Below are 72,089 nucleotides of genomic sequence, written 5' to 3'. Positions count from 1 at the left end.
ATTTCTTCATAGAGATCATAATTCCAACTGCAAGGTGTCCAAGATGATGAATTCAGACCTGACCAGTGTTTTTGACAATTTGTTAACTTTTGACTCTGCACTTTTCATCAGGACAACCATTCTTGAACTCATTCAAAAAGTACATTATGACATTCATAATTCAACATGCAGATTTTCATTTGAATCATCAAATATGAATTCTTCCAATTAATAACCCCCCCCCCCCAAAAAAAAAACCACTTAAAAAAACCTCCACAGGTATATTTCAAATGACATAGAACCATGGTATCAGGATGTCTCTGGAAGTGCCATGGATTAATAAGGTTTAAACTTCAGAGTCGACATGTTTCTTCCAAGAAATATAGTCTTGTTTGGATCCAGTTTTTCCAGTTCTGATATAACTGCATGATACTGTACAATGTAGGTGTCAATCTGGTCCCCCTATTGTGGGAATCTGTTTCCACATAACTGCTGTATAATCTGGTACCTTGCTATTAGCAGGCACAACAATGATGTCCAACACTTATCTGCATGTGTCACTGATGCCACTATCATTGATGAATCTGATGGCAGTGATGAAAGCATTATTGAGGAGTAGGAATATGGATTCTTGTCAATCTAATTCATGTCACCCTTGCCATCAATTTTTGCTGGACATATTATATCATCCTGAAATTCAAATTACTCCAGTATTATATCATTATCAAAACTATATCAGAGATGAAAGGTGAAGATAACAAACAGTGATCAATCTCATAACTCCTACAAGCAATACAAAATGGAGAGTTGGGCAAAAACGGACACCTGTATTGTAATATTCATATAAAAGTTGTACTTTCATGCCCTCATGTATTTTCATTGATATAGAATTCAGAAAAATTACATTTATGTACTCGGTGGGAGATTGACATGTCTCCAACTAAACAATAGAGGACAGTTTAGCTACATGTACATTTCTGCATAAATAATTATATACACAAACATTTTATTTGAATTCGATTCCCCATCTAATAATTTTTGTTGTAGCTAATGTTGATATATTATCTTACTTCACAATTATCAGCAAATTCACAAAATATTTTTATCTTTCATACTCTTTCTTGTGGTAGATGTATGGAAAAATTTAATATTCAATAATATAAAGGAGATAAGCTAACAAAAAATTATATGCTTAAATCATGGTAGTACCCATGAAATTCAACATTCTCTGAGTGATTCTATATCTAATCCCAATGCAGGCATGTAAGTTGTAAGTGTAATTGTTGAAATTAAGTTTGACATGTTTACAATTTATCTTGAAATAAGGCATATTTAAATTAGAAAACCAAACTGTTCTTATGATTTTCCTGGCTTAATGGTGCTTTTAAGTATTTAAAAATTATTGAATGTAAAAATCATTCTGACTTTTCTAATCCATGTTTCCGCGTAAGGCCAATATATATATATATATATATATATATATATATATATATATATATGTTAATTGGTTTCCACTTTCCCGACCTACCCTAATTAAACATTTCTGTTGACCCTAACACATTTTTTTTCTATATTCTCACAGATTTTGCAAATGTCATCACTACAACAAGAATATATTTATTGACTTATGAAGTTATTTATTATGCACTAATACCAGACAGATTCCAAAACACAGAAACAGTTTTTGTTTACAGTAAATTGAAGAAATGTATCGATTCATCATATAACTTTTATTTGATTACTAAATAATCACTAAGTTAAGTTTAAACATAGTAGAATACTAGAATACTAAATCATTCGAAAATTATTCAACCTATAACCCCCCACAGGCCTACATGTTACCCCAGTGACCTATACCATTATGGAAATATACATCTATATACAATTATATGTCTCTTTAACCTATACAAATACTTTTTAGACCATACAATGATACATGGAAAGTTCAAAGAGTGTAAAGTGAGTCAAACATCATGTAAGAAAATTCAAATAGACCCGAGAAGGCCATGCACTCGGAATTGAAAATGGCATGATCGTGAAACAGCTGATTTTTCTGATCAGCTGATATACATACAATTTTAAATCTTAACAATATATAATTATAATAGATAAACAATTAATCTATGTTGACAACAGTTAACAGATTTGTTGTGGGATTTCCAACAGCCCAATGCGTGAATATTATGAGTTTATGTCAACACACCACAGGCGCACCATACTATTCGTTCCATGCGACTTGTTTATTATTTTTAAGAGCAATTGGTACACCTATTTGGTTATACAGTTTAACGAGTAGAGGTGAAGTATATTCATATTTCTAAAACTTACGTTGAAATGCGATGAGTACATCCTCTGCAACTTCCACGAACAGCGCAAACAGGCTAACGGCACGGCGTGTGAAAATGGCCGAATGAAGGATTGAAAAATATGGTGTGCCATTCGGGCTATAAGTAAAATAACCTTATTGCGTATTGGGAAAGAACATTTCTTTTTCAAGATCTTATTATATATTAAACCACTCATTGCATAATTATGTTTTACAATACGTTACCACTTCTAATAATATATAGCGACGTTGTATGACGCAATCTTAAAAAGTAGAGCACATTATAGGATTTATACTAGTAATGTAAACCTAAAAAGAGTGTTCTTTCACCAACTCTACATATAAAAACCAGTACATTATAGGAAAAGAACATGTTAGAGAATATTTCTAACAAAAAATTATTCACTTTGGACGTTAGGCCGAATTTTGATAAACATGGTCTTAGTCCTTTGAACCGTTAAAAACTCAAATGTGTTGTCAGCAAAATGATTTTACTGATAATTCAATAAATTCACAACATAATCGTCATGCTAATATGTCGACTCTAGACAGTGTGTACAGTCATCTGAACATGGAAGTCGGCCATTACGACAAAATAGATCTGCCATTCGACAATAGTCAGGAAACTGATGAGGACTTATTCTCTCCACACAGATCAAACAGTTGTTGCAATAATACAGACTCGGGGTGTTCATCGAGAAGCTACGAGAAGAGATCTTTATTGTCGGTAAAGAAGTACAGCGAGGCTCTAAACAACAATTCACAAACAACTGATATATTTGGAACTCAGGACACTCGAGAAACCGAAATATCTAAAATTGGTATGACGAAGAAAAGCGGAATTTAACCAGTAAAGGTGAAGGTAGAAGCAATACTCTTGGACGAATTGTCAAGAAAACTGCATAACTTTAAAACGAAACCTGAAGATATCGAATAATAATAATACTAAAGTACAAACGAACCTCATACAAATACTGAGATACAGAAGAACCTCATACAATCAAATACTGAGACACAGACCTACCTCATAAATTTGGGGTTATGAAAATCTACATATAATTCAACGTGTACATTCAAAATTTCTGAAAACTATTTTTAATTTGAAAACCTCAACTCCTAATTGTATGATATATGAAAAATCTGGGAGTTTTCCGATCTATATCAAGGTTTTTACAAGAATGGTTACATACTGGGCAAAGTTGTTATACTCAGAAAATAAAATTGTTAATATTCTTTAGGGATACTTTCGTACCCAGTATGATAAAGTTGGATATAAAAGCCCTTGGATTGACTGTGTTCCAAATTTTTCAGTCATGTGTGGACTTTCAAATTTCTGGAATGAGCAAGGTTATTGTGTTAAATGATTATCTACAGCAGTTAATCTGATTATGAAAGATCAATTTATTCAGAAATGGTCTTCTGATGTTGATGACTCTTCTAAGGGTCAGGTTTATAAACTTTTCAAACATTGTTATGGTTTAGAGAAATATGTAGTTATTTTGACTGTAAAATTAAGAAAATCCTTTATGAAAGAAGGTGTTGCACCGAAGCGGGAATGTTTCCTAATCGGAGCTCCAAGCCAGCACTCGTGACGTAGAACTGACCTTTATCCATATTTATTCTCTTATTGCGTATTTGCCATTTAAATACCTGTAGGATTCCCCAGCACTAAGGACAAGCCTAATACATTTTATGTGTCAATACATTATACATGTAGTCTAAACATAATTTTTGAAATCGTGAAAATTAAATTGTCTTTCTTTCCTAAGTACCAGATTCAATGTATAAGATTACATGTTACGAGTGTATCAAATATTTAATTGTTTGTACTTCTACAGTTTAAAATCACTTATACTCGTATGTATTATTTTCTACAACCAACAGTTGGCAACTGTATATAACTCTGACTATAAAACAAAACATGGAAAGTTTAATAAGCATTAATAAAGTTCAACATAATTCAAAGTACATTGATTCACCATTTTAGAAATTCGCTACTGGAATACATATAATCTTTTCCACTCAAACTGTTTGACAGTTGTTTACTTTGTTTGGCCTTAAAGTTTTTCTTTCAAAGCTTTGCAAAGTTCACAACGGTTTTTCGTAAAGGGCACCATGCTTTTGTCAACAACTTTCAGTAAGAAAAACATACAAATTCTCGTTAGCCACCTTGCTTATTAAAAACAAGTATTGCATACTGTATTCAGCTTGTTTGTTGCGAGTCCTATTCACAAACTAAACAGTGTCCTTAAAAAAGAAAACATCGTTACCCATTAAAGTTGATGACCTTTTTTAATTTATGTTAAAGTCGATGACCTTAACCACTGAACCACGCAGTAGACCTTACATTACTATGGAAAATTAACATACAGGTGAAGTTGAAAATAATATGAGTGAAATTGTTTCGATTTTTTGAAATTTACAAAAAATGCCCTTGTAAAACAGAATATTAAAAACAGTGCGACATTTAACTCTGGACACGACAAAAGTCCGGAGTTTCGCCAACCCTTTTATTAAGGATACAAATAAACCCTTTACAAAAAAAGATGGGATTTTATGTTCACAAGACATGCACCAACATTTACACTTGTAACTATTGTAGTTTTTAAGATATTTCACCTGAAATCAAAAAATCCCATGGGATTTTGGAGGGATTTTTAATCCCACTTGGGGGATTTTCACTCCCACCAAAAATCCTGTGGGAGAAAAAATATAATTTCTCCCATAGGATTTTAACTCCCATATTTAAACTTATTATGGGATACAATGTCCCATAGGAGGAAATGTCCCATAATGAACATGAAATGGCAGTAAATATCCTATTTGAGCATGAATGGGAATAGATATCCCAAATAAAGCACAGGATGGGATTTTTATTCCATGAATATAACAATAAAACAGAAAATTGTATCTTAAAAAGTGTTGTTTGTCATGATTCTTAAAATATACTTAAAAGCCAAGGCATGACATTAATTTTTAAATATATATAGTAATTATAAACTCTTATGTGTCGGCCTATGTGTTTGTGAATAAATGTCTAAAAAACATGAGAGATAATAAAGGATATTAGAGCTCTGCATTACTAAACTTTTCCCCATGCAATTTTAATTGTATACATATAACCTTGCACAAAAATCTCCATATAAAATTGGACGGGACTATATTATTGCAACAAGCAGACAAGAACACTATGAAATACTCATTCACACACGGGCACTGTAAGTTAATGTAAATATATAGTATGTGCATGTATAAATATATATACATGCACATACTACATGTATCTATTTACATCAACTTCCATTGCCCGTGCATTCACATGCAGTTGCTCACATTCACTATTCACAACCCTTCATATGTCGTCAGGTGTTAAAATATGTTCACAGGAACCGGTAATTTGTCAGTGTATTAATAATAGTGTGGGTATACCATATACCGTACCATCCCCTAATCAGCTGCTATTGGGGGGGGGGGGGGGGGGGGGAGGGGGGGCTACAAGGGCTGATACTTCACTCAAAACTTCGTTTCAAAATAGTTCTTAAAATTATCGTCACCCACCATCCTTGTGGTTTTATAAAGGGTAGCAGTATTATTACTACATATTAAATTACCAGTTCCTGTGATATGTTGTTGAATTACGGAATAGGCCTAACTTACAACTTGTTTACATATTCTAAAATTAGTGTTAAGTGCTTACGGTGAAAGATGAACTCTGCTAGGTGATGCTAAGTTGTTTAGTGAACCGAATCAGACATCTCAAATAAGATTCTCGATTATTTAACAACACAAGAATCGTTTTACAAAGACTTTGACAGGCGTGTCAGAATAAAATGTTAACAGACGTCTCGACTCTAGGGAAGTTCGGCTCTAAGTGTTCTAAACATCTCGAGCGATTTTATAGTGATAAACTTCTATGATTTTCGACATTTGTGTATCAATGTTTTATGAATATTGTAGACTTTTTTACTTATAAAGCAAAGCAATGTTATCGCAAATTTTTAGGTCTACTTACAAATGTATTAACCCCGAGATCCGCCACTAATTAGTTACACAAGTTGTGTGGTTACAACAGTCTTCACTTATCATTTTAATTTCATTGGATGATAAAATAGATGACGTTAATATTTTGAATACCTTGTATACGCAAAAGAATTTAACTATACGATGTTTATTTTTCAAATTATAACTTCAGTGGCGAATGGGCGGATCCCCCGTCCCATTCCCATCCCTCACGCATAATACTAATTATTTCCCCAGCCACTTAATGACCAGATATACACGACTATTGAATGTAAAGCACTTTTCAGTCATTGTGTACTCCCAATTAATTAACAATCTACCCTCGTAAATCATAATCGTTACGCTTCGTTGGACATGAAACCTTAAATCAATCCATTGACACTACTTAGTCAACGATTTTGTATTGTGATACATTTCTATGATTTCGGACATTTATATATCAGGATTATCTGATTTATTTATCAGTGTTCAAAAAGCAAAGTACATGTACCGTTACAACGATTTTCTACCTACTTCTTATAATACCCCCCTGGATCCGCCACTAGCTAAATTAATTCTGGTGATGCCTATAACAGCGGTACGTACATGTACTCACCTATCATTCTAACTTATTGAAAGTTAAAATAAATGTAGATATAATGTAAACATTTTGAATACTATATATATATATATATCATATGATGAAGGCATGCCTTCATCATATGATGTTATGATGTTTATTAACTTTAGTGGTGGATAACCGAGAACGACACCCCACCCCTACTTCGCACAATTCAATTTCTAATATTGACAAGCGGCCCATTTTGACCAGATAGACATTACCCTTGAACGTAAAACACTGGTCAGTCATTGTGTATTTCTAATAAACAAACTTCATCATTGAATACAGACCGTTATGTTGCCACTGACACTGCTTAGTCGTGAGTTGATTTTGTAGGTGATAGATTCCTATGATCTTTACTCGTATGTTTCATTGCTTATTTGGAGTTTTTATTTGTTTGGTTTTTCCCCCTTCTTCTTCTTCTTCAAGAGCAAAGTATTGATATTGCAGTTTAACCCCCTGGAACCGCCAGTTATTAGGTAGACGTATTGTGTTGATCTACTAATTAGGTAAATGAAGTCAATGGATATCTGCGGTAATATTTAGCGTTATTCACTTAATATCAGCTTCCTAACTATATTGAAAGTTGAAATAAACAACGTTAACATTTCGAATACTTTAAATATCTAGGATACATAATCATACGAGGATTATTTTTTAATATTTTGAAATTAGAAAAACAACTTTAGAGGCGGAGGAGCGGAAGCCATCCCTCTTCCTGCAGGATTTATGGTCCAAAATTGACAAAAGGCTCGTTTTGACCAGATAGAAATGGCACTTTCAAACGGAAAATATTGGTCAGTCATTGTGTACTTCCAATTAAAAAAACTACTCCCATTGTAACTCTACTTAGTCCCTGGTATTCTACAATGTACAATTTGAATATTTCATATCTGTATGGTATAAACAGTCACACGATGTTTAGTTCGGAAATAAAAAAAAAAAAATGTAGTGGGGACACTGGTCAGTCATTGTGTATTCCCAATTAACAAACTACCCTTTTAAATCCTACTCGTTACGGTTCGTCAGACATGACAACATATCCGAACTAGTCTTGTATGTATGGATGTACTTGTTTATTGTAATTAAGGTCTGCTTCGCAATGAAAACCTGTTATCATTGACAATTAATTGTTATTCCACTTAGTCATCGATTTTTTATGTGATACATTTCTATGATCACGGACATTTATATATATATCAGGGTTGTCTTGTCAGGGTTTATTTATCATTATTCCAAAAGCAAAGTACTGTTATCACGATTTTATGCCTACTTCTTACCCCTCTGGATCCGCCACTAGCTAGATAATTTTGGTGATGCCTATAACAGCGGTACTCATCTATCATTGTAACATTATTGGAAGTTAAAATACAAGTAGATATAATGTTAACATTTTGAATACTTTACATATATACATGTTAAGGAATTCATCATATGATGTTTATTAACTTTAGTGGTGGATGACTGAGAGCGAACATCCCCCTCTCCCTCGCACAATTCAATTTCTAGAATTGACAAGTGGCCCATTTTTACCCTTGAACGTAAAGCACTGGTCAGTCATTGTGTAATTCCAATTAACGAACTTCACCATTGAGTCCTGACCGTTACGCTTCGTCAGACACTAACCCACTAATACTACCTAGATACTGATTTTGTACGTGATAAATTCCTGTGATCTTTACTAGTATGTTTCATTGTTTATTTGGAGTTTCTATTTGTTTGGGTTTTCTATTTTCTTCTTCTTCAAAAGTAAAGTATTCATATTGCAATTTAACCCCCTGGATCCGCCACTTTTTTAAGTAAATGTATAAATATAATTGTGTTGATCTATAATAATTAGGTAAATGAAGTCAATGGATATCTGCGGTAATATTCAGCGTTATTCACTTAGCTTCCTAACTATATTGGAAGTTGAAATAGACAACGTTAACATTTTGAATAATTTAAATATTTAGAATAGATAATCGTGTTTATTTTTGAATATTTTGAAATTTAAAAAAAAAAAAAACTTTAGCGGCGGAGGAGCAGAAGCCACCCCTCCTCCTGCAGGATTTATTGTCCAAAATTGACAAAAGGCTCGTTTTGACCAGATAGAAATGGCACTTGAACGGAAAATACTGATCAATCACTCTACTTAGTCCCTGATATTCTATACAATGTACAATTTCAATACTATATGTACAGGAAATAATCACACGGATATAAAAAAAAAAAATATAGTGGCCCAACTGGTCAGTCATTGTGTATTCTCAATTAACAAACTATCCTTTTAAATCCTAGTCGTTACGCTTCGTCAGACACGACAACATAACAGATTGACCCTAACCGAACAAGTCTTGTAATTAAGGTCTTCTGCTCCCAAATGGAAACCTGAATAAGATATCATTAAGGTCTTCCGTTTCCAACGAAAGATTCCGTTGTTCTTGACACTACTTAAATAATAATAATAAAATTTAAAAAAATAGTGGTCTCACTAGTCAGTCATTTTGTATTCCCAATTAACAAACTACCCTATTAAATTCTACACGTTACGCTTCGTCAGATACGAGATCATAAGTCATTGACCCTAACCTATCTAGTCTAGTATATATGGGTTTTTTGATTACTGTAATTCAGGTCCTCCGCTTCCAACTGAAGACCTCATTGTTATCTCTGTTATCATTATGGTCTTCCGCTTCCAAAGAAAGATTTCGTTGTTATTTTTGACACTACCTAGAGACATAATCTCGAACATTTATGTATTGATGATTTGTTGTTTGTTGTAATTTTTGGTGGAAGCTTTACTGGAGTTGAAATAGTTACGGTTGATATTGGAAATAGATTATACAATGAAGAACTAATACTGTCTTCATTACTAGGAAAACTTTAGTAGCGGACTGATCAAAGCACCCACCCTTTCCCCAACCCCTCGACCAGCCATCACGTATAGTTCATTTTCCAAAATATATAGATGCAACACTTGATCGTAAAATAGTGATCAATCAATGCATATTCCTAATCAACAAAATACCTTTAAAAGTGCGACATTTAACTCTGGACACGATAAAAGTGCGGAGTTTTTTGTCTATGACAACCACATATTTTCTTCAATAAAAACACTGAAATTTCACTCTGTCATTAAATGTACGTAAACGACGCGATCTAATCAAGCCGGCATAGAGGCGCCCCATGCGAAAATTACCCTTATCAAATGTTACATACTTCGGATTTTTATTGAGCTTAATCCTAAATATTGCACATCTAGATAATTTTCCAAAAATATATGAAACTTTTTACTTGTATCAAAATTCTTTCTGTTTTATATCTTCTAAATTTTACCATAGAGTTAACTAACAGTCTCACTTGCGGAATTAAGGGGTGTGGAGATCGCACCCCCCCCCCACCCCCCATCATTTCAAAGATAAGAATTTAATGTGCTTGAAATTGCTCTGCTTCAATATTTTCTCCCGTAAGGGAGGGGGACAACCCCTCCCGAACCACCCTAACCGTGATTTGGTTAGTCCTCAATTGCAAAGCCCCTGTAGTCCAATATCCAGTATCCAGTTAATGTAGGGCTTTTACATGTAATATGTATATCAGATATGTTTTATCCCGTGGGGATCCGGTGTTGTATCATAGACCCCCCCCCCCCCGGAAAAACGGGCCCGGAATTGCGCCCCAGCATATAATTTCCCCCTATGTACAAAGTCAGTAAAGAGTCTCCCCTTTGGCGGAAAAATCACCCTGGTATATATAGAACCCCCCCCCCCCCCTGTTTCCGGATTTCATTTGTTATAATAGTTTAAGGAAATAGATATGCGCTCATTAATATTACGATATTCATAAAACAAACGAATATTTTTTGTTGTTGACATGATGAAGTTGGATTTACACGCTGAAAACTTTGAAATGCATATTGTAAATACAATATGCTTACCAAAAGACTTTAACGATGGTCAATATAAGTAGGATTTTTCGTAAAAAATCGACTATAAGATGTATAATTAAAATATTTGAAAAGTAAAATAGATGAACTGTATAAATAAAAGTTATTAAATTTTCTCGTTTATTTAAATTAAAAAAATCATTTAAGTTCTTCCCAACTTTACTAATTCAAATGTTAGATACTAGTAAATAACGATAAAGACTTTTAAGATGTCTGAATGAATTTTGATATACCATTACACGATTTGAGCAATTTCCTTTTTATAAAAAATCATAAGATGATGATTGTTCACGATACACACACACAAAAATAATCAGAAGAATTACTGGGTCTAAATAAGCAAGAGAATTCTAGTAATAGAAATGGAAACAGATACATAGCTAAAATGTAAGAATGGGGGTGTACTGTCATTTAGGGGGAATTTCTATATTGGGACGGTTTTTCCAAGGGGGGTTGGGTTGGACCCGGGTTAATTCTTCGTAAGGGGAAATTCTATTCCAGGCCCATCTTTCCGGGGGGAATGTCTATCCCGGGCCCGTTTTTCCGGAGGGAAAGTCTATGCGGGGGGAGAATCTTATGCTTTACAACACCGGGTAGAATAGGTCCTCAGTACTCCTTGCCTGTCGTAAGAGACGACCCAATGGGACAGTCCTTCGGATGAGAACGCAAAAACCGAGGCCCACTGTCTCAACTTCTGTGGCACGATAAATTCCCTCCATGCTCAAAGGCCGTAAGCACCGAGCATAGGCCTATGTTTTCAGCCCTTCACCGGTAATGGTGACGTCTTCATATGAGTGAAAAATTCTCGAGAGGAAACTTAAACAATATCCTATCAATCAAATCTGAGTCTGTTTTCATATCCATGTAACGTGTGTCTCTAGTACTTAATACATTCTAAGGAACTAAAGATCATGCACCCAATGTTGGGAATGAACTAAGTAAACTTAATTTCTACACTTTTAATGCGATATAGTTTTATACTTTTTTTTTCATTAATGTATATTAAATATGCGCATGCCAAATATACAGCTTTTAAGAATAAAGATATGCAATCAAAATACTTTAGAGAGTACTGGTGCTAGTTTTTGCAATAAAAAGAAGAGAGAAAAAAGCGGGAGCATTCATAGGCATTGTCCCCTGGAACCACCCAGGACTTTGTCCTGGACTTACTGAGGTCTAAAAGCGGTCTTTAGACCCACCCACCCAGCAATTTCTCCGGGCCCCAAACTGAAATATTGCACCCGCCTCTGAATACAATACATAATTCATGGTTATCTTGCTTTAAAATCAACAAATGTAAATTCATGTAATACTACACAATTGTCTATTACTTGAATGTGGCCATTTGCATGGATCTTGAGAGATAATTCAATTATCCCCTAGATTATAACGCGAGAGTCTGAAGGATAGAGCCAGTCAGACAGCAGAAAGGCATGCGCATGTGCACGCGTGTAGATTCTTCTTTTCCAATATAATTTCATACTAGAGCATTACACACCCGTTTTTATTTGTCAAACTGCGTTTTGGAAATCTTCAATTCAAAATACCCAGTCTAAGCTTCGATGATTCGGGCTGTATGAACTTCGTAATATTAGGGGTGGGTCCAGGAAATGCGGTTACAGGGAGGGGGCGCCACTTTATGAGGCAGGGGGTCTGGGGGCCGCCTTGAGGCCCACAGTGGATCCAGAGCAAAGCGCTGGTGGAGTTCAGGGGGGCGAAGCCCCTGGAAGCTCCGGGATTTTACAGGGCTTGAAATATGTCTTCTATTTAGTCATTTGTGAAATTAATAAATTGACTCAAATTTTATGGGTTTTAGAACAAAATTAAGTTCTCCCAATAAAGTAATGCAAGAAATCAAAAGATTTTGTCATTTATTTCTCCGGGAGTGGAAGAAATTATTGCTTCTTTTATCGTTTAGTACATTTTTCTAAACAAGATACCGCGATTTACCTTAAATTTGAAAATTTTAGGGGGGGGGGGGTTGCACTGAATATAGGTGTATGGAAATGTATAGATCTATGTACGTGCATTTTAATAACCAATTGGGACTTCACTTCAGAGTAACACAAACTGGGACTAAAGCATGCAATTCCTAACACTAAAAGCTGGTCTGAATCCCCCCCCCCACTCGCTTATATACCCTACAAAATTTACCTGCAATATTACATAGTATTTACTAATGTCAATTATTATAAGTTCTTTTCATTAAAAACATGGAATTTACAAATGGATGAAAAATACAAATTTCACTACATAGACTTAGGTGTACAAGTGGTTTTCGTCAAGTTTCCGCACTCATTTTTCATCTTGATAGCTTTCTCCCTGCAAAAACTTGGTGTGTCCTGCTGAAACTTGATATATCTACGTTGTTTTCAAGTAGTTTCCGCAACGACAATTTGCTGAAAGCTGATCAAGTTTGCGCAAATTTCGGTTTGCAGAAACTGTTCTGTTTTAGTATGCACATTGCTATACTGATAGTCTACCGCAAAGTTTTGATAAGTTTCCGCAATATTTTAGTTCTGTATCAGTTTGTACAATATGGTGTATACCAATTTTCAGCTTTGTGGAAACTTACTGAGACTTTATCATCGCCATGTAATTATAATAGGATGTTTGTGTTGCAATCAATATATAGAATTTTTAAAAAGATAACTGAAAACACTCGGACTAAATGCAAAGACAGCCTGTTACATGTATATTATAATTTGCGGAATGTGTTTTTCCCCTTTCGTTGTTAGTCTCACCCCCTCCCTTTGGAGGGATGGTGGTGGTGGTGGTGTCCATTTATACTAATGAAGTATCACCTATAAGGTGTCAGTATATTCTGGTAGATTATTGCAATATACATCAGTGGCGGATTTAGAGGGGGCGTAGGCGGAGAAATAAATGACAAAATCTTTTAATTTTTTTAATTACTTTATTGGGAGAACTTAATATTTCCCCCCCAAAAAACCTTAAAATTTGGGTCATTTTATTAATTTCACCTTATTAAATTGATAGAAAATACATGTAGTACAAATGACTAAATAGGAGGAATATTTCAAGCCCCATAAAATTTGTAAAACCCAGGAGTTTCCGGGGGCTTCGCCCCCTGGGCCCCAACCAGGGCTTCGGCATGGACCCACTGCCTCATAAAGTGGCGCCCCGTAACCACAATTCCTGGATCCGCCCCTGTACATGTAGATATGAGGAGATACTGTCTGTATAAGTTGATAGCTCATCAAACGCACCTCCTGCGATGTGAAAGTGAAAATAGCTGCAATCCTCGCCGGCGGAATTATGGTAAGGTTCAATTTCAGCAACTATTTGCGATAATGTGCTCCACGAAGATTTCCTTAAAGATTACAATTATTCTAAATGAACCCTGTGCTTCCTAATCCCCGTAATGTAGTTCTTGTTCATCAGTGGCGGATCGAGAGGGTTGTAGTCACTCCACTTTACTTCCATAGTTTTAAACAAAACTGGTCATTTTACCAGTTTGCGATATTCACCCCTCTTTGGGGCCGGGGCGGAATAGGCACAAACTTGGGTCGCAATCCGCTCATCCTTTAAACAATTCCTGGATGCGCCCTTGCCCACAGGCACCTTAAATATGGATATTACTACCCCCCCCTCAACTTTTTTTCATATTTTTTTTTATGGGAATAATTTCTCTGAAGTGTATGAATTCGTAGTCTATTTCATCCCTCTTCGATTCATGTAATCGTTTCACTTTTTTTTTTTTTGTAAGCTTTAGAGATTGTCCTTCTACCGGTATAGAGATTGGCCTTCTACCGGTATAATAAAATTCATTTTATTATATACCAGTAGAAGGCCAATCTCTAAATACATGTATCCATACTTCCGGTGCCTGTGCCCTTGCCCGTGGAGAACAATACGTAAAGTGCACTTGTAAATATATTACCATTTTGTCTGTAATGATATTTCAGGGCCGTAAATTAACCTTCAATTTGGAGGAGGCAGGAAATTAGGCGGGGGTCTGGGGGCCGCCGAGGCCCCCAGACGTTGAGCACATTTTGTGCACACTGAACACGTTTCGTGCAAAATCCTTGATTCTAGGGCCTTCTAAGATGTTACTTGACTAACTCATTCTAAAAGAAAGATTTGGAATGCTTTTTAAGGGAGGTATCATGTTCTTAGTTATTGGAAACAACATAAATTCTAATGAACTTTAAATTTTAATTTTTTTTGGCTCAAAAGTTGGAGGAGGCAGCTGCCTCCTCCGCCTCCATGTAATTTACGGCCCTGTATTTACGGGTGTATTCAATACCACCTCCTAATAAAAACACGGGGGTGGGGGGTGGGGTGGTATCGTATAGACTCTCATTATTATCATTACAAACAAAATTACCGGTTCCTGTGATTAGACAAATATTGATTTATATTCACAAAATAAAAATTAAATCAAAATTGGAACCAGGAAAGCTTAATTGATTCCCAACTACATGGAAATGGACATAAGATTTTAATAGTGATATTGTTTAGCTACAGTTCATAATGCATAAGATATAATTGCAAAAGTCTATCTGTTAGTTGGATAATATCTTGTATACAATATAAGAATTTCATAAGTTAACATCAGGGACCTATATACTAACTAGTATATGGGTCCCTGTTAACATCAACACTGTTCCAAGTATCTGATTTAAATCATTACTTCTTTTTACTGGCTAACAATTTATATTTCTATTAATTTGTCTTGAAAATGAAAAATCCATCGTACCACTGGACTTGTTTATAAAATGAAATTGATCCAACTTCGCCCCAAAATCACAGATTAAACAGTGGCGGATCTAGACCTCACTGTGTGTGTGTGGAGGGGGGGCTTTTTTGGTCAAGCAAAGGAGATATGGTTTTGGTATTAAATGTTAATGAAAATTGAAACATCCATACTTCTTCATTATACTAGCCCGAATATTTAGAAATAATTGTCAAAGTGCACAAATGATCTTACAAAGATTTGGCCTAAAAGCAAAATATGCTTGACCTGGACCATTTAAATTGGCTTTAAAAGTGTTTCAGGTGTTTTCCCCCAAAAAGTCACTAAAATGATTTTAAAAGATTTGAGATGACCTTATAGAAATTAACAAATTTTGCACTAATCAAAATTTATAATCCATAGTTTTGAAATGTTTGAGTGGAGTATAATGAATGGTTGGTATGAGTGATTATATATCAATTGTACATCTTACCTTTAAAAGTATATATTATGACGCACTTAATTTCTATTTGTACAAATAAATTAAAAAAAAATTAAGCCTAAAAAAAATAATTTAAAAAAATTATTATAATCCGAGGATTAATGTGCATTAAATTATACTTTGTTGTACAATATGAAAAAGGTACAAATTAAACAAATATTAGAAAGAGATTTTATATCTTAATGGTAGTATAAGTTAACCACATTCACTAACTGCAAAATTGTAGCTCGCTGAGAAAATATTGGGACAGATCTGTACCAATTAATATTTTCTCAGAGAGCTACAGTTCTGCAGCTATTGCATTCACATGATTATGAATTTCACAATATTTCATATGAATTTAAACGTAAAAATTAAAATGTATCCTTTGTCTTTGTATTGGGTGATGTATATTGCAACATAATTTTCAATGTTCATGCTGAGAATTGCTTTGCCATTATTTTCCAAATATCACCATATAAGCCTACAATATTACATATTATGTATCAAATGAATTATTTATAATATTGACTGAAATAGCATGATATGTTGATCATGATATGAAATGCTTATAAAAGTATTAGATGGCAAATTACAACCTCACAAAGTCATTCACCCAGTAATTGTAGATAAGGAACAATGAGAAACAAAGTCAGGGGCTTGCTGAGCTGTAAAGAACATCCCATGTGTATTATACACAAAGGGATTAGTTGGGGTAAAATTCACCAGACAAAACCTGGGTACAGATATAAAAAAAAAATGGACAAAATGACCATGCAAGGACAAAGTCAATATTAGAAGTTTATTAAAGCATAATAACAAAATGTCACAGGACATAATACTGATTTTTATATAAATTCAGGGGGGAAATCTGTTCCTTTTGTAAAGTTTACAAAAATGCATGTGTAAAATATATGTTATATTTTTATGAGATTGTTTTTCAATTTTATACTATAGATTTTGATAATCATTATTAAATGCTTATTCCTTTTATCATATCTATTGCAAAATATGAATTAAAATAGGATTTTCTTTTACTGATATAGAATACTAATAGGCTTTGTAATCATTGGGTTTACAAATTGCTACACAAGATCTGACATTTTTCACATAGCTTCTGCGTGCATGCATGTCATTTGATTCCATATCAATATATCAATTAATAAGCAAGATTCAAAATGTGAAATTACTTTGAAAAAAAAAAAAAAAAAAAAAAAAACTTGATGACTGATAATCTATAATATGCATGATAGTTCAAATTTTCTTATGAATATATATGTATATCAAATGATATGTCAGAACAATCAATTTGCTAATATTGTACGTACATGTATATGCTTTCATAATTTTGCTGTTGTGTGATAATGAAATATTGTCAAATTAAAAAAAAATGTGAAATTACAATTTATTGTCCTTAGGTTTGTAATCAAGAATGAAGGAGTAAATGATAACCTAGTGGTGGATCCAGAGGGGGTGCTGGTTCAGGAAATTTTGCTAAAATAAAGTAAAAATAACACATTTTGAGGGTGGACCCCCCTCCCTTGATAACCAAAATTAATGGTAAAATTCCCCTCTCTCAAAAATTCCTGGATCCATCCCTGTAAGCATTAGACAATCATTAATTTGTCATTCCATTATTCATAATTTCTTCATTGGACACATGGAGGCCAACTCTCACATGTGTGTATATAGACATAATTCCAATTATTTTGAAAATAAAGAGGTCAAAGTACCAATTGAATTCAATATAAAATATATAAAGAATATCTTATCATGGATATAAAGATTAAAACATTTCAATCATGTTAATTAATAGATTTTTAGGTCAATTGATTCTCTCATGTGACCTATTGCTAGTGGTCAGCTTCTGTTGTGACAGTAAACAAAACATCAAGCTTGAAAATATCATGATTCCTAGGGTAGAAATTCTGACTCCAGGAGGAACCAAACTTGATATATAGTGTTTATGTGTAAAATATTTAAATTTAGATAACATCTTCCTTAATGCTATTGATACTTTTAGGTAAAGAAGGAACAGGTAATTGTAAATTTCATGACCTCTATCAGTGATAATAATAATAAAATTTATATACATGCAGCCTTATATAAAACAGTTTATTACTCTAAGGCGCTTTACACAATCTGATTAAAATAAGATCTTTGATCCGCTCCGTTATTGTTATGTCGTTTCAATAAGATCTTTGATCCGCTCCGTTATTGTTATGGAGAGGATCAAAGATCTTATTTATAACAATAACGGAGCGGATCAAAGATCTTATTTTAATGAGATTGTGCTTTACAAGGGCAAGAAGAGGAATGCAACAATAAAATAGAATTAAATGACATTGTGACAACTTATACATGTATCTGTAAATTAAATTATCAAAATAAAACACTAATGGCTAAAAGTTGGTTGGTTTTTTGGGTGGTTTTTTTTTTGGTATTTGATAATTAAAAACACAGTTTATATATACATGTTAGAATCTAAAGGTTTTGATACTAGCTTTAAAATAGATGGAACCAAAAATGGTCATAGTAATTACATGTCTTTATGATTTAAAAGAATCCTTCTTTAATTTTGTTGACACTAGAATATTATAAATGATGGATGCATTGTCAAGAAAAACAGAAAGATGTACAAAAATTGTGACACTTGCAACTCCAGGGTTCTGATTCAAGGTCAGATCCAAATAGTGTTAAAAGTGTATATCAAGTTTATAATTGTAAAATGTTTCATCAGTATAGATGCTTTTGGGGGAATGAATTACACATTATATTATACTTCTACTGAATATTAGAATTTAGCATATAAATGCATGCCTAGAGCAAGAAAAGTTACTGTATTATATAGATTTCATTCATATTGAGGTTAGTAATACTTTTAACTAAATAACTCAGGTGACTGGTAAGGTCAGTGTCTTGTTGATATTTTTGATGTGTGTATGCATGTACGTGTATGTGTGCGTGTGTGTGTGAAATACAAAAAAATCCATAAAGATTTGTTTCAGAGTTTTGAGTAGTGATCAGTTTTAGCAATCATCAACAGCTAGGGTATGAATCTGTACACTCATCTTTGTTAATTTCTAAAAAGACTTAAATTGCATTTCAAAAGTAGTCAAGTGTTATGTGAAGGAGATTTGAGGAACATATGTTCCTGCTAAATGTGTGTGATCATACATTTGGGGTGTCAATGGATGGAAAATCATCTGAAGATCGAAGTTTTGAAGAAATTGAAATACTTCATTGAATATTAATCTTATTTTCATTCTAAAATCATGTACTCAAAGGAATTTTCTTTCAATTACATATGTAAGTGCATTAAATTGAATTATTTTTCTATTTCTTACTTACATTTAAAACAGTTATGTTTGTCATTTTGTTTCTCAAAGTAGAAAATATTTTCATGTAGATTTTTCTTCCAAGATTATTATTCCTTAGATTTCAATTTAGAACATTCAAGTAAAAGAAAATAAGACTCTAAAAAAGGAGGTCTCCATGTGAATTGAGAGAAAGAAACGGAAATTATAAATTCTGTGGTGACATTAAATTTCATTTCATAATTTTGCCAGCTATAATAAGGTATGATATGAGATTCAGGGTGGTACATTTATGTGCATACATGTACCTTGTATCTCCAATTGAAAATTGATTGCTTTAAATCAATTTCAACATTATGAATATCCTACAAAAGTAAAACATAATGATTTTAAAGTTTAAAAAACACATTGTTTCACTCCTGAAACCTTGACCTCACATGGATATATATTGGTATTTAGTGTTGGTAGGTTTTGGTTCTTTTTGGGTGGATTTTGGATAATGTAGTGAATTTCAGTTAGTTGTAGCACAGTAACATGGAGTGAGCTTGCTTGCTTCCTGATATCTAGTCAATCACTTTTTAAGACATACATATTTTTCAAACTTGCATTGCACATATTTGTTTACATTTTTGGTAGGAGTGTTTTATATGCTCACTATATATGTCATCTTCATATATAGATGTGTAATTGTTTGCAAAAAGAGGAGACATCTAAATTCCTAATAAAAATGATAATTACATTTAAATCATAATTGTGCACTTCATGTACTTTTTACATGCAAAATCATTTCATATAATTATATGGTTTTTGTATTTTCTGTCCATATCTGTAAGTCTGTCTGTCACAAAGTCTTAAATTGTGCATTAAAATGCTTCTCCTCCTGTATGGATTATCTGATAAACTTGAAACTTTGTACAATGCTTCATTGCCATTTGCAGATGTGCACATTGTTGGGAGAGGATTTATTGTTATCCTAAAAGTTATAGTGGTTCGATCCAAGAGGGATGCGGGTGTAAAATAGCTTGTGACCATTTCTCCTAGTTGCAAACATTGCAGAGTCTTGAATTTTTTTTTTTTTTATTTTTTTTTTATTTTTTTTTTATACAATACTTCATTATCATTTAATGATGTCTAGATTTCTCTGACCCAGGAATCTAATATTTTCCTAAAATCTACAGTGGATCAAAAACAAGTATTTTAAGTGTTGTTTTTTTTTTTACCCTTTATTGAATAATCTTTGTAAAATTGCATGTGCAAAAGTAAAGATGCTTTGAAAATTCAATTACAAAATTAAACATTTCACTGGTTTGTTAAGGTACTCACTACATTAAAGCTTTATGACACTATGTTACAAGATGGCGATTTAAATGTTTTGGGAAAGTATTTGTATTGATCGATTTATTCGTCTATAACACCATAGGTAAGTGGTTAATTAATAAAGCATTGGGCAAGAGAGAGAGAGAGAGAGAGAGAGAGAGAGAGAGAGAGAGAGAGAGAGAGCGTTGGGCTGGTGAACTACAGATCTTGAGCTCAAATCCACCAGTCTTTTGTTCATGTGTTGAAATAATATTTTTGAAAATCATGTTTTTATCCAAATTTGCATTTTTTGCTGTTTTTGGCATACACACTTATTGTATATCATCAGATCTTTTTTAAAATATTAAATCTATTTGTACTGATTTGAGAAACTATTTCCCGGTGTAGTGAGCCACCTTAAATGTAAACATAAAAAGACTCCAGTCTTTGTTTACATAACACAGAATGAAGGCTAAAATATTGCTTTTATTCCTGCATCCAGAAGGTTAAAATTTTGGCTGTGAACACAGATTCAGTTATACTTTTCATGTTTAACATTTAAAAAAATGAAAACAAAATTAAAAAAAAAAAAAAACAAAAAAAACGTAAACGTCCTGTTTGAGAATTTTTCACTTGTATGGAGACGTCACCATTGCCAGTGAAGGGCTGCAACATTTAGGTCTATGCTCGGTGCTTATGCCCCTTTGAACAGGGGTGGATTAATATTGTGTCACACATTTAGGTAATGTCATATAACTGTAAACAATGTCTCTAGAGGATTTGGGTGTTGCTCAACCGGAAATGTAATAAATGAATGTATAAGATTGGATCGTACTTCTTTTTGGACTAGAACATCCAGGACTGAACTTTCTTAGGGTCGAGATGTCTGTTAACCGTTTATTCGTATTTCCCTGTCAAAGTCTTTTTGACGCTTCAGGTATAGGAGAAAGTACTTTGACTTCAGAATGAATGTGATTGTCAGAGGGAGAATGATGGACCGAAGCATGCATTTTGTAAAATGATTCTTGTGTTGTTAAATCTTCGAGAATCTTGTTGGAGATGTCTGATTCGGTTCACGAAACAACTTAGCATCATCTAGCAGTAGCAGATTTCACCGTAAGCACTTAATTAACACTAATTTTAATATATTGTAAACAAATTGTAACTGTAAGCTAGGCTATTCCAAAATTCCACAACATATCAGAGGAACCGGTAATTTAGCCTGTACATAATGATAAGAGTAGGGGTATATACCACACACCCCTAATAAAAGCACTGGGATTACTGAATCAGAATGACAATTGGGGTGGGGACGATAAAAGCAGAATTTTCGAATTATTTTGAAGCGAAGTTTTGAGTAAGAAATGGTGCCATTCCTTTTGGGTTATTTTTTTCATTGGGGATGGTACCATAGGGCCTACTATTATTATTACAGACAAAAATACCGGTTCCTGTGAATATTCACACCTGACGACCTGTAAAGGGTTGTAAATAGAGAATGTGAACAGCTGCATGTAAATAAGTTAGTGTTCTAACTGCATAATTTAATACCGTTCAATTTTATTCTAATATTTTTGTGATAGGGTTATATGTATACAATTGAAATTGCATGGGAAAGAGTTTAGTAATGCAGAGCTCTAATATAATTTAATTTCTCATGTTGTTTAAACATTTATCCATTAACACATGTATAGGTCTACATAATTTAGGAATGTAATTACTAGATATAAAGTTAATGTCATTCCTTAGCTTGCAAGTACATTCTTAAGAATCATGACAAACAACACTCTTTAAGATACAATTTTCTGCTTTATTACTATATTCATGGGATAAAAGTCCCCATCCTGTGTTTTATTTGGGATATTTATTCCCATTCATGCTCAAATAGGATATTCACTGCCATTTCATGTTCATTATGGGACATTTCCTCCTATGGGACATTGTATCCCATTTTGAATTTAAATATGGGAGTTAAAATCCTATGGGAGAAATTATATTTTTTCTCCCATGGGATTTTTGGTAGGAGTGAAAATCCCCCAAGTGGGATTAAAAATCCCTCCAAAATCCCATGGGATTTTTTGATTTCAGGTGAAATATCTTAAAAACTACAATAGTTACAAGTGTAAATGTTGGTGCATGTCTTGTGGACATAAAATCCCATCTTTTTTTGTAAAGGGTTTATTTGTATCCTTAATAAAAGGGTTGGCGAAACTCCGGACTTTTGTCGTGTCCAGAGTTAAATGTCGCACTGTTTAAAGCTAAAGTTTTCAGTGGAAAACTTGAAGATCATGTTCTTACTAAGTTTATTTTGTTTCACGGAGGCAGTTTTTCTTAAATTCGGGAATATCCCTTCATTTTAACGCTAAACATCATATATATCGCTTATTGCTTGATTTAAACTCGAATTATTTTGACTAATGTTTGTCAATACACGTCTTTAAAACTTATTTTCAAAAATGATTGAATCAAGACATAAATTCCGATTGGTTTTATCATATATTTGAATAACTAAATTTTATCGATCTTTCATGCAAAATTAACATGAGACGTGCAACACCTTCTTTCGCACTTCAAATCACCGTTTACCCAGAGATAGGAAGATGGTATAGTATTCCCCAGAATGAAAGACTATGTACATTTTGTAATAAAGGAGAAACAGGAGATGATTTCCATTTTATTTTACAGTTTCCAACTTTTTCAGAATTAAGGAAAATCACATAGACAAATTCGTTGATGAAAAACGAAATATTCTGAAGTTTTCCAATCTATTGTCAACTCAAGATATGAAACTATTAAGAAATCTGTGTGTTTTTATTTGTCATATTTTTGAGATTGTCTGTTGTTCTTAGTAATTGTTCTTCTGCTACCTCTTAAACGTATTACTATTACGTTTATTTATACATATAGTGTGTATTATGTTCCCCTCTGGTATCTAAGAAAGTTGCATTGTTTCATGTATGAACCTCTGACGATTTTCTTGGCTTGTATTATATTTCTTGTACCACATGAACCGTTTAACATGGTTTGAGCAAATGAATTGAATTGGAATTTTATATAAACAAGTACCTGCTTCATTTAATTACTAAAGACCATGTGTTATGTATTGGTGTAGAAGTAGGAAATTATCGTATTACTCTTTAATAAATTTTGAATATTTAGAAAGAATAACAAGCTTTTATTTTCATTCGAGAGTGACACAGTACTTTCTTTTACCAGAATAAAGTTTAAAAAATGCGAAACTTTTAAATCCGGAAACTGATTAACACTTTCTTAAAATGGAGCTTGGTAGGAATAGAGTAGAATATTCGACAAATGCTCTATTAATTAAAATGAACTATTGGATGAGGAACAAAACGTTTAAATGAATCGCAGTTAGGTGCATTGCATTTGTGTTGTCTGGTAGGTATTCCCTGTAGAACAGCCACACCCGCCGTAAGCCCTATATTTTGATTGAGGTAACGAAAGAAATCCGTACTGAAGGTTAGTATATATAGAACAACTCAACAATTGGTATGAATTACGTCAGAGAGAATTCGAGCTGATGACAGGTAATTTATAACTTATTTCATTATAACAATTTGATATGGATAGATATGTGTTTGAATGCAAGGTTTCAATATTTCCAAATTCAATAAAAAATTATATTGTACTGTAAAGATTTCCATTCTATGTTAAAAAGTGAGTGTTTTATGGTAACAGCATAGTTTTCTAATTGAGAGATGATTGTTGAATGTTGGTGCGTTTGTTGTTTATGTCCCATTGAAAACACGGACATTTAAACCTTTCATACGAAACAGGTGGAGGAAACAAATAATAATCATTCCTATAATTCAATTCAAGAGAGTACAACATTGAGGGCAGGGCAAACACTAAACCCTGGACTCACCGGTGGTGGGATTAGGCGCCTAGGAGGAGTCAGTATCCCCTATTGACCGGTCATACCTGCCGAAAGCTCTAAATCTTGATCAGTATCAATGGTGTCAATTGTAGCACACTTTCGTACGATACTTATGTTGTATATTCTGTAGTATCTGATGATGGGTCACTTCAATTGAGAGGGAAGTTCAACCAGCAATTTCATCTAAGCACTTTTCCAAATCCAATTCCTTGTTTGTGAAGGTAAATGAGTACTGGTATAACGTTCGGAAACATTTTGTTGTGCATAAAACCTATGATACTGCCTTAGTAATGTGATCTTTTATATTGTGCATAATAATGCGTTCTACGTTTAATTTGGTGTTGCTGTTGAATGGTTTATTTGTGATATCACATGCCCAGACAGAGATTCCTGGAGTCTGCTCAAAGTATGTAAACATTTTATTGTATAATACTCCCTTTATGATATTTTATATATTTAAACATTCTGTTTTGGAATTTTCCATTCATTGCTTTATGAAAACTTTTCCTCCGAACAGAAATGGTAAACCTCTACAATGTTGTCGTAATTACAAAAGACGTGATGATTCATGTGAAGGTAATTATCAAAATATTTGATATATCACTGAACTCGTTTTATTATGGTAATGGATGTATTATATAAGTAATGTCTTCTAACAGAATGTTGGCCAGGCACATTTGGCATAGCTTGTAAGGAGAACTGTCCTGACGGGTTCTATGGACGTTTGTGTGCAGAAGTCTGTGATTGTCCTTCGTGTGACAAGGTCTCTGGGTGTAATTTTTCAAATCAGACTGGTAAGAAAAATATTTGTGTGCAATTTTAAGTCTTATTTCTCTGAAATCGCAAACTTTCTAGTCTCTCATTGATAATTTCATATTCCTAACCAATAGCTCTTACAAATCCACTTTTATCTTAAACCACGAAATTGTTTGTTTGGTGCTGATTTATTTCATTTTGATACATCCAGGATCTCCCTTTGTTGATAGTGTGATGTGATTTATATTCAACGAGTTGTGCGTTTTCTATCGCTGAGCCTTGATGAGGGGATAGAAAACACAACGAGTTGGATATAGATCATATTAGACCACAAACCATGGAGGATAATTTTTATCACATGTTAACTCTCCTTCCCCGAATATTCATTTACGTTGCTGTTTTGTCGGGAATTTTGTTTCAAGACATTTTGTAAACAAACTACGTAAAATTGACGTTTGTTTGTGACGTGACAAATGGCGTAGGAAAACATAGTGTAATAATTAAAAATTATGTAATAGGTGATATCCACTGGATAAAGGAGTAAACACGTGATAAATTTTCATGTTGAATCCATCTATTGAAAGATAAAAAGTGAGCGTATGCAACATTATTTCTTCTCCCATCCTTTTATATTGACTACAGAAAAGAAAAATCTAAACATTAATGTTATAGTAGAATGTCATATACGTGTGAAGTGATATCGGGGGAAAATGCAAAGATAACAAACAGTGATCAATCCTATAGGGAATACGATGTTGAAATTTGGGGAAACGCGAACACTAAATCACCAGATATGGGAGAATGTACCTAGGAAGAGTAAGCATCCCCTGACGATTGGTCACACCCACCGTAAGCCCTCTCCATCTTTAACCAGAATTAAAATTGGTCACATAAAGTTTATAAATTAAATATGTGATAGGATCAGTTACATGGCCTTCCCTTTACCTCTGACTAGTGCGTTGACCCTTTAGCTCGATCTTGTGCATTCATCCAGGGTTTGATTCCCAGCAGAGGCATATACCAGTTTCGCTTAAAAATAGAGTTACCGATGTCAGATAATTTTCATCAGAAATTCATTTATCTCTTATTCTTATATTTCCAGATAAGGATAACAATTTTATTTCAGAGAATTCCAATAATGAGAGCGTTATCATTGGTTCATCATTGGCAGGAAGTCTTACTTTCATAATAGTTATCATCATCTACTGCAAAAAGAGGTAAAATGGGAAAATTTCACTTGGCATTGGATGAGAGCTTGGGAAGTCTTCAGAATCATTTGATGATTTGATAACTTTATGGTTTCTATAAAAGAAATTTCTCCCGTGTTTGTGGAAATATAAATGTTTCTAGAATTTTTGAATACATGATATGGCGATTCAAATGTCATGTGAAATGGTTTGTATCGTTTTGACTGTATATCTACGTAGCTCAGTAGATAAGTATCGGGGTACTGGCATGCAGATCCCGAGTTCAAATCCGCCCCAGTAGATAAGTATCGAGGTACTGGCACGCAGATCCCGAGTTCACATCCGCCAAACCGCCGCGGTGGCCGAGAGGTTAGAGCGTTCGTCCCGCATACTGAAGGCCGGGATTCGAATCCCGGCCGCGACAGACCTAAGTCGTTAAAATAGGTGGTGACAGTTCCATCGGCAAACGCTCGGCATCAGGTGTGAATGTCACGGGTCCTCGGAGATGACCTTAAAAACGGATGTACTGTGTCACAGTAGGTGTTGCACGCTAAAGAACTCTAACTCCTCAATGGCTATAAGCGTCAGGAATAGTCCTAAATTTGAAGCCCTTCACCGGTCTTGGTGACGTCTCCATATGAGTGAAAAATTCTCGAGCGAAACGTTCAGCAAGATACAATCAATCAATCAATCAATTAATCAAATCCACCAGCCTCTTTGTTTTTGTTAAAATAATTTTTTGAAACTCGTGGCTTTTTTCTCCAAATTGCTTTTTTTTTTTTACCATTTTGATATATGTACTTATTGCCTATCATCAAATTTTTCAAGACTACGGCATTTCTTGCTGATTTGATAAACGTTTTCAGAGTGTAATGAGGTAACTTGATGTTTCTTCTTCCGTTCCACTTGTCGGTTTATTTCCAATGATTTTAGTAAGAATATACCTTTCTTGTATTACAGCAGAAACAGAACCTTAATGACTCCAGATTCATTGATTCAAAAAGGTTATTCTAACACATATTTCATATCAAAGATGTTTAAAGTAAATGAATATAATTGAAAAAGTTTAAATTTTTCTAGAAATTTGCTAAACTATACACACAGGCGGATTACAAGTCAGTACGATACCATTGAATAGATTTCCTCAACTCAGTCCATCTTCCAGTAACGCAGCTGATAATGGTGATCCAGAATCAACATTTCACGGCGGGAAGTTTGAACCGTTAGAACCTCAAATGTGTTGTCAGCAAAATGATGTTACCGATAATTCCTTAAATTCAAAAGAGACTAGTCATGTTAAGCTGTCGTCTTCAGAAAGTGTGTACAGTCATATGAACATGGAAGTCGATCATTACCACAAAATAGATATGGCATTCGAGAATAGTCGGGAAATTGATGAAGACCTCTACTCTCCACACAGTTCAAACAGTTGTTGCAATAATACAGACTCGGGGTGTTCGTCGAAAAACAACGAGAATGGATCTTTATCATCCGTAAAGCAGTGCAGCGAAACTCTAAACAAAAATTCACAAACAGCAGATATATTTGAAACCCATGACATCCGAGAAACAGGAAATTTTAAAACTGGTATGACGAAGAAAAATGGAATTTCATCAGTAAAGATGAAGATAGAAGGAATGCACTTAAAAGAATTGTCAAGAAAACTGCGTAACTTTAAACAGTACCCTGAAGATATCGAATTCAATGATTTGGTGTAGTTTAAAGTTGCATTCATATGCAAAGAACCCCATACAAACAGAAAAATACTAAAAAACAGATGAACCTCCTCCGGACTAATACTGAGGTGCTGATGAACATCATACAGAAAATACTGAGATATCGAGATATTGACGAACATTCTAGAAAGAAATACTGAGATACCGTCTTTTTTCCTTCCACGGAGATTGCAGACATAAAAAAAATAAGATATTGAAAGATTCCTAGTTAGAATTTTGAATTAGCAATGACAAAATTTCACATTTTAAAATAGTTTGATTTATATTGGATCATTGCATTAAGCGCTGCTTTCGTATGTATGCAGCTAAGGACACCTGGCGGACTGGATTTATGGGTTATGAGTTTGTGAATATACTACAAAGTTTTACATTTCTCTGTATATTTCCTATTTATCTACATCGCAAACATATTGTTTTTCTTTTATTTCACAATAACACTAATAATATTTTATTCCCCGACACGTCACTGCGAATCAAAGATGAAGCAAAGCACAAACTTGCAAAGCAAAATTCCTATTTAATTGCCAGTCCTAAGGTGCCGGGGTGCAATGATGATGTCAAGATAGCGGCTTCCACAGTTCAAAAGGACGGTGTTGTATCAGTTCAGTTTTACTTTTACCGATCGTTTTGGATCAGTGGTCAAATCGTTCGCATCGTGAAGAAAGTCAGTGATTAATCTCTTGTATTCACCAAAGGTGACTTTAGAAGTGAGAGTCATGGGTCTTTTAAATCATACTTTACAAACCGGGGTATCATGTTTCGCTTGGCGTTGACAAAATAAAATCAACCAATGCTAGCTTTCTGGGCACCATGCCTAGGTCTAAATTTGTGATACTTCATTTGCAGCTGATGGCATCCCAATTCTAGGGAAAAAATACAAAGAAACAAACATTTAAAAAGCATATTTCTTTCATTTGTAAACTAACAGGAAACAGATGTGCAGATATATTTTCACATCACGCTTGTGCTATTAGTGTATATTTTTAAATTGCACTGCTTGACATTCTTACGTTTCCTGAAAATTGTTTATCCTTTCCAGTTTTTATTCATAGCACAACAATACAAAAATAAGTCTGGAAATAAAGTTCACAGTTACAGAAATGATGAACTTTGTCATATTATGCTTGTAGGTTAACGTACATAAATTACATAAAGCAGATGATATGATTCTTCAAATCATTCAAACACTCGACATGACATCATGAATTTTGATAAACGCTTCAAATATCCACTCCACTAATTAATTGGAATCTCATAACTTGTGGTTGAACCTCCACCTGTCACGATCTAGCTCATGGTAACTATATACTCTCATAGTATCCAATGAATAACCATCTAACATATTTGGGATGACAAAGAACTGTTGCGTTGGATTACCGAGGTTGCAAGTGAACAGTTATCATTAAAACTTCTTTCCCCACTAGTAAACGGCTGTCGATTAACGTTATTCTAGATGACATTGGTTGTGTAGTAAATAGGGCTATACGGACCGTGGATTTCGGACTGGGTAGCTCAGTGGTTAGAGCACCTAACTAGTAATGCAGGGGTCCCGGGTTGGATTCCCGATCAAGCCAAAAAATTTCTACTCTTTCCTTTATATACTACAGTTGTCTCGCTTATTGGTTTTATGAAATGCGAAGATAACGAACAGTGATCAATCTCATTACTCCTATAAGCAATATAATATAGAGAGTTAGGCTAACACGGACCCCTGGATATATCTAAAGTTCTCGTTTCATTTATGAGTGAACATCTCTATCTTAATGTTATTGTCATTCTTGCCTGTCGATAGCTCTAGACTAAACGTTTCCCTCTTGCTAACGAACAGCTCAGATTAAACTTCTTATCCTGATTACTAGTGAACAGGTCAAGATTAACTTGTAATATCGCTTGCTTGTGAACAACTCTAGATACATGTATATGTAATATGTGTTAGATGCTTTTAAATGAATACTGACTTTTAAATGAGACCTTATCTTTATTTGTAATTATGGGCCAGATGTTTGTTCAAAAAATCAACAAGCAATTGTCACCAGACCTGTGCCATACATTTGTTACTTTTAACGCAAAATTATCATATATTGTTATAGATTTTGATTACAATCGTATTATGGTTGAAACACATGTACTGCATGTACGGAGTCCAGCCAAAATAACTCAAGGAATCGAACAGTTTTAAATAATTTAGTCATAAATTCATAATGGTGTACTCTTCCGTCCCTTTTTCTTGGAGTAAATGTGAGCTTGTATTGCTAGTAAAGAATACCTAACTCAGTAGTGAATAGTGATTATGGACAATATATCTACAATTTAAAGTGAAAGTGAAAACGGTTAAGATCTTGTTTTAATTCTTAATTCCGGTCAACCTGTAACACACTGAACGAACAGAAATAGTCATTATTTTTTAACAGTGCATCAAAAATGACATGCGTTAAAGACTTGTCTTGTCTAAAATTTCAGCCCTACCACAACATTCCTGTACTTTTAGCAGTGGCGTAACCTGAGTTAATTAATGGGTACACCTATTGTAAGGTGAAGTGTCTAATAGAGAAAACATGCCGTAACGACAACGGCTTAGACCCGGAAAGGTGTAACACTAACAAGATATCACTACCAATAGGGAGACTAATGTACCGCAGATACTGCAGACACTTATTTTTCACCTATGTTTGTAGCATTTAATAGGGTTTTTTATGTGTACGCCCGGGCGTTTTGACGTAATCGTAGCTACGCGCCTGCTTTTAGTGACGGTAACGAACACTGATCAATCTTATCAATCCCATTAAGAATACGACATTACAATAAAGGCAAACAGGGAAATCAGACAAGGCTGTCCGATTTCAGCTATTCTATACCCCATTCTTGTCGAAATTCTGTCAAATAAAATTAAAACGAACAACTCAATCCGCGGCTTTACATCTAAAAACCTAGAGAATGAAATTTTAAAAAATCCAACATGCGGACGACATGACAATAGCATTAAGTGATACCGAGTCCCTGAAACAAGCGATTAAAACTCTTAACAGTTTCTGTGAATAAGCAGGTTTAAAAATAAACTTCACCAAATCAGAATACATTTTACTTGGAAACCTTAAAAACCAGTTTGAAACAGTAGAAGGAATTAAAGTAACTTAGAAAGCCGTAAAGTCTTTAGGCATTTATATAGGACAAGACGAAATGAATGTTACAGTAAAAACTGGATGAAAATATATCGCGAAATTGAAATGTTATTTGAATCATGGAAAAGAAGAGCTTTATCTTTATTATAAAACTTGTTTATGTTGCAAGCATCTTAGAATTACCAAATACTAAGTTTATAAAAGACATGAATGCCTGTCATTTAACTTTTTTGGAATAAAACATAGAATTAAAAGGAACACATTGAAAGGAGATATAAAGATGGTGTTATAGGTAAGTTGATCTAGAGTCTAAACTGAAAGCATTTTAAAAAAGCAATGTGGATTCCACGCGTTCTTACAAGTAAACATATCATTAAAAATATATAGAGAGTTTCTGCAAAGTATTGACATTATTTAGTTAGTTAACACTTCTGTGTGAGTATAGGCCAATCCGAAAACATGAGTTATCTTTCCTTGATCCGGGACGTAGTGCGCTTGCGTAACAGTAGTTTAAGACTTTCGGGTAGTATATTCGAGAAGAGTCATTATCAACAGTGCAGAAGGCCGCAAAGATATTGCTGTATAATTTTACAGTAATCACGCCAACAAATATTTTAACATTGATAAAAAAAAATCCCAATGCATAGGTTTACTTCATGCACGTGAAAATAACCAACTTTGCATGTAAAGATAATAGAAAATCAATGTTGTAAGTAGATGAGGACTCCCCCCCCCCCTGATAGAATGTTCTATCGTTAAAGTGAAGGGCCTGTCCCGAGACGCTGTTAGATTATTCTAACTACCCCCCCCCCCTATTTTCCAAGATTGTACGTGTTTTATGACTGAAATTATAATACATGTATATAATATATTGCATACATTTCCTCAAAATCTTTACCTGTGTTTTAATACAGTCAGATTTATAATAGAATATCAGAAGTTACTTGTTCAATATCAATGTAGTACATTCATCAATAAATATGTCGGACTGACACCTCTGGATTTTGAAAATGTCCATCTCTTCGATTGGCGAGTAAAATTTATCCCAACCTGTACTTGTAAGTGAGAGGCCACTGAGAGATTTCTAGCTGTCTGTCCACAAACTTTATACAGTTTCAAATACAAGTATAACCATAAAGAAATTCGTCGTCACAAACCATCTTTAAAATGACTTTTTCACATGCAATGTTTTGAAAATAAAATAACTTATAATTGAAAGCCCTGAATTTATAGTCGGCTAGAGTGTGTACCTGTAAATTCAGCCATTTTGGGTAAATTATTTGGAGTTTTACTCAAATTATTATGTAAATTTGTGGCGAAAAGGGGGATCTAAATCTGTCATTGCAATTTCTGTTATGACACGATACGTGCCTATACATAATCAAGTACATTTCAAGGGGGCTAAAACGAGTAAAAGAGGGAAGATACAGAGACGTCAAAAGCATTCTATTGGGGGTTAAACTTACCTTTCCCCAGAGAGTACATCTCAGAATGTGGCAGCCCCCCCCCCCCTCCGGATCACACAGATCTATGAAAAATAATCTATATCAATCGAGCAATATTGATCAAAATTAATTTTAAAAAAATAATTTAATTAACTATTTTTCTGCATTTACAACATATCATTTGATATTAACAATTCCAGGTTATGCAGCAGTGTACAAATGATTTGCACACAGAATGAACACGTCCAGGTACTTTGGAGAAAATTACCCAAACATTGTAGTCTGGTTTATTTTTGGAAGAGTCGATTGGTAGTTGAGGAATAATTTTAGCCCTGATAAAACAATGAGAGCGTTGATTTCCTAATTTAATTGATTTTTTACTATTTTAAAAGTGGGGGGGGGGGTTATGCAAGATCTTTGCACGTGTCGATCCTTGTGAGATACCATCATCTCTTGAGAATCAGAAGTTCTGTTCTGATTTCATACAAAATAATTATGCCAGTCGTAAGTAAGCAAATGAATGTCTGCGTGATTTCCAATTTAATTTTTAACCCAACCCAACCCCCCAACCCCCAATCACACCCGATTCGATCAAGAAATTCGTTTTTGTTTCCATTAACATTTTCTTACTATCTCGTACAAATGATTTCAACTGTTTTCAATTTTGAACAGCACCCATACTAATATAACTCTTATAATGTATGCGAAGTATGAGTGTGTTACTACCCAGAAGTTGTCATATTCACACTAAATGTAAGAATATAAAGAGAGATAACTCACGTTTCGGAAAGGCCTATAAGATGATACAACATATCTTTAAAAAGTTTGAATTCATGTATGAATTTTCTAATATTCCCTATATCAAAGCACAAAATAAAACCAAAACTTTGTTTTTAAAGCAAAAAGCGAAAACGTTTTACTCAACTTTGATAAAACATAAATTTCAAAAGCCCACATTTTTGGATAGACATGGTCCAGTAGTATATAAGAGCCTGCAGTAGGGAAATCAATCAGTGTGATGGGAACAGCTCCAGAAGGGAAATCAATCAGTCTGATGGGAACAGCTCCATAAGGGAAATCAATCAATCTGATGGGAACAGCTCCAGAAGGTAAATCAATCAGTCTGATGGGAACAGCTCCAGAAGGGAACTCAATCAGTCTGATGGGAACAGCTCCAGAAGCGCGTAGAGGAGAGAGTAGGTAGGCAAAAAATAAAAATAAGTAATAGGCTAGGGTAAAAAAAAAGAGCATTAGTGGAAATAGCTTAAGGAATTGCAGTGGGGTACTGGGTGCAATTATCCTGAATAAGGGTTAGGCACCCTGTACTATCACTAAGAAATAGGAATTTAGCTCAGAAACGCGGTGCAAGTAGCCCAGCCAGCGAACTGCCCTCTGTATATGATTAGAAACCCGAGATAAGTAACTCGGTACCAATCAACGCTCGGAGAGAGAAATAGAAACATTTATGTTAATGATCAATCAATCGCTCAAGTAGAGTAAAAGGAAAATTATAAATATATGACCCCATCTCTTGTCAAGAACCCGGTAACGCGTTACACTATTTATATAAAGAATTGTTACTCACTATACCATCACAATATTCTTCCGGTTGGCTGCACATGTATGTACGACTGCCTTATTTTCCTTAATAATTCATGCAGCATTACATAAACTATTAGGTCCTCCGTGGCCGAGTGGTTAGAGCATTGTGCTCAAAATCACACAACCTCTCACCTCTGTCGGCGCGGTTTCGAATGAGAAAGTGAGAAAGTTTCCCAGGTTACTTTTGGAAGGTCGGTGGTCTCTTCCCAGGTAAATTGTAACTGGGTTCTCTCTTCCATCAATAAAAACAGGGCGCCACCATATAACTGAAAAATTATTGAGTGTGGCAGAAAACATAAAAAACAAACACAAACATAAATTATAAAATATTTTATATAGTTTTGGATAATACATGTGCCTAATCCAGGAGGACCCTATCACCCCTGGTGAGAACTATAAAACGATGGGTTCTGAGGAGACCCTGATTATAGCATGATAAATGTAATTTGAAAAAAATATTTTTACTTTCAAAAAATAGAAAAAAAGGCAAACATGGACTCCTGGACATACCAGAGGTGGGATCTGGTGTCTGGGAGGAGTAATCATCCCCTGTTCACTGGTCATACCCACCGTGGAAGTATATGTGATGAAAAGGTATAAAGGTTATGGATTATACCAAACTTTTGTGTGATAATTCCTAGCTATACATCGAGGTATTTGATGAGGAAATTTATACAAAATGAATATTCATCAAACATTGTACATGTCACTTCAAATGATACACAATAAATATTAATGAACATTTTACGTGTCACTTTAAATTAAAAAAAGAGGCTGAACCAGTCTGAATCACATTTCCTGTTTGTGAAAGTAAATAAATAATAAATCAACATTCGGAAATATTTCATTTTTCAGGAGAGCTTATGATACTTGCTTTGGTAATGTAATTTTTATGTTGTGTATAATAATGCGTTGTACGTACAATTTGGTGTGGCTGTTGAATGGTTTACTTGTGATATCAGATGCTCAGACACAGATTCCTGGAGACTGCTCACAGTATGTTAACATTCTATTATATGTTACTACCTTTATGGTTGTATACATTCTGTTTTTGAAGATATTCATTGCTTTATAAAAATGTTCCTCCAAACAGTAAAGGCGACCCTCTACAATGTTGTCGAAATTACAAAAGACGTGTTGACGCATGTGAAGGTAATTATCAAAATATTATCTGAGAATTCTGAACTGTTTGGACTGTTTCCAATCATGGTAGTATATACATAATGTAAGTAATATCTTCTGACAGAATGTTGGCCAGGCACCTTTGGCATAGATTGTAAGGAGGACTGTCCTGATGGGTTCTATGGACGTTTATATGCAGAAGTCTGTGATTGTTCTTCGTGTGACAAGGTCTCTGGGTGTCAGCCGAATTCAACTCAGATTGGTAAGAAAAACAGTTCTGAGTATTTTTCAGTACCATTACTCTCGATTCGCACACGTTTGAAATTCACATTGAAAATTTCATAATTCTAACCAATAAGCTTTACAAATCCACTTTTATCTTAAACCAAGGTTAGATAATGCCCCTAGAAAGAATCTTCATCCCATGTTGATTGGGCAAACCCGCTTTGAGCCCTCTACATCTTTGACAGATTTTAATTGATCACATAAAACTACCAAGATTTAATATAGATACGTGTACCTATGTCAATCAGATTTAAAACTCATGGATTTCAGATGCTAAGGATATCAATCGGATTACAGAAACAACAAAACAAGAAAATTCCTATAATAGGGCTGTGATTATTGCTTCATTACTGACAGGAAGTCTGACTTTCATAATAATAGTTATCGTCATCTACCGCAAACAGAGGTAAAATATAAATACTTCATGAGGCATTGGATGAGAACTTCTGAATCATTTGATAAAATACGTTAATTTTGTGGTTTCTGAAAAGAAGTTTATTTTTTGTTTGCGGAAATATCAATGATTTCTATACTTTTTGATAGCATATAAAATATCATGAAGACTATCTTGTGATGCTAATCATGTTTTCCGAAGAATCCACAAGTATTTCTATATTGTTTAAAACGCCATTCATTAAATTCTTTTAAAGATGCTTCCTTTTTCTTTTGACTTGTCGGTTTTTCCTATCATTAAGATTAACAATAGTCTTTTCTTATATTACAGCAGAAACAGAATCTTAATAAGTCCAGACTCATCAATTAATGAAGGTGATACTAACTTTTATTCCGTATCAAAGATTTTTAAAGAAGATATATACGATAGAATGAAGTTTCTGTTTTTCTAGAAAATTCATTAAACTATACATTCAGGCGGTGTACCAGACAGAACGACACCATTTGATGAATTTCCTCAACTCAGTCCATCCTCCAGTAATGCAACTGACGGTGGTGGTCCAGCATCAACATTTCACGGCGGGAATTTTGAACTGTCAGACCCTCAGATGTGTTGGCAGGAAAACGATTTTGCTGATAATTTAATGAATTCAAAAGATAATAGCCATGCTAAATTGTCGACTCTAGACAGTGACTACAGTCATCTCAACATGGATATGGGCGATTACAACAGATTAAGTCTGACAATCAAAAACAGTCAGGAAACTGATGAGGACTATTACTCTGCACAGACTTCTAACAGTTGTTGGAATAATACAGAATGGGGGTGTTCATCGAGAAACAATGAGAATGGATGTTTATTAACAGAAAAGGAGTGCAGCAGCGCTCTAAACAAATATTCACAAAGAGAAGATATGTTCGAAACCCCAAGTATTCCAGAACAGGGAAATTTTAAAATCAGTATGACGAAGAAAGATGGAATTTCATCAGTAAAGGGGAAGATAAATCCAATGTACTTGGAAGAATTGTCAAGAAAACTAAATGGCTTTAAACCGAAAGCTCAAGATATTGAATTCAATTATTCAGTTTAGTGTAAAGTTGCATTCACGCGTGAAGAACCTTATACAAAAAGAAAAATACTGAGATTCAAATTAGATGGTCGTTATAACGATATAATTGATCAATACAACCTATCGTTGAGTCAAGTGCTGACTGACATGCTTCATACCGATTGTAAGGCCGTTCTTGGCACACTGATTTTGACTACGGATAAATCCGTTTACGGGTTCAGGATATGGGGTGTGACCGATCGAAAGGGGATGCTTACTCCTCCTAGGCAACTGATCCCACCTATGGTGTGTCCAGGAGTCCGTGTTTGCCCAATCTCTATTTTGTATTGCTTATATGACTTATGATATTAATCACTGTCCGTTATCTTCACATTTCATTCAGGAGAACCTCAAACATAGAAATACCGGATTACAGAAAAACCTCATACAGAGAAACACTGACATAAGTCTTGTTTCCTTTCGAAGAGGTTGATGGCATCAATAGATAAATATTAAAGATTCACTTTGTTTTACAAACTTTATAACATAGAATTTTGAATTAGCACTAACAGGATTGTGCTTTTTAAAATCATATAATCTATATAGGGTTTTCCCATAAAACATTGTTTTAGTATGTATACAGCATACCACATCTAAATCAGTGGATTTCTGGGTTATGACTTCGAGGATATATTAAATATTTAGATATTCCTCTGTATATTTCCCAATAATCTACACCACGAACCTTTTATTCCACAACAAAACCAAGTGTCTTTAGAAGTGGGAGTCGTGGTTCTTTCTGATGAGACCTTGCAAACTGAGGTCCCGTGTTCTGGTAGGCGTTGACACAATGAAACCACCTAATCGTAGCGCCCCGAGCACCACGCATAGGTCTCAAATTAAAGCACTTCATTTGCAGCTGGTGCCACATCCATACGAGTGGAAAACTTCAAAGGGAGGTAAGAACCAATTCAAAACATGCGAGCTTTTTTAATAATTGTACAAATAACATGAAAGAAGTTTGCAGATATATTTTCACAACACGTTTGTCTTAATCAATATATGTTTTTAATTTTCATACTTCATATTCTGACGTTCCATTAATAAAATAGTTTATCATTTACATTGCTTATCTAGAGCATAACAGGAAACAAATGTGTTCGTTAATAATTTGTACAGTCACGAAAATTGGACTTTGTGATATTACACATTTTAGATCAAATTACATAAAATACATATGATAAATGACACTCATTATGACATCTCATAAACACTACAAATATCTACTCAGTCATTGACATTTCCGAAAGTGTATTTGAACCGCCATCTGTTGTACGTTTTAGCTGGTAGTAACTAGAGATTCACATTGTACCCAATGATGATCCCCTGGGAATGCCGGTTAGAATAGGTCCTCGATACCTCTTGCGTGTCGTAAGAGGCGACAAAATGGGACGGTCCTTCGGATGAGACGGCAGTAACCGAAACGCCATGTCACAGGAGGTATGGCTCGATACCGATCCCTTCCTGCTCAAAGTCTTTAAGCGCCGAGCATAGGGCTAAATTTTGCAGTCCTTCACCCGCAATGGTCTGTATATTAATAAAAGAATCTCGAGTGGGACATTAAACAATATACAACCAACCAATCAATGAATATCCATCCAACATATTTAGGATGACAAAGAATCGTTCCGTTAGAATACCGAGCTTGCAAGTAAACAGTTATCATTCAAATTTGTTTCCCTTATTAGTAAACAGCTCTAGATTAAACTTTTTGTCTCGCTCACTAGTGAATGATTCTACTGTTTAAAGTAGTCGTCTTATTTACCACTGGAAACTTCAGTATTAAAGTTGTTGTTTCGCTTGCTCTAGATTAAACTTGTGGTTTTGCTTGCTAGTGAACAGTTTTAAAGTTAACTTTAGATTGTTTTACTACGGATTACTCCGTTCACTTGATCAAGATATGAAAGGTAAATATGATCAAACACAGACCACTGGATATACCAGATGTATACTACTCATGGTGAGTGTCACCAGTTGACCGGGAATCTGTACTCCTCCTACGCACCTTTGGTGTGTTCAGGTGGCCATATTTCCTCTTAATTATTGCACTCCTTATAGGAGTTATGAGATTGATTACTGTTCGCTCTCTCCGCCTTTTCATCAAACTTTCATTATGGTATATTTTCCTACGTTTTGGAACATCGTTAATAATGATCAAAGATTCTCTCTCTCTCTCTCTCTCTCTCTCTCTCTCTCTCTCTCTCTCTCTCTCTCTCTCTCTCTCTCTCTCTCTGTTCGTGTGTGTTGTAAACATTTGAAGATTTTCAATTTCGAAATTTTGTCTTTTATACATGTAACACTTGTTGCGTATTGGGGCACTTTCGAATTTTTCCACACATTTGAGATTCTGCTCCAAGCGTTTGGTGGAGGAGCAATCACTATCTATGTTTTTGTCTCATGTTTGATGCGGTCATAACATGAGCGGGGACCAAATTCATGACCCCCACGTTAAGAAGCGAGTGTCCTAACACTGAGTGACATCCACCGCTAAGGATGGAATTTAACTCATTTCAATATCGACATGTTATAATATACTTGAATTTTTATTACATGGATAGTTATCGTGTTTTTTTTACACTTGCACGTCAACTCAGAAAAAAATCAAGGACCTGCATTCATACCTTTGTCATTCATGTGCGTGCGTACGTCTGATTTCTTGTGAACATTACGAGAAGTTAGTAATTATTACCAAAATCAAACAGATTCCTTACAACATCACATCCATATATATTTTCAAAAATATTAACCCAGGCCTGTCCATCATTGAGAAATATCTTAGTCCTAGATGTAAGGAGAAGATAACGAACAATGATCACTCTCGTAATTCCTATAAGCAAATAAGCATCCCCTTTCGACCGATCGCTATATCTTGATCAGGTAAACGGAATTATCCGTTGTCAAAATCAGTGTGCCAAGAATGCCCTAACAATCGGTATGAAACACATCAGACAGCATTGACTCAATGGTAGATTGTATTGACGAACTACATCGTTATTACGACCATAGAATTTGCGAAATACTGACTTTAAACAAGGTTGTGAAACTCCAGCACCATCAACTTGTTTGTCAGTAGCGTGCCTCAATTTAAAAACCGATCATACTCAGAACAAGCTATTGCGTTTGGAATCAGTTGAGAGATATAAACACCATTAGCAGCTGATAATGGAATATTGCTACATAAATATGGGAAGTTGACGATGGAGAAGCTGAAATCATCCCGTATGTCATAAAGTTGAGTTGTTAGTTTGACGTTAATATCTACTTTCAATAAAATATTAAGTATGAAGAGTAAATGGACGACTCTTTGGTGTCTTTTATTTCGAGTTCACAGGGATATGTCGAATCGACATATATGAATGAAAAGTATTATTGTTAACTCATGTAATTCATATGATAAGGATATCAATCGGATAACAGAAACAGCAAAACAAGAAAATTCCTATATTAGAGGCGTGATTATTGCTTCAACGCTGACAGGAAGTCTGACTTTCATAATAATAGTTATCGTAATCTACCGCAAACAGAGGTAAATATATATACTACATGTTACATAGGATGAGCACTTCTGAATTATTTGATAAAATACGTTAATTTTGTGGTTTCTGAAAAGAAGAATACATTTTGTTTGCGGAAATATCAATGATTTCTATACTTTTGATAGCATGTAAAATATCATGAAGACTATCTTGAGATGTTAATCATGCTTTATGAATAATTCACAAGTATTTCAATATTGTTTAAAACGTCCATCATTAAATTCTTTTAAAGATGCTTCCCTTTTCTTTCGAATTGTCGGTTATCATTAATATTAACAATAGTCTTTTCTTATATTACAACAGAAACAGAATCTTAATAAGGTAAGACTCATCGATTCATATAGATGATACTAACTTATATTCCGTATCAAAGATTTTTAAAGAAGATATATACAATAGAATGAAGTTTCTGTTTTTCTAGAAAATTCATTAAACTATACATTTAGGGGGTGTACTAGTCAGAACAACACCATTGGGTGGATTTCCTCAACTCAGTCTATCTTCCAGTAATGCAGCTGGCGGTGGTGGTCCATCATTAACATTTCACGGCGAGTATTTTGAACTGTTAGACTCTCAGATGTGTTGGCAGGAAAACGATTTTGCTGAAAATTCTATGAATTTAAACGATAATAGCCATGTTAAGCTGTCGACTCTAGACAATGTGTACAATCATCTCAACATGGATGTGGGCGATTACAACATATTAGGTCTGACAATCTGATGCACCGCATCCTACCAAATTAACAGATCCAAAACTGGAAAACTCTTATTAGATTTCGTGAAATAAAGAATTATTCAAACCCTAACAAGATTGATTGTATCTTGCTTAACGTCTCTCTGGAGAATTTTTCACTCATATGTAGACGTCACCAAGACCGGTGAAGGGCTTCAAATTTAGGCCTTTGCTCGGCACTTACGGCCTTTGAGCAGTGTGGGTTTTTTTTTTACCGTGCCACATCTACTGTGACACGGGACATCCGCTTTTAAAGTCATCTTCGAGGACCCGTGACATTCACACCTGATGCCGAGCATTTGGGGATGGAACTGTCACTACCTGTTTGAACGACTTCGGTCTGTCGCAGCCGGGATACGAACCCCGGCCTTCCGCATGCAGGGCGAACGCTCTAACCAGTACGCCACCGCGTGTGTTTCCTTTCATTTTTCTTATGACATGCATTTTTTATATGTACTGAGCTGTGTATGGCCAAGACCACACTGAAAAACCTTCCCGATTAAAACATATCGAAGTGCTAACGCATGCGCAGTAGTTCCCAACATCATCAGGCGTACTTATTCTGTTACTTCAATATATTTCTGTTATAAATAAACGTTCAATCTATTTTTAATGCAAATGTTTTCAAGCATATAAGCTAATTTTCTAAACCAATTCAGCTTCATTGATAATAATTCTTTATGCTTTGGAAGATAAACAATGAGTCGTAATGCTTTGAAAGTTTATTTCATAATTGATTAAACAAGTGCTAGCAGGATGTCCTCATTTAAACTCTTCCCATTCTCCGTATCCAAGCTGAAATAAAAAGGAACGATGTGATGTAAATTATTACGATCTCGACATGTTATAGAGTACTTGTAATTTCTATAAGACGGTTAGCTGTGGTGTTTATTTGTTTGTTACGTTTCAGTTTCTCCTCCACATCAACACAAAAAACATCTGAAAGGTGAAGATAACGAACAGTGATCAATCTCATAACTCCCACAATAAATACAAAATAGACGTCAATACGTGCAGGCACTATTCTTCCCAAAGGCCTTCCACTTGATACATACAATTATATATAAAAAGTATCAAAAACACGAGCTCAAGGTTATGTAACAAGCTTCAGTCTATATCACTTAAAATAATTGAATATCAGTAATAAACAATCAAAAACTTTATTATTCCAGATTGCGATTAAAAGACAAATGAATAGAATTTTTATAAGTAAAACATGCTTAAATAGTGGTACGGCAGCTGATAATGTATTTCTCAACATTATTGTTAACACAATGTTGAGACTGGGAGAGCCTTATGTATTGGGGTAGTTTGTTCCACAGGTTTACACCTGAGTATTGTAAAGAGGTCTTGAATAATTGGACTTAATAGGACTTATCACGACATACCTACACAATGAATCTGTTCTAACACAGTCATAAGACTTATCCAGATATACCTACACAATAAATCTGTTCTAACACGGCCATAGGACTTATCACAACAATCCTACACAATAGTTATGTTCCAATACTTTTAAAATATTTATACTCGTTCTTCATTTGCTATGTAAGAGTTGTAATTTTGACAGATTGTCCTAGAGATATTCCTTCTACACATTCAGGCTCCATTAAGACAATGACATGGAAGTAAAAGACCATACCTTTCCTGTAAGACTTCATGAAAGATGAAGATAACGAACAGTGATTAATCTCATCTTTTGCAGTAAAGTTTTCTTACATAGTGATTTGGGGAAGTCTTGTTACGTTTCGACACAATACTAATGAGTATCCCCTTGTATAAAAAGAAAATATTCACTTTGTAAATGTAAAAACGAAAAAAAAATACGAAAAAAATACGATCAAAGATGTACTTGTCATTTGTTTTCTCCTTTCTCCTTCGTATTGTGATGATTAATATTTATAGTAAATTAAGTCCATGTCTTCCAAACGGAAGCGATTTATGATAGAATAGTCCAAAGATCTGCTCGCCAATTTTGGATAGACATGGTCCAGTGGTATATAGGAGCCTGCAGTAGGCAAATCAATCAGTCTTTGTTCCAGCTCCAGAAGCGAGTAGAGAAAGGAGTAGGTAGGCAAAAAATAGAAATCAGCAATAGGTTAGGGTGAAAACAAATAAACATTTGTGGAAATAGCTTTAGGAATTGCAGTGGGATACTGGGTGCAATTATCCTAAATAAGGATTAGGCACCCTGTACTATCACTAAGAAATAGAAACTTAGCTCAGAAACGCGGTGCAAAGAGCCCAGCCAGCGAACTGCCCTCTGTATATGATTAGAAACCCGAGATAAGTAACTCTGTACCAGTCAACGCTCAGACAGAGAAATAGAAACATTTATATTAATGATCAATCAATAGCTTAAGTAGAGTAAGAGGAAAATTATAAAATTTAATATATGACCCGATTTCTTGTCAAGAACCCGGTAACGCGTTAGAGTATTTATATAAAGATTTGTTACTCGCTTTACCATCAGCATATTCTTCCGGTTGAGTACACATATATGTACGACTGCCTAAATTTCCTAAATAATATATGCAGCATTACATTAACCATAAAATGTTTTATATATTCTTGGATAATACATGTGCCTAATCCAGGAGGACCCTATCACCCCTGTTGAGGACTAACAACAGGGGTTTCTGAGGAAACTTTACCCTGATTATAGTATGATAAATGGAATTTGGAAAATAATATTTATACTATCAAAAAATAGAAAGAAAGTCAAACATGGACTCCTGGACGCTGTTTCATCAACAAGTGTAAATTTTCAACTAACTAAGTCTTACACCGACTACGTAAATCTAGTTACGTATAATCTTAGTTTAGCGCAAACCGCGTTTCACGAAACGACGTAAATACATGCGTACATTACTACTCGACTAAATTTTCAACTAAGCTTACGTGCTTAGTTACCACGTCATGAGCATGCGTACATCATACTTTCTTTTTTTCACTTGTCGTCTCGACCAAAATAATGAATAAAAAGAACGCAAAGAAAATGCACAAGCGGAATTGCTTGGAGACAGAGGTGGCCATGTTGGCAGAGGCAGTTAAATTTTCCTATACCATACTATTTGGGCATTGCATACTAAATCAAACATATCACTCCATAAACAAAATTTGTTTTTATCTAGGCCTATATAGGCCTATGTACATGTATATATATTCTGCATCTCTTCTTCTACAAAAAGTAGTTGTTTTATGATTTCAAAGGTTATTATATTTTAAGTGCATGTAGGTCTACACGATACATCTACATTGTATATAGATATTAACTATACATTTATACTTTAATTGGATAATTAATGTAGACTCATAGGCCCAAATGTGTTTGAACAAATTGAATATGTATGCATATTTTACAGTTTGCAATTATATACAGGCACGTACCATCGTTTTGCAAAGTGACTGGGGGGGTGCAGCTGGGACATAAATTAGATGTTGGCTTTTCAAATAATCTTTTGTCCTATCTGCAAAATCCTTATTCGGAGGTGGGGTGTAGTGGGTGGTGTTGGAATCTTTTGCAGTGATTTCCACATTCTTTCTCTCTCTCAGGTTTCATTTTCTTCAATCGTGGGGGTGCTAGAGTCTTCTACCATGAGTGCCTCAAAACATTTTCCTACAAACATCATGTGTGTGGGGGGTGGGGGTGGGTGTTAGACTTCTGCTATTAATGCTCAGTGATCATACCTCACTAAATAGTTTTTATTCATAAATACCTCTCATTCACTTACTGTACAAAATTTTAAAAAATCGTATTGTTAAAAAAAAGTGGAGTAGCAACGCAGGGTGCCCCCCTCCCATTCACTCCGATTCGTACCTGATGTACATGTACATGTAGATATTTTTCTTTATTTGATAACATAAAATCTATATCTGCACGGATTATCCTGCACATCACTTATCACCGAAATTTGTCAAGTATCAAACTGTTACGAAGACCTTTTTTTTTTTTAATTTGGAAGAATTTTATTATCATAATATAGTTATATGATGTATCTGTTAAGACGGGATATTCTTTTCAAGATTTAAGATATACAATGAAAAATAGTCGATCTTAAAGTCACTGTTCATGAAATATACACTACACTCCCGTAAATCCACCCACCATACGACAGAGATCGAATTGAATCGGGTTCGCTAGTCATTTGTTCCAAGTTAGTCAGAGCGGAAGTTTTGAAGAGATTTATAAATAGCCTACATATAATACAACAAAGTGAATGTTCCCTTTACGGTGGACTACTTTGCAAAGGGATTTAGGAATGACATTGTACATTCCTCATTCATGTACAGATAGATACGTGTGAGAAATAATCATACAGCAAAGACAAGCCATAAATTTACTAGTTTTCAAAGGGAAGAAACCCTTATAGCCTTACATATTTATCGTTGTAAACGTCTAAAAGCATCCTGTCTAGAAAAAAATGATCACGACGCAAAGCTCGTCGGTAAAAATTCCATATATATTTACAAACAGCTAACAGTCGGCCATGAGTTTTGCTTCCGTAGGTACTTACGTAAGGGTTCGACCTGACGTAGTGTTTCTACTAGTTAGTAGAAAACTTGCGTAAATTCTAATCTTACGCCATTTGATGAAACGGACTTACGTAAAGTATTTAGTCTAGTCAGAAAGTTACGCCAAACCAAGCTTATGCAACAAGTTACGATGTTTGATGAAACGGCGTCCTGGACATACTAGTGGTGGTATCTGGTGTCTGGGAGGAGTATACATCCCCTGTTGACTGGTCATACCAACTGTGGAACTCTATGTGTTGAAAAGGTATAAAGTTTATGAATTATAGCACACTTTCGTGTGATAATTCTTAGGTATATTTCAAGGTATTTGATGATGAAATATACGCAATGAATATTCATCAAACATTTTACGTGTCACTTCAAATGATACAAAAGGAATAGTCATGAAACATTTTACGTGTAACTTCAAATGATACACAATGAATAGTCATCAAACATTTTACGTGTCACTTCAAGTAATACACAATGAATATTCATCAACATTTTACGTGTCACTTCAAATGAGAAGGAAGCTGAACCAGTCTGAATCACATGTCCTTTTGTGAAAATAAATAAATAATAAATTAACGTTCGGAAATATTTCACTTTTCAGGAGAACTTATGATACTAGTATTGGTAATGTAATTTTTATATAGTGCATAATAATGCGTTGTACGTACAATTTGGTGTGGCTGTTGAATGGTTTATTTGTGATATCAGATGCTCAGACACAGATTACTGGAGTCTGCTCAAAGTATGTTAACATTTTATAGTATGTTTCTACATGTACCTTTAGGATTTTTATATACATAGTCTGACGTGTTTCATACCGATTGTTAAGCCGTTCTTGGCACACTGATTTTGACTGCGGATAACTCCGTTTACCTGATCAGAATATGGGGCTCACGGCGGGTGTGACCGGTCAACAGGGGATGCTTACTCCTCCTAGGCACCGGATCCCACCTCTGGTGTGTCCAGGGATCCGTGTTTGCCCAGCTATCTATTTTGTATTGCTTGTAGGAGTTATGAGATTGATCACTGTTCGTTATCTTCACCTTGCATGTATTCTGTTTTTAAATTCTCCATTCATTGCTTTATGAAAACTTTTCCTCCAAACAGTAAAGACGAACCTCTACAATGTTGTCGAAATTACAAAAGACGTGGAGATTCATGTGAAGGTAAATATCAAAATATCATCTGAGAATTCTGAACTTACTGAATTCGTTTTATTATGGTAATAGATGTATTACATAAGTAATGTCTTCTAACAGAATGTTGGCCAGGCACGTTTGGCATAGATTGTAAGGATGGCTGTCCTGACGGTTTCTATGGACGTTTTTGTATAAAAGTCTGTGATTGTTCCTCATGTGACAAGGTCTCTGGGTGTCAGCCGAATTCAACTCAGACTGGTCAGAAAAATATGTCATAGTAGTTTTCAGTGTCATTTCTCTCGATTTCCACACGTTTGAGTTTCACATTGAGAATTTCATAATTCTAACCAATAAGCTTTACAAATCCACTTTTATCTTAAACCAAGATTAGATAATGTCCCTAGAAAAAATATTCATCCCATGTTAATTAGACACACACGCTGTCAGCCCTCTTCATATTTGACAGATTCTATTTCATCATATAAACTACCTAGATTTAATATAAGTACCTATGTCAGAGAATTTTTATCAGATTTAAAACTCATGTATTTCATATGCTAAGGATATCAATCGGATTACAGAAACAACAAAACAAGAAAATTCCTATAATAGAGTTGTGATTAATGCTTCATCACTGGCAGGAAGTTTAACTTTCATAATAATAATAATCGTCATCTACCGCAAACAGAGGTAAAATATAAATACTTCATGTGGTATTGGATGAGGGCTGGGCGAATCTTCTGAATTATTTGATAAAATACGTTGATTTTGCGGTTTCTGAAAAGAAGTTTATTTTTTGTTTGCGGAAATATCAATGATTTCTATACTTTCTGAGAGCATGTAAAATATCATGAAGACTCTTGTGATGCTAATCATGTTTTCTGAATAATTCACTAATATTTCTATTTTGTTTAAAACGCCCATCATTAAATTCTTTTAAAGATGCTTCCTTTTTCTTTCGAATTGTCGGTTATCATTCATATTAACAGTATTCTTTCCTTATATTACAGCAGAAATAGAATCTTAATAAGTCCAGACTCATCGATTCATAAAGGTGAGGATCACTTATATTCCGTATCAAAGATTTTTAAAGAAGATATATACGATAGAATGAAGTAAATGTTTTTCTAGAAAACTCATTAAACTATACATTCAGGTGGTGTACTAGCCAGAACGACACCATTGGGTGGATTTTCTCAACTCAGTCCATCTTCCAGTAATGCAACTGATGGTGGTTGTCCAGCATTAACATTTGAAGGCGGGAAATTTGAACTGTTAGATCCTCAGATGTGTTGGCAGCAAAACAATTTTGCTCATTATTCAATAAATTCAAAAGATAATAGCCATGCTAAGCTGTCGACTCTAGACAGTGTGTACAATCATCTTAAGATAGATGTGGACGATTACAACATAATAAGTCTGACAATCAACAACAGTCAAGAGACTGATGAGGAATATTACTCTGCACAGACTTTTAGCAGTTGTTGCAAGAATACAGAATGGGGGTGTTCATTGAGAAACAAAGAGAATGGATGTTTATTGTCAGAAAAGGAGTGTAGCAGCACTCTAAACAAAACTTCACAAAGAGAAGATATACTTGAAACCCACAGTGTCCCGGAACCAGAAAATTTTAAAATCAGTGTGATGAAGAAAGATGGAATTTCATCAGTAAAGGGGAAGATAGATGCAATGCTTTTGGACGAATTGTCAAAAAAACTAAATAGCTTTAAACCAAAAGCTCAAGATATTCAATTCAATGATTCAGTTTAGTGTAAAATCGCATTGGTGCATGAAGAACATCATACAAAGAGACAAATAGGAGATTCAAATTAGATGGTCGTTATAACGATGTAGTTCGTCAAAACAACCTATCGTTGAGTCAAGTGCTGTCTGACGTGCTTCATACCGATTGTTAGGCCGTTTTTGGCACACTGATTTTGACTACGGATAACTCCGTTTACGTGTTCAGGATATCGGGCTCACGGCGGGTGTCACCATTCGAGAGGGGATGCTTCCTCCTCGTACGCACCTGATCCCACCTATGATGTGTCAAGGAGTCTGTCTTTGCCCAACTCTCTATTTTGTATTGCTTATATGACCTATGAGATTGTTCACTGTTCGTTATCTTCACCTTTCATTTAGGAGAACCTCAAACATACAAATACCGGATTACAGAAAAACCCCAAACAGAAAAACACTGACATAAATCTTGGTTCCTTCCGCAGAGGTCGATGGCATCAATAGATAAATATTAAATATTTCACTTTGTTTTACAAACTTTATAACATAGAGTTTTGTATTAGCACTAACAGGATTGCACTTTTTAAAATGATATAATTTATACAGGGTTATCCCATAAAACATTGTTTTAGTATGTATACAGCAAATCACACCTAAATCAGTGGATTTCTGGGTTATGAGTTCGTGTATATACTAAATATTTAGATATTCATCTGTATAGTTCCCAATAATCTACACCACGAACCTTTTATTCCACAACAAAACCAAGTGTCTTGTGACAGTTTTGGTTTAATTAACATTTAAATTGTTAATTCATTACCTATGTTTATGCTACTATACCTCCTTCAGATCATCATTTTTGTGTAAAGTCTGAATCTGATGTAAATTGTTCACTTTACTATTTTTCTCACATGTACTGTTTATACTGTTGAATTTGCCTCCATCTTGTCAATCATTCCAAAGTTAATTTGTTTCCTAACTTTTCATTGGTTTAAAGCTAGTGCCTTAAACTCACCAGAAATCGTTTTAGATTTTCACCCTGCAGTATTCAAAGTCTATTAGTTAGAGTCATTTTCATTGGTTAGAGTTAGTACATAAACAGTGACAGTGCAGTTTCAAGTCACTTTGCTAGGGGCTAAAAAACCCACAGGTTCGTGCTCTCTCTATTCTTCTCTTGGGTTAAATCCCCGACTGCTCGTGATGTCTTATTTTTTACCTGTTTAGGAAATAGTCTAAATTCTTTAAGATGTAATTTAGTCCCTGGATAGAGTCAGACTGGTTCAAGGTTGAATTAGATATCCCTTTACAACTTTACTTTATATAGCATTGTAGTTATTTTTTTATGTAGAAAAATTACTGAGCTTAGTGCCTTTTTGATACTTAGGAATTTACATACAGTTTTGCTGGTATAGCGAGCCACCATGTGCTTTAGGGTTTGTTAGGTGTTGTATGGAAGCCTATTCCCTTCTCCTTTGATAGTTTTTAGGCCATAATATTTTCATTTTCCCCTTATTAATTTTTGTTATTTAAATTCATTTTGGTTATTAATTACTCAGTTGTCAATTCATCTTCGTTTTCTGACTCATTTACCTTTCTATTTTGTTTACATTTTTGGAGATTATTTTGAAAACTTATATGTTATTTGTTGTCAATCAAATTATTCAGTATTATACTATAATAAATGATCTGTTAAAACTTTCAAACTCTCTTCTTATTCCAGGGTGTTGATCATAATCTAGGAATCTTATATCTGAACCTGGGTTGAACAAAAACAGGACCAGTCATTGTAAATTGACATTGTCAGTGGACTTAGTCTGTTCCTTAGTGTTAGGCCCTTCAGTACAGAGTTTAAGGGTACTTTGATAGTTTTTATGCTTTGGGCAGACTGAGTACACTTTGCGGCCGGAAACACACTGGTTCCCGTTACAGTCTTTAGAAGTGAGAGTCATGGTTCTTTCTGAAGAGACCTTGCAAACCAAGGTGCCGTGTTCTGGTAGGCGTTGACACAAGAAAACCACCCACTCTTAGCGCCCCGAGCGCCACACATACGTCTAAAATTAAGGTACTTCATTTGCAGCTGGTGACACCTGAATACGAGTGGAAAAACTTCAAAGGGACGTAAAAACCGATTCCAAGCATGCCGGTTTTTTTGTAATCATCGTGCAAATAACATGAAACAAATTTGCAGATATATTTTCACAACACGCTTGAATTAATTAATATATTTTTTTTAATTTTCATACTTCATATTTATCATTTACATTGCTTATTTAGAGCATAACAGGACACAAATTTGTTCGTTAATAATTTGTACAGTCACAAAAATTGGACTTTGTGATATTACACTTTTTAGGTCAAATTATATAAAATACATAAAACTGATGAAATGATTCTTCAAATCATTCAAAGACTCATTATGACATCTCATAAACACTACAAATATCTACTCAGTCATTGGCATCTCCGAAAGTGTATTTGAACCGCCATCTGTTGTACGTTTTAGCTGGTAGTAACTAGAGATTCACACTGTACTCTACAAATATCCCCTGGGAATTCCGGTTAGAATAGTTCCTCAGTACCTCTTGCGTGTTGTACATGTAAGAGGCGACAAAATGGGGGCGGTCCTTTGGATGAGAACGCAGTAACTGAGACTCCGTGTCACAGGAGGTGCGGTTCGATAGAGATCATTCCCTGCTCAAAGTCTTAATACGCCGAGCATAGGCCTAAATTTTGCAGTCCTTCACCTACAATGGTCTCTATATCAGTAAAACAATTTTGAGTGGGACATTAAACAATATACAACCTATCAATCAATGAATACCCATCTAATATATTTAGGATGACAAATAATCATTCCGTTAGAATACCGAGATTGCAAGTAAACAGTTATCATTCATATTGGTTTCCCTTATTAGTAAACAGCTCTAGATTAAACTTTTGTCTCGATAACTAGTGAATGATTCGTCGTCTCATTTACCACTGGAAACTTCAGTATTACAGTTGTTGTTTCGCTTGCCCTAGATTAAACTTGTGGTTTTGTTTGCTAGTGAACAGTTCTAAAGTTAATTTTAAATTATTTTACTACGGATTACTCCGTTGACCTGACCAAGACATGAAAGGTAAATATAACAAAAAATAGAGTTGGGCAAACACGGACCACTGGATATACCAGATGTATAATGCTATGGTGAGTGCCCGGTCGACAGGGGATGTGTACTCCTCCTAGGCACCTGATTCCAACTTTGGTGTGTCCAGGTGGCCATGATTGTTCTTAATTATTGTATTTCTTATAGGAGTTATGAGATTGATTACTGTTTGCTCTCTTCACCTTTTCATCAAACTTTCATTATGGTATATTTTCCTACGTTTTAGAACATCGTTAAAAATGATCAAGGATTCTCTCTCTCTCTCTCTCTCTCTCTCTCTCTCTCTCTCTCTCTCTCTCTCTGTTAGTGTGTTGTAAACATTTCAACATTTTCAAATTCGAAATTTTCTCTTTTATACTGTAACACTTGTTCCGTATTTGGGGTACTTTCGAATTTTTCCACACATTTGAGAAAAAGCGCCAATCGACATATGAATGAAAAGTATTATTGTTAACAGATAAAACATCGTCGATATATCTAAATGTCAAATTTAAGGCCACAGCTAGATTTTTTTTCTTGTCACGCTTTGATCCCAAAATAGATTAAAACAATTCTCTTGTCAAGATAGATATATCACTGTGCTTGGGGTTTGGTAGAGAAATAAAAAGATTATTAAGTTTTGGTAAAATCAATATTTTTGCAACTGACCCTACCTATAGAGGTTAATTTTGTCTATTCCATTTTTGAAGAAGTGCATAGAGTTTTGCAACAATTACTTTTTGGAGGGATGTACTGGAGTGATTCCCAAACTTATGGATACGGTACATGCCCATAATTCAATCCTTGTTATTCCTAAATGGTTTAACACTAAAATTAAAGTTGATAAAAAGTGTTTCATACCAATTGTTAAGCCGTTCTTTACAGGCTGATTTGGACAGGGGGTGTTTACTCCTCCTAGACACGCTTAGATACGCGAATCGGTCTGCTGTTGAAATGCTCCTAATTTCTGATTCTTTTAATGATTTTCAGTGATTAATCTCATGATTCCTATAAGCAATATAACTTAGAAAGTTAGGCAAACAATGGACCCCTGGATAGATCTGAAGTTGTCGTTTCATTTATGAGTGAAAATCTCTATCTTATTATTGTCATGTTTGTTTGTCGACAGCTCTAGACTAAACTTTATTCACTTGCTAGTGAACAGTTCTAGGTAGAACTTCTCATCCTACTAGCTAGTAAGCAGCTCAAATTAAACTTATTATCCTGCTTACTAGTGAGCAGCACAGGTAAAACATCTTATCCGGCTTACAAGAGAATAGCTCACATTAAACTTCTTATCCCGCTTACTAGTGAACATACCCGATTAAACTTCTTATCCCGCTTACTAGTGATTAGCTCAGATAAAACATCTTATCCTGCTTACTAGTGAACAGCTCAGATTGAATTTCTTATCCTGCTGACTAGTGAAAAGATCTTACTTCTTATCCTGCTTACTAGTGAACAGCTCAGATTAAACTTCTTATCCCGCGTATTAGTGAAATGCTCAGATTATACTTCTTATCCCGCTTACTAGTGAACAGCTCAGATTATACTTCTTATCCCACGTACTAGTGAACAGCTCAGCTTAAACTTCTTATCCTGCTTACTAGTGAACATATCCAATTAAACTTCTTATCCTGCTTACTAGTGAACAGCTCAGATTAAACTTCTTATCCTGCTTACTAGTGAACATATCCGATTAAACTTCTTATCCTGCTTACTAGTGAACAGCTCAGATTAAACTTCTTATCCTGCTTACTAGTGAACATATCCGATTAAATTTCTTATCCTGCTTACTAGTGAACAGCTCAGATTAAACTTCTTATCCCGCTCACTAGTGAACATCTCAGATTAAATTTCATATCCTGCTTATTAGTGAGCAGCTCAGATTAACTTGTAATCTCGCTTGCTTGTGAACAGTTCTAGATGCATGTACATGTAATATTTATTACTTGCTTTTAAATGAATACTTACTTTTAAAGGGACTGGTTCACTATTTTCGAAAGAAAGATTTTTCATTTTTGATGTTAAGAATTAGAAATATAACTAATTTAATGTTGACAAACAAAATTTGGACCGTATGAATGCAAGTATAAGAGCAGTATTTTAGTTTGATTATGTGTTATATAAACAAAGACTCGAGTCTTTTTATGTAAAAAAAAAACCGAGGAAACGTTAATTTAATAATCTAAAGCATCTTCATTTTGTACAATCACAAATTTAACTTTTTTTCAAATGACACATTTTACCGAAAGTATACTTGAGATGTAATATATATAGTGATCTTTGATCAATATCTATTTGTTTTGAAAAGTTCGTAAACAATAACACACTTCAATCTTTGTTTTCAAAACAAATAATAAACGTTCTATAATGAGCTTCTGTCATGATGAATAACTTTAATTTTTTTGTGAAACCTTGTAAACATATTAGAATGTAGATTTTGATCATTTAAAGAGAATCAAAATTTGAGGGTGGAGGAATAGTGAATCAGTCCTTTTAAATGATAACTTATCTTTATTTGTGATATCAGGCTAAATGTTTGTGCAAAAAAGAATAAACAATTGTTATCAGTCCTATGCCATACATTTACCACTATTAACGCATAATTATTATATATCATTATAGATTCTGAATACAACCGTATAATGGTTGAAAGACATGTACGGCGGGTACAACGTCAATTCAAAAACTCAAGGAAATAAACAGTTTTGAATAAATTAATCATAAATTCATAATGATATGTTCTTCCGTCTCTTATTCTTGATAATGACATTGTCTATTTGGGAAATTCGTCTTTTAACATCAATTCATTTATATTTCTTATGAACACTTTTTGATAATTAAATAAATATCATTTTCCTTCTAAATTAAAGAAAAGAAAAATAACTGTTGATATGATTATAGTGATTTTAACAAATCAGACTAAACTTGTCTACCTTCCTAGCAAGTAACAGATATTTTTTTTATAAATGGTTGTCTCGCTTGCTATTGTACAGTTATATAAACTTGCTGGTGAACAGCTCTTGATTAAACTTTATCTCCTCACTTACTAGGGAACAGTTTTAAATTCAACTCGTCTCACTTACTAGTAAGTTGTCTATCTTGCTTAGGAAAATCAGTAGAAGTTTTTAAAAGATTGTCATCTCACTTGGAAGTGAACAGGTTGAAATTGAACTTGTTGTCTCGTTTGTTTGTAAACAGCTCTAGATTAAACTTTTCATCTTACTTGCTTTTGACTAGATCTAAATTCAATTGTGTTCTCGTTTGTTCATGGACAGCTCAATATCAAACTTGTTATCTCACTTGCTAATGAACATCTCAATATTAAACTTCTTAGCTCACTTTCTAATGAACAGTTCTAGATTAAACTTTTCGTCTCACTTGCTATTGAACAGTCTAGAGTAAAATTGAAATATTATTTTATTTAGATCAAACTGAGCTTTCATTATGGTTTATTTTCACACAAGTTATTGGACACAATTTGAAAACAATTTAAAGTCATCTTAGTCTCTTTCCATCTGTCACTTTTGTATATGGATATACCAGAGGTGAGATCAGCGATGCGAGCAGTAGTCATTCACTTTCTGGTCTCTCTGAATGCAACGTCACATTTCATAAATTAGTGAAATGGCGTAGTTTTGGCCCCAGAGCGATCTCCCGGCAACTTTCTCAAACATTAATTTCTACTCTATGAGGAAATATTATTGCTTGGTCTAAGTACTTAACATGATGAAAATATTTACACGACAAGCATGCATCGCATCCTACCAAAACAACAGATCCAAAACTGAAAAACTCTGATTAGATTTCGTGAAATAAAGAATTATTCAAACCCTGGTAAGATTGATTGTATCTTGCTTAACGTCTCTCTCGAGAATTTTTCACTCATATGTAGACGTCACTAGGACCGGTGAAGGGCTTCAAATTTAGGCCTTTGCTCGGCACTTACGGCCTTTGAACAGTGAGGGTTCTTTACCGTGCCACATCTACTGTGACACAGGACATCCGCTTTTAAGGTCATCTCCGAGGACCCGTGACATTCACACCTGATACCGAGCTATTGGGGATGGAACTGTCACTACATGTTTGAACGACTTCGGTCTGTCGCGGCCGGGATTCGAACCCCGGCCTTCCGTATGCGGGGCGAATACTCTAGACACTAGACCACCGCGTGTGTTTCCTTCATTTATGTTATGAATTATGCATTTTTTATATGTACCGAGTTGTGTATCACTAAGACCACACCGAAAAACCATCCCGATTAGAACATATCGAAGTGCTAACGCATGCGCAGGAGTTCCCCACATCATTAGGCGTACTTATTCTGTTAGTTCAATATATTCCTGTTATAGATAAACGTTCCATCTATTTTTAATGCAAATGTTTTGAAGCATATAAGTTAATTTTCTAAACCAATTCAGCTTCATTGATAATATTTTTTTATGCTTTGGAAAATAAATAATGAGCCATAATGCTTTGAAAGTTTATTTCATAATTGAGTAAACAAGTCCTAGCAGAGTGTCCTCATTTAAACTCTCCCCATTCTCCGTGTCCAAGCAGAAATAAAAAGGAACGATGTGATGTACATTATTACGATCTCGACATGTTATAGAGTACTTGTAATTTCTATAAGACGGTTAGCTGTGGTGTTAATTTGTTTGTCACGTTTCAGTTTCTCCTCCACATTAACACAAAAAACTTCTGAGAGGTAAAGATAACGAACAGTGATCAATCTCATAACTCCCACAAATGCATGTGATACAAAATAGACGTCAATATGTGCAGGCACTATTCTTCCCAAAGGCCTTCCACTTTATATATACAATTTTATACAAAAAGTATCAAAAACACGAGCTCAAGGTTATGTAACAAGATTCAGTCTATATCACTTAATATAATTGAATATCAGTAATGAACAATCAAAAACTTTATTATTCCAGATTGCGATTAAAAGACAAATGCATAGAATTTTTATACGAGAAGAAAAACATGCTTAAATAGTGGTACGGCAGCTGATAATGTATTTCTCAACATTATTGTTAAAACAATGTTGAGACTGGGAGAGCCTTATGTGTTGTGGTAGTTTGTTCCACAGGTTTACACCTGAGTATTGTAAAGAGGTCTTGAATAATTGGACTTAATAGGACTTATCTCGAAATATCTACACAATGAATCTGATCTAACACAGCCATAGGACTTATCCCAATATACCTACACAATGAATCTGTTCTAACACAGCCATATAACTTATCACGACATACCTACCCAATAAATCTGTTCTAACACGGCCATATAATTTATCACGACACACCTACACAATAGCTATGTTCCAATGCTTTTAAAATATTTATACTCGTTCTTCATTCGCTTTGTAAGAGTTCTTATTTTGACAGATTGTCCTAGAGATACTCCTTCTACACATTCAGACTCCATTAAGACAAAGATATGGAAGTAAAAGACCATACCTTTCCTGTAAGACTCCATGAAAGATGAAGATAACGAACAGTGATTAATCTCATCTTTTGCTAGAATAAAATACTATGACCAATCAAATGACAGAATAAGTATGACATATAAGCGATACATGAACTAATCCAAGTTAAGTTTTGACTGGACCCTTACAGATCAAACCATTATATTTAAAATGGGTGTTTAGGTTTCTTTAACACACAACACAAAGTAAGTAAGCAGCGCAATATGTATTGAAGTAAATGAATGTGAATGGCAATATACCATATAAAACTAAACTCAGTACATTTACCACATATATATCGAGGTATTTGATGATGATACAAAATGAATATTCATCAAACATTTTACGTGTCACTTCAAAGGATAAAATCGCTCGCGCCAGTAAGTGAGAAAGTTTCCCAGTTTACTTTCGAAACATCGATGGTCTTTTCCCCAGGTACATTGTATCTGTGTTCTCTCTTCCACCAATAAAAACTTGGCGCCACCATATAACTGAACAATTGTTGAGTGTAGCGAAAAACAGCAAAAATCAATCAAATAAAGGATACACAATAAATATTCATCAACATTTTACGTGTCACTTCAAATGAGAAGGAGGCTGAACCAGTCTGAATCACATGTCCTGTTTGTGAAAGTAAATAAATAATTAACATTAGGAAATATTTCATTTTTCGAGAGAGCTTATGATACTTGTATTGGTCATGTAATTTTTATATTGTGCATGATAATGCGTTCTACGTTTCATTTGATGTGGCTGTTGAATGGTTTAGTTGTGATATCAGATGCTCAGACAGTGAATCTTGGAGTCTGCTCAAAGTATGTAAACGTTTTATTGCATGTTACTACTTTTGTGATGTTTTATATATTCTGATTTCAAGATCTCCATTTATTGTTTAATGAAAACTTTTCCTCCAAACAGTGAAGGCGAACCTCTACAATGTTGTCGACATTACAAACTACTTGGTGATTCATGTGAAGGTAATTATCAGAATAATATCTGAGAGTTCTGAACTTACTGGACTGATTTCAATTATGGTAATAGATGTATTACATGTCTATAAGCAATATCTTCTGATAGAATGTTGGCCAGGCACGTTTGGCATAAATTGTAAGGATGACTGTCCTGACGGGTTCTATGGACGTTTTTGTATACAAGTCTGTGATTGTTCTTCATGTGACAAGGTATCTGGGTGTCAGCCGAATTCAACTCAGACTGGTAAGAAAAATATTTCTGAGTAGTTTTCATTGTCATTTCTCTCGATTCGCACACGTTTGAGTTTCACGTTTAGAAGTTCATAATTCTAACCAATAAGCTTTACAAATCCACATTTATCTTAAACCAAGATTAGATAATATCCCATGTTGATTGGGCTCACCCGCTTTCAGCCCTCTCCATCTTTGATAGATTTTAATTGATCATATAAACTACCTATATTTGATATAGTCACCTATGTGAGAGAATTTAAACTTGTGTATTTGAGATCCTAAGGATATCGATCGGATTACAGAAACAACAAAACAAGAAAATTCCTATAATAGGGGCGTGATTATTGCTTCATCATTGGGAGGAAGTCTGACTTTCATAATAATAGTTATCGTCATCTACCGCAAACAGAGGTAAATATAAATACCTCATGTGGCATTGGATGAGACCTTCTGAATCATTTGATAAAATACGTTAATTTTGTGGTTTCTGAAAAGAAGTTGATTTTTTGTTTGCGGAAATATCAATGATTTCTATACTTTTTGATAGCATATAAAATATCATGAAGACTATCTTGTGATGCTAATCATGTTTTCCGAAAAATTCACAAGTATTTCTACATTGTTTCAAACGCCATTCATCAAATTCTTTTAAAGATGCTTCCTTTTTCTTTCGAATTGTCGGTTATCATTGATATTAACAATAGTCTTTTCTTATATTACAACAGAAACATAATCTTAATAAGGCCAGACTCGTCCATTCATAAAGGTGATACTAACTTATATTCCGTATCATAGATTTTTAAAGAAGATATATACAATAGAATGAAGTTTCTGTTTTTCTAGAAAATTCATTAAACTATACATTCAGGTGGTGTACTAGCCAGAACGACACCATTGGGTGGATTTCCTCAACTCAGTCCATCTTCCATTGATGGTGGTCCAGCATTAACATTTCACGGCGGGAATTTTGAATTGTCAGACCCTCAGATGTGTTGGCAGCAAAACGATTTTGCTAATAATTCAATGAATTCAAAAGATAATAGCCTTGCTCAGCTGTCGACTCTAGACAGTGTGTACAGTCATCTCAACATGGATATGGACGATTACAACAGATTAGGTCTGACAATCAAAAACAGTCAGGAAACTGATGAGGACTATTACTCTGCACAGACTTCTAACAGCTGTTGGAATAATACAGAATTGGGGTGTTCATCTAGAATTACCGATAATGGATGTTTATTGTCAGGAAAGGAGTGCAGCGGCACTTTAAACAAAACTTCACAAAGAGAAGATATACTTGAAACCCACAGTGTCCCAGAACCAGAAAATTTTAAAATCAGTATGACGAAGAAAGATGGAATTTCATCAGTAAAGGGGAAGATAGATGCAATGCACTTGGAAGAATTGTCAAAAAAACTAAATAGCTTTAAACCGAAAGCTCCAGATATTCAATTCAATGATTCAGTTTAGTTTCGCTTTGGTGCGTGAAGAACCTCATACAAAGAGACAAATACTGAGATTCATATTAGATGGTCGTTATAACGATATAAGTTCGTCAATACAACCTATCGTTGAGTTAAGTACTGTCTGACATGCTTCATACCGATTGTTAGGCCGTTCTTGGCACACTGATTTTGACTGCGGATAACTCCGTTTACCTTGTCAAGATATGGGGCTCACGGCGGGTGTGACCGGTCGACAGGGGATGCTTACTCCTCCTAGGGACCTGATCCCATCTATTGTGTGTCCAGGAGTCCGTGTTTGCCCAACTATCTATTTTGTATTGCTTATATGACTTATGAGGTTGATCACTGGTCGCTATCTTCACCTTTCATTCAGGAGAACCTCATACAGCGAAACACTGATATCAAGTCTTTTTTTTCTTTCACAGAGGCTGACGGCATCAATAGATAGATATTAAGAGATTCCACTTTGTTTTACAAACTTTATAACATAGAATTTTGAATTGGTACTAACAGGATTACACTTTATAAAATGATTTAATCTATATAGAGTTATCCCATCAAACATTGTTTTCGTATGTATACACCAAACACACCTAAATCAGTGGATTTCTGGGTTATGAGTTCGTGTATATACTAAATAGTTAGACATTCCTCTGTATATTTCCCAATAATCTACATAATGAAGTTTTTGTATCAATTCTTTTATTCGACAACAAAACCAAGAATATTATATTCCCCGACCCGTTACTCCAAACACAAAGGAAAACAAAATTGCAGATTAATTGTCCTATTACACTGCCAACCCTGAGGTGCCCTGATGTAATGATGACATTGACACTGTGGCTTGCTCAGTGCAAATAGTTGATGTTGTATCAGTTCAGAGTTTTATTTTTACAGATCGCTTTGGATCAGTGATCAAATTGTTTGCATCATGACATTGGCCGTGTCAAACTCAAAACGTAAAGAAAGGCAATGATTGATTACCTTCACGAAAGGTGACTTTAGAAGTGGGAGTCATGGTTCTTTTGGATGAGACCTTGCAAACTGAGGTGCCGTGTTTTGGTAAGCGTTGACACTAGAAAACCACCCACTGTTACATTTAGCGCACCGAGCGCCACGCAAAGGTCTAAAATTAAGGCACGTATTTGTAGCAGGTGACACTTCAATACGAGTGGAAAAAACTTAAAGAAATATCATAGCCGATTCAAAACATGCGGGTTTTTTTAATCAACGTACAAATAACATGAAACAAGTTTGCAGATATATTTTCACAACACCTTTGTGTCAATCAATGCATTTTGTTATTTTCATACTTCATATTCTGACTTTTCATTAATACAATAGTTTATCATTTCCATTGCTTATTTTGAGCAAAACAGCAAACAAATTTGTTCGTTAATAATTTGTACAGTCACGAAAGTTGGACTTTGTAATATTACACTTTTTAAGGTCAAATTGCACACCGTACAAGTTTTACATAAAATACATAAAACTGATGAAATGATTCTTCAAATCATTCAAACACTCATTATGACATCTCATACACACTACAGATATATTCTCACTCATTGAAATCTCCGAAAGTGTATTTGAACCGCCATCTGTTGTACGTTTTAGCTGGTAGTAACTAGAGATTCACATTGTACCCAATGATAATCCCCTGGGAATCCCGGTTAGAATAGGTCCTCGATACCTCTTGCGTGTCGTAAGAGGCGACAAAATGGGACGGTCCTTCATATGAGACGGCAGTAACCGAAACGCCATGTCACAGGAGGTACGGCTCTATACCGATCCCTTCCTGCTCAAAATCTTTAAGCACCGAGCATAGGGCTAAATTTTGCAGTCCTTCACCCGCAATGGTCTGTATATTAGTAAAACAATCTCGAGTGGGACATTAAACAATATACAACCAACCAAGTAATGATTATCCATCCAACATATTTAGGATGACAAAGAATCGTTCCGTTAGAATACCGAGCTTGCAAGTAAACAGTTATCATTCAAATTTGTTTCTCTTATTAGTAAACAGCTCTAGATTAAACTTGTTGTCTCGCTTACTAGTGAATGATTCTACTGTTTAAAGTCGTCGTCTCATTTACCACTGGAAACTTCAGTATTAAAGTTGTTGTTTCGCTTGCTCTAGATTAAACTTGTGGTTTTGCTTGCTAGTGAACAGTTTTAAAGTTAACTTTAGATTGTTTTACTACGGATTACTCCGTTCACTTGATCAAGATATGAAAGGTAAATATGATCAAACACAGACCACTGGATATACCAGATGTATACTACTCATGGTGAGTGTCACCAGTCTACCGGGAATCTTTACTCCTCCTAGGCATTTGATCCCAACTTTAGTGTGTTCAGGTGGCCATATTTCCTCTTAATTATTGCAATCCTTATAGGAGTTATGAGATTGATTACTGTTCGCTCTCCGGCTTTCAAACTTTCATTATGGTATATTTTCCTACGTTTTGGAACATCGTTAATAATGATCAAAGATTCTCTCTCTCTCTCTCTCTCTCTCTCTCTCTCTCTCTCTCTCTCTCTCTCTCTCTCTCTCCGTTCGTGTGTGTTGGAAACATTTGAAGATTTTCAAATTCGAAATTTTGTCTTTTATACATGTAACACTTGTTGCGTATTGGGGCACTTTCGAATTTTTTCACACATTTGAGATTAAGCTCCAAGTGTTTTGCGGAGGAGCAATCACTATCTATGTTTTTGTCTCATGTTTGATGCGATCATAACATGAGCGGGGACCAAATTCATGACCCCCACGTTAAGAAGCGAGTGTCCTAACACTGAGTGACATCCACCGCTATGGATGGAATTTAACTCATTTCAATATTGACATGTTATAATTTACTTGAACTTTTATTACATGAATATTTATCGTGCTTATTTACACTTGCACGTCAACTCAGAAAAAAATCAAGGACCTGTTTTCATTTTTTTTTTTGTCATTCGTGTGCGTGCGTACTTCTGATTTTTTGTGAACATTACGAGAAGTTAGTAATTATTACCAAAATCAAACAGATTCCTTACAGCATCACATCCATATATGTTTTCAAAAATATTAACTCAGGCCTGTCCATCATTGAGAAGTATCTTAGTCCTAGATGAAAGGAGAAGATAACGAACAATGATCACTCTCGTAATTCCTATAAGCAAATAAGCATCCCCTTTCGACCGATCGCCATATCTTGATCAGGTAAACGGAATTATCCGTTGTCAAAATCAGTGTGCCAAGAACGCCTTAACAATCGGTATGAAACACATCAGACAGCATTGACTCAATGGTAGGTTGTATTGACGAACTAGATCGTTATAACGACCATAGAATTTGCGAAATACTGACTTTAAACAAGGTTGTGAAACTCCAGCACCATCAACTTGTTTGTCAGTAGTGTGCCTCAATTTAAAAACTGATCCTACTCAGAACAAGCTATTGCGTTTGGAATCAGTTGAGAGATATAAACACCATATGCAGCTGATAATGGAATATTGCTACATAAATATGGGAAGTTGACGATGGAGAAGCTGAAATCATCCCGTTTGTCATAAAGTTGAGTTGTTAGTTTGACGTTAATATCTACTTTCAATAAAATATTAAGTATGAAGCATAAATGGACGACTATTTGGTGTCTTTTATTTCGAGTTCACAGGGATATGTCAAATCGACATATATGAATGAAAAGTATTATTGTTAACTCATGTAATTCATATGATAAGGATATCAATCGGATTACAGAAACAGTAACACAAGAAAATTCTTATAATAGGGGCGTGATTATTGCTTCATCTCTGACAGGAAGTCTGACTTTCATAATAATAGTTATCGTCATATACCGCAAACAGAGGTAAATATAAATACTTCATGTGGGATTGGATGAGAACTTCTGAATTTTTTGATAAAATACGTTAATTTTGTGGTTTCTGAAAAGAAGTTTACATTTTGTTTCCGGAAATATCAATGATTTCTATACTTTTGATAGCATGTAAAATATCATGAAGACTATCTTGAGATGCTAATCATGCTTTATGAATAATTCACAAGTATTTCAACATTGTTTAAAATGCCCATCATTAAATTCTTTTAAAGATGCTTCCTTTTTCTTTCGAATTGTCGGTTATCATTAATATTAACAATAGTCTTTTCTTATATTACAACAGAAACAGAATCTTAATAAGGTAAGACTCATCGATTCATAAAGATGATACTAACTTATATTCCGTATCAAAGATTTTTAAAGAAGATATCTACAATAGAATGAAGTTTCTGTTTTTCTAGAAAATTCATTAAACTATACATTTAGGGGGTGTACTAGTCAGAACGACACCATTGGGTGGATTTCCTCAACTCAGTCTATCTTCCAGTAATGCAGCTGCCGGTGGTGGTCCAGCATTAACATTTCACGGCGAGTATTTTGAACAGTTAGACCCTCAGATGTGTTGGCAGCAAAACGATTTTGCTGAAAATTCTATGAAGTCAAACGATAATAGCCATCTTAAGCTGTCGACTCTAGACAATGTGTACAATCATCTCAACATGGATGTTGGCGATTACAACATATTAGGTCTGACAATCTGATGCACCGCATCCTACCAAATTAACAGATCCAAAACTGGAAAACTCTTATTAGATTTCGTGAAATAAAGAATTATTCAAACCCTAGTAAGATTGATTGTATCTTGCTTAACGTCTCTCTGGAGAATTTTTCACTCATATGTAGACGTCACCAAGACCGGTGAAAGGCTTCAAATTTAGGCCTTTGCTCGGCACTTACGGCCTTTGAGCAGTGTGGTTTTTTTTTTATCGTGCCACATCTACTGTGACACGGGACATCCGCTTTTAAAGTCATCTTCGAGGACCCGTGACATTCACACCTGATGCCGAGCATTTGGGGATGGAACTGTCACTACCTGTTTGAACGACTTCGGTCTGTCGCAGCCGGGATACGAACCCCGGCTTTCCGCATGCAGGGCGAACACTCTAACCAGTACGCCACGGCGTGTGTTTCCTTTCATTTTTGTTATGACATGCATTTTTTTTATATGTACCGAGCTGTGTATGGCCAAGACCACACAGAAAAACCTTCCCGATTAAAACATATCGAAGTGCTAACGCATCCGCAGTAGTTCCCAACATCACCAGGCGTACTTATTCTGTTAGTTCAATATATTCCTGTTATAAATAAACGTTCAATCTATTTTTAATGCAAATGTTTTCAAGCATATAAGTTAATTTTCTAAACCAATTCAGTTTCATTGATAATAATTCTTTTTGCTTTGGAAGATAAACAATGAGTCGTAATGCTTTGAAAGTTTATTTCATAATTGATTAAACAAGTGCTAGCAGGATGTCCTCATTTAAACTCTTCCCATTCTCCATGTCCAAGCTGAAATAAAAAGGAACAATGTGATGTAAATTATTACGATCTCGACATGTTATAGAGTACTTGTAATTTCTATAAAACGGTTAACTGTGGTGTTTATTTGTTTGTCACGTTTCAGTTTCTCCTCCACATCAACACAAAAACATCTGAAAGGTGAAGAAAACGAACAGTGATCAATCTCATAACTCCCACAAGCAATACAAAATAGATGTCAATACGAAAGCATCAGGGATCTGCTTTAATACTTCTTCGGGTTCGTTCATTCGTGTGTCCTGTAAAAAAAAAACTCTTCATGTTTGAAGATACTGACATTGCTTAAAATCAGAATTTTCTTCATGCTGTGTGCTTCAATAACTATTACTTTTTAATTCAACCTACTTATACAACGGGTCTGTTCTAACCGAATCGTAGGATTTACATTGTACCACGACATACCTACACAATAAATCTGTTCTAACACAGCGATATGACATCACGACATACCTACACAATAAATATGTTCTAACACAGCGATATGACATCACGACATACCTACACAATACCTTCTGTTCTAACACAGCTATATGACTTATCATGACATACCTACATAATAGCTATGCTCTAACACAGCTGTCGAACTTATGACGGCTTACCTAGACAATTGGACTGTTGAAACACAGTCGTAGGACTTATCACGTAATACCCACACAATGAATCTGTTACATTATAGTAGTCAAGTACAAATTACAGAATAAGAAGAAATGAAATGAGTATGAATAAAAATCAGATGTAATGGGAAAATATAGAATAAAGACAGGCTTTAGTAGATAGTGAACACTCACATGACAGTCTTTAGTAGATAATAATCACTCACATGACAGGCTTTAGTAGATAGTAAACACTCACATGACATACTTTAGTAGATAATAAACACTCACATGATATGTTTAAGTAGATAGTAAACACTCACATGACAGGCTTTCATATATAGTAAACACTCAATAGACAGGCTTTAGTAGACAGTAAACACTCACATGACATGCTTTAATAGATAGTAAACACTCACATGACAGACTTTAGTAGATAGTAAACACTCACATGACAAGCTTTAGTAGATAGTAAACACTCACATGACAGGCTTTAGTAGATGGTAAACACTCACATGACAAGCTTTAGTAGATAGTATCCACTCACATGATATGTTTAAGTAGATAGTAAACACTCACATGACAGGCTTTAGTAGATAGTAAACACTCATATGACAGGCTTTAGTAGATAGTAAACACTCACATGACAGGCTTTAGTAGATGGTAAACACTCACATGACAAGCTTTAGTAGATAGTAAACACTCACATGACAGGCTTTAGTAGATAGTAAACACTCACATGACAGACTTTAGTAGATAGTAAACACTCACATGACAGACTTCAGTAGATAGTAAACACTCACATGACAGGCTTTAGTAGATAGTAAACACTCACATGACAAGCTTTAGTAGATAGTAAACACTCACATGACAGGCTTTAGTAGATAGTAAACACTCACATGACAGACTTTAGTAGATAGTAAACACTCACATGACAGACTTTAGTAGATAGTAAACACTCACATGACAGGCTTTAGTAGATAGTAAACACTCACATGACAAGCTTTAGTAGATAGTAAACACTCACATGACAGGCTTTAGTAGATAGTAAACACTCACATGACAGACTTTAGTAGATAGTAAACACTCAAATGACATACTTTAGTAGATAGTATCAACTCACATGATATGTTTAAGTAGATAGTAAACACTCACATGACAGGCTTTAGTAGATGGTAAACATTCACATGACAAGCTTTAGTAGATGGTAAACATTCACATGACAAGCTTTAGTAGATAGTAAACACTCACATGACAGGCTTTAGTAGATAGTAAACATTCACATGACAGACTTTAGTAGATAGTAAACACTCACATGACAGACTTTAGTAGATAGTAAACACTCACATGACAGACTTTAGTAGATAGTAAACACTCACATGACAGGCTTTAGTAGATGGTAAACATTCACATGACAAGCTTTAGTAGATGGTAAACATTCACATGACAGGCTTTAGTAGATAGTAAACACTCACATGACAGGCTTTAGTAGATAGTAAACACTCACATGACAGACTTTAGTAGATAGTAAACACTCACATGACAAGCTTTAGTAGATAGTATCCACTCACATGACAGGCTTTAGTAGATAGTAAACACTCACATGACATACCTTAGTAGATAGTATACACTCACATGACAAGCTGTAGTAGATAGTAAACACTCACATGACATGCTTTAATAGATAGTAAACACTCACATGACAGACTTTAGTAGATGGTCAACACTCACATGACAGGCTTTAGTAGATAGTAAACACTCACATGACAGACTTTAGTAGATGGTAAACACTCACATGACAGGCTTTAGTAGATAGTAAACACTCACATGACAGGCTTTAGTAGATAGTAAACACTCACATGACAGGCTTTAGTAGATAGTAAACACTCACATGACAGGCTTTAGTAGATAGTAAACACTCACATAACAGGCTTTAGTAGATAGTAAACACTCACATGACATACTTTAGTAGATAGTATCCACTCACATGATATGTTTAAGTAGATAGTAACCACTCACATGACAGGCTTTAGTAGATAGTAAACACTCATATGACATACTTTAGTAGATAGTAAACACTCACATGACATACTTTAGTAGATAGTAAACACTCACATGACAGGCTTTAGTAGATAGTAAACACTCATATGACAGGCTTTAGTAGATAGTAAACACTCACATGACAGGAAACACTCACGTGACAGGCTTTAGTAGATAGTAAACACTCACATGACAGGCTTTAGTAGATAGTAAACACTCACATGACGTGTCTAGGTTTATTATTTTGCTGACCAAAATAATGTCATGGAATTTATCCATTCTTTTAAAATGTTTATAATCGTTCGTCATTCACTTTGTAAGAGTTGTTATTTTGACAGATTGTCCTAGAGATACTCCTTTTACACATTGAGTCTCCATTAAGACAGAGGTATGGGACTAAGATACGAGACCTTTCCTGTAAGACTTCACGAAAGGTGAAGACAACAAACAGTGATTAATCTCATCTTTTGCAATAGAGTTTTCTTAAATAGTGATTTGGGAAAGTCAAGATACTTTTTGACATCATACTAATAAGTACTGATGCTTAAGAAATTTTGATTTTGGAACCAAATTCATCAATCCATTTTAAAAGACACTGCTAATACAATTATATACAAACTCGAAATTTCATTAGCGCTTACTGAGACACTATTATAATCTCTATACAAATTTGAGAACTTCTCGTCCTACTAGCTTAGGAGTTAAGATTTGAGATTCTATGGATTTTTTTAGTACAGGGACAACATTGTCATCAAGTTAGAATATGAGACCGTGTGCAATAAGGTTCCCGAATAAGCATTTAAATCGTAGAAAGAAATGTTTCTATAAACTCTAAGATAATATTTAAACTTCAAAAACAAGACAAGTATCTGCTCTATCTAATCAGCAAACACCAATTTGATATACTGTTGTATTATACTGGTGTAGATAATTTAACTTATTTAAAATCTTTAAAAAGAATGACATCCAGATTTTTATTTTTATCCGATAGTAACACCCCTCTCTCATTTAACAAAATAAAGTTCCAAAAATATGAAACAATGAAATCAGGAAACCGATTAGCATTTTTATAAAATGGAGCTTGATATGAATTAAGGAAAAAACTTTGAACTTCCACAAATGCTGTATTAGATTAAAATGAACCATTGAATTGGGAACAAAACTTTTAAGGAAATGGCAATAATTCTTAACTAGTGCGCCAAAAAAAACAAAAAAACAAAAAACAACAACAAGAAGTTGTGCATTGCATTTGTGTCATCTCAAAATTCAACCCGATCGCATCATTGCCTGTACTTTTAGATGACAACATGAAGACAAGTGATCAATCTTATAAATCCTATAGAGAATACAAAATTACGAGAAAGGCAAAGACCGATCTCTAGACACACAGGGGTGAGGTCAAATGTTTATCAAGAGTAAGCATTCCCTGCAGATCGGTCATACCCGTCATGAACTCTATATTTTCATCCATCGTGAGCCCCATACTTTCATTGAGGAAATGAAGTAATCCGTAGTCAAAATTAGTATGGATAAAACAACTTAACAATTGGCATGAATCACGTCAGAGAGAATTCGACCTGATGATAGGTAATTTGTAACTTAGTTCATTATAACGATTTGATATGGATAGATATCAATGTTTGAATATTTCCAAATCAATACATGAAAGATGAAGATAATGAACAGTGATCAATCTCATAATTCCTATCAACAATACAAAATAGATAGTTGGGCAGACACGGATCCCTGGACACACCAGAGGTGGGATCGTGTGCTTAGGAGGAGTAAGCATTCCCTATCGACCGGCCACACCCACCATGAGCCCTATATCGTGATCAGGTAAACGAAGATATCCGTAGTCAAAATCAGAGTGTCAAGAACGGGCTAACAACCGGTATGAAACACGTCAGATAGCATGTGACCTATTGATAGGTTATATTGACATACTAGATCGTTATAACGACCATAGAATTTTCAAAATACTTACTTCAATCGAGACTGTTGAAATCCCTGTACCCTCAACTTGTTTGTCAGTAACTTGCCTCGATTTAAAAACTGACAATACGCAGAACAAGCTATTGCGTATCGAATAAGTTACGAGATATAAACAACATATGCAGGCGACAATGGAATATTGCTACATTAATATGGAAAGTCGACGATGGAGAAGCTGAAATCATCCCATTTGTCAAACAGTTGAGTAGTCAGTTTGACGTTACTGTCTACTTTCAATAAAATATCTAAGTATAAAGCAGAAGTGGACGACTCTGTGGTGTCTTTTATTTCGAGCTCACAGGGATATAGCAAATCGACATATGAATGAAAGTTAATAGACAAAACGTTGTCGATATATCTAAATGTCGAATTAAAGGCCACAGCAAGACATTTTTTTTCTTCTCACGTAGAAGATTTTGAATAAATTCTGCTTCATATGAATATAGAAACAGGTCAGTCAACAAAGTAGCACAATTCGTGCCCATGGAAATTCCAACAGACTGTTGGAAGACCTGATCACCAAAGACACTGTCAATGAGGAACTCCTTCATATTTTTTAGTTCGACTTCAGAGTACCTGTTTGTGGAATCAGAGTGGTGTTTAACAAAGTAATTTTTGGATGACTGATCACTAGATATGAATATTTCCTTTTTCCATTTTGTTGAAGTAGCAACTCTCTATGATGTAAAAAATTCTAGTCTTTAACATGAGGAATGGCCGTGTAAAGTGTTGATAAGTCATAGGTTTTAATGTTATTCATTTGGGAAATTTTTTTGAGATTTCAAGTTTACTATAAGTTCTTTAGAATTTTTTAGAATCCACACTTGATTAAGACCACATATTTCGTTCTATAACGTTTTCTACTTTATGTTAAAATGTTACTGTCTTTATTGAGAAATGAAAAACATGAACACAGCATAGTTTTCTAATTGAGGGATGATTGATGAATGTTGGTGCGTTTGTTGTTTACGTCTCATTGAAAACACGGACATTTAGACCTTTCATACGAAACAGGTGGAGTAAACGAATAATAATCATTCCTATAATTCAATTCAAAAGGGCGACTACTAAAACCTGGACCCACCGGTGGTGGGATTAGGCGCCTAGGAGAAGTAATCATTCCCTGTTGACCAGTCATACCCTCTGTAACCTCAGTATCAATGATATCAATTGTAGCACACTTTTGTACGATAATTATGATGTATAATTTGTATTATCTGTTGATGTATCACTTCAAATGAGAAAGAAGTTCAACCAGAAATCTCATCTAAGCACTTTCCCAAATCCAATTCCTTGTTTATGAAGGTAAATAAATACTAGTACAACGTTCGGACATATTTTTTTTCAGAGGAACCTATGACACTGCCTTAGGAATGTGATATTTTTATTGTGCATAACAATGCGTTGTATGTATAATTTGGTGCTTGTTGAATGATTTAGTTGTGATATTACATGCTCAGACACAGATTCCTGGAGTCTGCTCAAAGTATGTAAACATTTTATTGTATTCATATAATACCCTTTTTATGATTTTTATACATTCTAATTTTAAGATCTCCATTCATTACTTCATGAAAACTTTTCCTCCAAATAGTGAAGGCGAACCTCTACAATGTTGTCGACATTACAAACTACGTGGTGATTCATGTGAAGGTAATTTTCAGAATAATATCGGAGAATTTTCAAGTTACTGAACTATTTTTAATTATGGTGATAGATACATTATGTAAGTAAAATCATCTGACAGTATGTTGGCCTGGCATCTTTGGCATAGATTATAAAGAGGACTGTC

General features: G+C 34.6%; 2 protein-coding genes and 1 long non-coding RNA gene across 3 annotated transcripts in view; 2 read left to right on the top strand and 1 right to left on the bottom strand.

The window, feature by feature from the left end:
- The window catches only part of LOC130050383 (uncharacterized), a 3,603-nt gene extending 854 nt beyond the window's left edge, over window positions 1-2,749 (bottom strand). The window contains exons 1-2 of the long non-coding RNA XR_008798820.1: window positions 2,308-2,749; window positions 1-669 (exon numbers count right to left, since the gene is read on the bottom strand). The exon at window positions 1-669 is cut by the window's left edge and continues 854 nt beyond it. This is a non-coding gene — a long non-coding RNA (uncharacterized LOC130050383). The remainder of the gene's footprint in view (window positions 670-2,307) is intronic.
- Window positions 2,750-24,416: 21,667 nt separating this feature from the next.
- LOC130046606 (protein draper-like) lies at window positions 24,417-26,690 on the top strand. The gene is made up of 4 exons (XM_056150357.1): window positions 24,417-24,948; window positions 25,060-25,118; window positions 25,202-25,336; window positions 26,425-26,690. The coding sequence occupies exons 1-4, from the start codon at window positions 24,860-24,862 to the stop codon at window positions 26,517-26,519; spliced, it is 378 nt and encodes a 125-aa protein (XP_056006332.1). The 5' UTR covers window positions 24,417-24,859; the 3' UTR covers window positions 26,520-26,690.
- Window positions 26,691-33,875: 7,185 nt separating this feature from the next.
- LOC130050591 (uncharacterized) lies at window positions 33,876-37,757 on the top strand. The gene is made up of 7 exons (XM_056150828.1): window positions 33,876-33,985; window positions 35,243-35,383; window positions 35,481-35,539; window positions 35,634-35,771; window positions 36,065-36,200; window positions 36,519-36,562; window positions 36,665-37,757. The coding sequence occupies exons 1-7, from the start codon at window positions 33,876-33,878 to the stop codon at window positions 37,276-37,278; spliced, it is 1,242 nt and encodes a 413-aa protein (XP_056006803.1). The 3' UTR covers window positions 37,279-37,757.
- Window positions 37,758-72,089: the final 34,332 nt, after the last annotated feature.

Source organism: Ostrea edulis, chromosome 9 (assembly GCF_947568905.1).
Source record: "Ostrea edulis chromosome 9, xbOstEdul1.1, whole genome shotgun sequence".
Classification (NCBI taxonomy): domain Eukaryota; kingdom Metazoa; phylum Mollusca; class Bivalvia; order Ostreida; family Ostreidae; genus Ostrea; species Ostrea edulis.
The sequence above is the reverse complement of the archived record's forward strand: the minus strand, read 5'-3'. Positions and strand labels throughout refer to the sequence as shown.

Coding starts and splice junctions, on each gene's coding strand:
- LOC130050591 (XM_056150828.1), top strand. CDS start 33,876: ATGGGAACAGCTCCAGAAGGTAAATCAATCAGTCTGATGGGAACAGCT. Junction 33,986..35,242: donor GCGCGTAGAGGAGAGAGTAG/GTAGGCAAAAAA, acceptor TTCATTTTTCAG/GAGAGCTTATGATACTTGCT. Junction 35,772..36,064: donor GCCGAATTCAACTCAGATTG/GTAAGAAAAACA, acceptor CATGGATTTCAG/ATGCTAAGGATATCAATCGG.
- LOC130046606 (XM_056150357.1), top strand. CDS start 24,860: ATGCGTTCTACGTTTAATTTGGTGTTGCTGTTGAATGGTTTATTTGTG. Junction 24,949..25,059: donor ATTCCTGGAGTCTGCTCAAA/GTATGTAAACAT, acceptor TCCTCCGAACAG/AAATGGTAAACCTCTACAAT. Junction 25,337..26,424: donor TAATTTTTCAAATCAGACTG/GTAAGAAAAATA, acceptor ATTTTATTTCAG/AGAATTCCAATAATGAGAGC.